This window comes from Caloenas nicobarica, chromosome 12, assembly GCF_036013445.1.
Source record: "Caloenas nicobarica isolate bCalNic1 chromosome 12, bCalNic1.hap1, whole genome shotgun sequence".
NCBI classification, from domain to species: domain Eukaryota; kingdom Metazoa; phylum Chordata; class Aves; order Columbiformes; family Columbidae; genus Caloenas; species Caloenas nicobarica.
This window is the reverse complement of record NC_088256.1, coordinates 928,000-992,547: the sequence shown is the minus strand read 5'-3', so window position 1 is coordinate 992,547 and position 64,548 is coordinate 928,000. Positions and strand designations below refer to the sequence as shown.

The 64,548-nt window shown below is 53.6% G+C and overlaps 2 protein-coding genes across 3 annotated transcripts; one reads left to right on the top strand and one right to left on the bottom strand.

The window, feature by feature from the left end:
* Positions 1-5,538: 5,538 nt before the first annotated feature.
* LOC135993667 (basic proline-rich protein-like) lies at positions 5,539-7,971 on the bottom strand. The gene has a single exon (XM_065643675.1). The coding sequence runs from the start codon at positions 7,969-7,971 to the stop codon at positions 5,539-5,541; it is 2,433 nt and encodes an 810-aa protein (XP_065499747.1).
* BCORL1 (BCL6 corepressor like 1) lies at positions 6,907-34,839 on the top strand. Of its 2 annotated transcripts, none has more exons than XM_065643214.1 (14): positions 6,907-6,985; positions 14,535-14,673; positions 17,599-17,689; positions 17,955-20,531; positions 20,845-21,010; positions 21,256-21,336; positions 21,483-21,896; positions 24,215-24,444; positions 24,557-24,763; positions 24,855-25,021; positions 25,202-25,347; positions 26,287-26,364; positions 31,030-31,183; positions 33,344-34,839. In XM_065643214.1, the coding sequence occupies exons 2-14, from the start codon at positions 14,588-14,590 to the stop codon at positions 33,618-33,620; spliced, it is 4,674 nt and encodes a 1,557-aa protein (XP_065499286.1). In that variant the 5' UTR covers positions 6,907-6,985; positions 14,535-14,587; the 3' UTR covers positions 33,621-34,839. The 2 variants fall into 2 exon arrangements, with proteins under 2 accessions (XP_065499286.1, XP_065499288.1); XM_065643216.1 differs by lacking the exon at positions 6,907-6,985 and adding an exon at positions 8,160-8,249.
* Positions 34,840-64,548: the final 29,709 nt, after the last annotated feature.

Genomic DNA, 64,548 nt, shown 5'->3' with positions numbered 1-64,548 from the left:
GGGCTGGGCAGCCCAGCCTGGCCAGCGTGCACGGGCGCTGTGCCGGGGGGAGAGGACAGCGGCGGGGGCAGCCGGGCACGGCCGCGCGGCGCTGCAGTGGGGCTGTGCCTCTGGCGCAGTGTGCCCAGCGTGGGTGCCATGCCAAGGAAGCGGCACAGCCACCACTGGTGCCTTCCCCTGAGCCACCCCAGGGCAGGAACCCAGGCAGGGGCAGCCGGTGCCTGAGCCCAAGGGCCACTCCAGCCACTGTGGAGCTGCTTGTGCAGCCGGGCTCCTGCACCTGCCATCATGGGAGACCAACGGGAGCTGAATGAAAGGGAAAGGCAGATTTAAAATCAACAAATAAAAGGATTTTTTTTTTTTAAATGTAAGTGCAGGCTATAAATAACCTGTAAAATATTTTGTCTGGGCTATTTCTGAGGGTGAAATCTTGACCCTCCAGATTCCCATGCCGTGGGATGTGAGCGTGAGCACTGGGGCCATCATGGGGCGCTCCCGGCCGTTAGGGCGACCTGCACCCTTGATCACTGGGATCGGTGGGCTTCCATGTCCCTGAGCCCCTGGACCCCACAGTATAGGAAATGGTCCTTTCCAGAATGGGCCTGACTTAGCCCTGGGGTGAGAAATGGGGTGAGTTCCCCCAAAACCTGGTGGAGGCAGGAGGCTCTGCTTGGCACAGTGAGGAGAGGACGGGGCAGAGGAGGTAGATTTTGAGTTAGTATTTTAGGCACAGGAGTCCTCGCTGCAATTTCCCTGTCCCTCCTGCCCCTGTGCCAGGGACAGGGGTGGCCTGAGCTCCATACCCTGCTCTCCTGGAGCCTCTTCAGTCTCAGAGGTGGGTCCAGCTCTCTTCCATCACCCCACAGCCAGGAGCACCCCAGGCACCCCCAACTCTCTCCTACCGTGGGCACCCCGTGCCCGGCCAGCACATCCCCAGCCTGCACAGCCGCCACAGCCGCGTTTCCGTGGAGATGGCATCTCCCGAGTCCGCACAGCCTGAGCAGGAGGGTTTCCATGGAGATGCTGTATCCAACACGCACAACCTGAGCAAGAGATTTCTGCCGAGGTGCTGTAGCCGGGACCTTTGCACCCACAGTAGGGCCATTCTCACAGAGATGGGTGGCCAGGGCCCACAGCTTCCAGGGCAACATGTGGTGGCACCCAACAGTTTCTCACCCTAAGTTCGGTGACATGTGCTGGGATGTGAGCTGGTTTAGAACAGTCGCTGGGGCTGGAGCAGCTGGCAGCCTCATCACCCATCTGGGGTGGGGACCTGGTCACTTAGGTCATGATGTAATGTCATTCTGGGTCTCCCGAATGTGGCACGTCCCTGTCTGTCCTCAACTGCCTGGGGAGGAGAGGGGGAAAGTCCCCATATGCTCCTGATGACTTTGTCCCAGCTGCTACCCTGCAACTCCCACAGCATTGTGCTGGGCACATCAGGGCCAGGGAGGGATGTCAGGCTCAGGGAGCAGGGTACTGCGCTGCACCCCCACACCTGGAGAAACCAGGTAGCCAAGCCCCAAACCAGCAGCATCCTGGAGCTGGGGGATCCCTGGCCAGGTCCCAGCAGAGCCACAGCACCAAAAACCTCTAGGGGGAAAATGAGGGTCCCCAAAGAGGCAGGTTTGAGAGGGGTGAGTGGAGGCTGTTCAGACACATGCCCTCATGGCAAGTGGCTGCGTGGTATGTGTACCCTGGCTGGTGCGACAAAAGCAGCCTTCATTTAAACGCAGCTACTGCAGAGGTCGCAGTCATTCGTTCCACACACAGCGAAATCCTGATTAAAAGTGAGCTCTGGCTGCAAAGACAATGATACGAAAGCACGGAAGCACTGCTGGGACATGCTCATGCCTGCTCTGTGCCTGTAGGAGACACAGGGCCAGCTCAGCCCGCACCCCTCTCCCCACCTCAGCTTCCTCTGTGCTCCCCACTTCAGCTCCCTGCCTGATCTTCCTCTGTCCGCCCACGTCCTGCCCTGAGCCTCTGCAGGGGCTTCCCTGCTCAGGAGTGGCAGCAGCCAGGTCCTCCCTGCGTCCCCGAGCAGAGCACGGCAGCCCTCACCCCTGTGGCTCAGCGGTGGGGAGCTGCAACAGGGTGCCAGGGGGGTGATGCCTGCGGCTGGGCATCGGTGGCCATCCCAGCCTTCAGCTCCTGGGGGCCATAGGCCCCCATGCAGCCTGGCCATCCTTGGGGCTGCTGGCAGTGCTTTCAGCATCTCCAGGCACAGGCTGTCAGATGGAGCATGTGTTACAAAGACCAGCTCTCTTTGTCTTTGGTTACTATTAGGAGCCCTCGGCAGCTCCCAAAGCCGGATCTGGGGGGCTCAGGGCTGAAGGACGGACAATAAAGGAGTCAGGAATCTGGTGTGATGGTCTTGGGGCAAGAGGGGAGCAGGGCAGGCCCAGCTCTGCCTGCAGAGAGCCGCTCTCCAGAGCCTCCTGCTGCACACGGTCCTTGGAAGGGGCTGGAGAAGAGCCAGGGCTCCCTGCGGGCACCCCTCCCACCCCACTGGGCTCCTTGACTCTTTTCTGGGGTTCCTCAGGCACCCCAAGCTCAGCTCACCCATTGCATCCTTCTCACTCTATCCTGCCTGCTCTTGCCCAAGCTGCCAGCTCTTCCCTCAGCTCCCAGGCACAGTACGGTTCCTCCCCGCCTTATCCCTGTGATCCCAAATTCTCACCCATCGGTGGTGTCACCCCAGCCCAGGGTTTCTCCTGGGGATGCTGTGGAGAAGGGCAGCAGAGGCAGCACAGACTCCCATCTGCAATGCTCACCAGAGGCAACGCCTCACTTCTCCAGCCAGCACAGAGGCCAGTCCCAAAAAAGCCCTTTGGAGAATGTGGGAAGGAAGACCCCAGCCCTGAGCTCCCCATGGCGCCCATAGGAGGTCCAAGGTGAAGCAATCCAAAGCCTCAAGCCATGAAGTCCCCTTCCCAACACAGAAGCAGCATTGTTTTAGCCCCAGTGGCTGGGTTCAAAATTTCGACCTCTGAGCTCATAACAAAGAGATTCAGTTTCTCATGCAGGAGGTGGGACTCCATCACACATCCCTCCTTAATCCCTGGTGCAAGCCCCTTTGGGGAGCTGGGGGAAGACAGGCCATACAGTACAACAGCATGCAGGAGCCTGGCCCCAGGAGGACTCATGGCCTTCCTGCCCGCTCTTCTCCATCCCGCAGGCATGAGCTGGCAGGCAGAGAAGGCAGCTGCTCCATCTTTAACTGCACCTTCAAAACATGCTGCAAAAAGTGTTTGCCATTGGCGTGGGGATGGCCTGTGGAAAGTGAGAATACAAGATCTGTAGTCAGAGCTGATGCATCTCATCGGTGTTACATCAGGTGATCTGTCTGTTCGCCATGGATGTGGCATCACAGCAAACATGAGGTATCACCCCCATCACTCTTCTGTTGGCGTCAGGAGCTACAAAGCCATCCTCACTGTCACCTCAGCTGCCACCACAGGAGGAAAAGGCTCTGAGATGCCCCACTGAACTTGAAAGATCCATTTGCACCTCCTGGCCCACCAGCCCAGCTGGAGATGTGGAGACCTGCTCAGGGATGGGTAGAGAGACCCAAATGGTCCAGAAAAGGGTTTGAGATCTCCCCACCCGCAGCCTGGCAGCGAGCGGAGTGTGCCGTGTACCAGTGGCATTGCCGCTTGGCTGGGTGCATTAGCCAACATGTTTCTGGCTTGTGGAAAGGGGAGTAATACAGATCTTGCCCAAAAAACACAGCGAATGAGCAAAATAAATAATAACAATTAAAAATTAAAAAAAAAAAAAAGAAACAAAATGAAGCAGTAGTAACAAAAGCAGCAGCAACACTGGCTGGAGGCCAGATCAGAGCTGAGTGCTAGAGCCCTGATGGCTCCAGTGACTGCGACCGGCAGAGGACACACAGCCCCTTAGGTCTAGAGACCTTGGAGAGCACTTGGGTGGCATCAGACCTGTGGAGTTCGGCAGGAGTCCTGCTGCCTGGGCGGGCAGTGCGGAGGAAGCGCCCAGGCAAGGCAGCAGCCCAGGGCTCCCACTCCTTCCCGCGCTGCCTGTGCCCAGGTAGGCTCCCGGGAGTTGTGTCCCTAAGATGGAAGCAGCCTGGCTTTTATCTGTTGAGAGATTTCTGGTGGGTGTTCCCAGTCATATTTTTGCAGGACATATTGATAGATATTCACGTTGGCCTTTCTGCAAGTTAGTCCATGAGTGGTGTCTGATTAATCATGCTCCCCAATGAGGGATGCTCCTTATTCCCCAGACTTTCATGTTTTCCTGGAACACTAACATGAGAGCCACAGAATTTTTCAGCACCATCCTTCGAAGCCCCTGGGTGCAAATTATCCCATCCTGAAGATGTTAAAGCATTAGTAGGTTCTAATTAAACCAGGAAGGGGCAGAGTGGTGTTAGAGGATATGATTGTGGGATGCAGTGTGTCCTGGCCAGGACCATACATCCCTGAGTGCAATTCCTGCAGGGATGGGTTGAGGCCATTACTCAAATCGTCTGTTTTTAATTGCACTAGGATGCAAATAAGGTAGTTCCTTATAAGCCTGGGGCTGGTCGTGCACTGGTTGCAGGCTATGCCAGCCCAGCTTCCTAACCATCTGCCCAGACTCCAAAACACTTTTTTGAGAATTTTCTCTGTCCACAGCCTGTCTGGAGGCAACAGGTAGGAAAAGGTATGGATATAATGGAGGAGAAACTGAGTAATTCCCCTCTGCAGGAAGTTTCCTCCCTCCCAGCCTTCCTCAGCTTAGCCTTTGCTCTCCACCTTCACCTCCTGCTGCCAGCCCATCGCATTTCACCTTTTGCAGCGCTGCCTGCGGTTACCAAATCTCGTCCCAACCCGCACACTCAGCACCATCCTGCCTGCAGACCCGCACCCTGAACCGCTCCCCGAGCGTGCCTGCATCCCCAAAGGGGCAATGTGCCGTCTCCCGCCTGAGGCCATTGTGGCCTTTCTGGCCAAAAAACCAGACCTTGATCCCTTTGTAAGATAATTTTTCCCGTCTCAGGTAGAGGAAAGGTTTGTTGCTGAGCCTGAGGAGGATGCTCCCAGCAGCAGCAGGTGACAGCAGGGTGCAGGTGCCAGCTAGGGGGACAGTACAGTCGTCTGTGCCCTGTGGGGTAAGCCCACCTCCTTGGAGGGCCCTGGACATCGAGCTGAGAAGAAACTTTGCTGTCTGACAAGCCAAATCCGGGAGAGAAAATGGCCACTGGAGCAGAGCAGCCGGTGCCAGACACACTCCCTCGAACAGCACAACACAGCAGGGGTTTAGAGCAGCACGGACCCCCACGGGCACGGGGAGGGGACCCAGCCGGCCCCTCCGACACTCACGATGGGCTCGGGGTACCGCGGTGCGGGAGCAGCACCGCCCCGGTCCAAACCCAGCCTGATACTCCAGCACCCGGCAGCGCTGGGACAAGTCCGGGCTGCGCGTTCCTCCCGCAGGGCCCCGCACCGCGGAGCCGGGAAGCAGGATCCAGCCCTTCTCCCCGCCCGTCCGCACCGTGCAGGAACGGGGAACCCGCGCTCCCCCCGCCTACCCCGGCGGGCGGCAGCGAAAGGTCGCGGAGGCGGTCGGGTCTGCCCGTGCGCAAGGGGCCGGAGAGAGAGGATGGGGCTGCCGGGCTGCGGGGTCGGGGGACGGAGCCGATGAAAGGCCGGGGCGAGGGGCCGGGGGAGAGACGGCGCAGGCAGCGCTGCCCGTTTCAGGCAGCGGGACGGAGAAGAGGGCAGCGGGGCGGTGCCTGCCCGGGCAGGGCCGGGCAGCCGGGGCACGGCCCAGGGCGGTGTAAGCAGGGCCGGTGACAGGGGCCGGGGACAGGCAAGGACCGGGGACCGGCAGAGGGGCCGTGCCAAGGCGCTGCGGGGGCCGCCGGTCCCCGAGGCCCGTGCGGGGGCCGGGGGCGGCGCAGCCCCGGGCTCGGCTGTCAGTCGCTGGGGCGGTGCGGGGCGGCTCCCCCGAGGCGGCCGGGCCGGAGCAGGCCGGTCGCGGGGCCGGGCACCGCGGGGGGGGTGCGGCGACCGCGGGGCCTGCGGGCCCCGGTGCCGCGGACGAGGGCCGGAGAGAAACTTCAAACCGCCGTGCCGCGCCGCTCGGTGCCACACATGGCGCGGGGGAGGCGCCTCGACCCCCGCCCGGGGCCGCCCCTGCCCGGAGCGGTGCGGGGCCCAGGGGGACACTCAGCGCCATCGCCGCCGGGCTCTGCCTCGGCCAGACAGGCAGCTCCGCGCCTGTTCCGCCGTCCCGGCCCGGCTCAGCGGCGCCGTGCCCGGGAACACCCGCTGCGGCCGCGCCCGGCGCCGGGCACCGGGGCTGGCGGGCTCCGCGCTCGCTGCCGGCGCTGCCCGTCCAGCGCTCTCGCTGCCGGGCGCCCAGCCTGTGCTCGGGCGTGGAGCGAGCGCCCGCCCCCGCCGCCTCCTCCTCCTCCTCCATCCTCCTCCCCCGGTGCGGAGCGAGCGCCGCTCCCCGGTGCGGGCGCCCGTGCCCTGGCGCGGGGTCGGGCGTGTGTGTGCGACTCCCCCCGCGCCGCACCGTGCCGCGCCGCCCAGAGGTACCGTCCGCGGAACGCGGAGCCGCGCGGCCCCTCCCTGGGCGGGAGCGGCCTCCCCCCGCGCCCCCTCCCGCGGGCTGTGCCGGGCGCGGAGCCCCCTCCCTCCCTCCCTCCCCGCCCGCCCGTTCCCTCTCCGGACTCGGCTGGCTCCGCACAGCCCCCCCGCGCGGGCAGGGCTGGCCGCGCGGCACGCCGGGACTCGCAGTCCTCGGGGCGGCGCGGCGGCGGCCGGCCGGCGGCTGCCGGACTACAGCTCCCGCCAGCCCCCGCGGCGGCGGCTCGCTCTCGCCCTCACACTCCGGCTGCCGCTGCCAGTGTCTCCGCCGCCGCCGCCGAACCGCCGCTCGCAGCGCCCAGTGTCCGACCCGCCGCCTCGGGCACGGGCCCGCCTCGGCCCGCTGCCCCCCGCCGCCCGCCCGGCTCGGGAAGCAGGTGCGTGCCCGCCCCCCTCCACCACGCCGCCCCGCGCCGGACGCTCGGCCCCCGCTGCCCGGGCACCCCGGGCCCGCGCGGCCCCGCACCCACCGCCGGAGGGGAGGCGGACGGGAGCGGGCGGGGCGACCCCCCAACCCGACCGGACGGGGGTCTCCATGGAAACGGTCCCGGGACATCCCCCGGGGGTGACGCGGCCGTGCGGGTGGGGGGCAGCGTCCTGCAGCGGGACAGCGCCGGGGACGCAGGCGGGGACGGGAGGGCACTGACAGCGCCGGGCCGGGGGCACCGGGCGGGCGGCGGTGGGCTCCGCTCCCTGCCCCGCGACGGCGCGGCGTGCCGCTGCCCTGCCTCGCGCGGCGGCACCGGCACCGGCGGCACCTGCCGCTCGCGGGGCGGCACGGGGGTCCCGGGGCGCCGCGGCGGGGCGGGGCGGCCGCTGGAGCGCAGCGCTCCCGGGGCGGCGGCTGCCAGCGGCGGGACGGTGGCGCCGGGCGCTCGCGGAGTTTGGCGGCGTGGCCCGAGCCCGTCCCGGCGGCCGCCGTCCCCGGGGCCGGCCGTGCCGGCAGCAGCTCCGGGTGCCGGTCGGCCGGGCGCCGGGCGATGGCGGAAGAGCCCTCCCCGGGGGCAGCGCGGCAGCCGCCGTCACCTCCGTGTTCGGGGCTGCCCGGTGCGGCAGCGCGGGAGCCCGGCCACGGCCACCGGGGCTGCGGGACGAGTGGCGGTAGCGGCGCCGCGCTCCGTTGGGGAGCGGCCCCGGGGGCAACTGTTGAGTCGGGGCGGGCCGCCTGGGCTGCGAGAGCCGGCGCGGGACAGCGCCGCGGGGCTCGGCCCCCGGCAGGGCTGCGGGGCGCCGGGGCGAAGCCGCTGGAGCGGCCGCGGGGGCCGGTGTGCTCCGGTGGGGCCGGGGCCCTTGCCCGCCCTCGGGGCTCCCGGCCGCGGCTTGGGGCCGGGGGCCGGGGCTCGGGGAGCGCAACGTACCGCATGGAGGGGGCTGGGGCAGGGGAGCTCCCCCGGCGGTCCCAGCCCTAGGGCGGCAGGCTGGCTTCGGGCCGGGGCGGTGCCGCTCTTGCGCCGCGGTCCCCCGAGCCCAGCGCGGGTGCACTGGGGACGGCCGGGCCCCCAGCCTGTGCCCGAAGTGATGGTCGGGCAGCGGCAGGAGCGGGCAGGAGGAGGAGGCACTTCCTGCCGCTCTCGCTGGAGAGGAAACCAAAACTCCTTGGCTGGAGCGTTGGTACTCTGGAGGTTCATTGCTGGCTCCTCGGTGAGTGGCATCAGTACCTTTATCCCAGCATGGGAGAAGCCAGCTCAGAAAAGCACTGGGAAAAGGTCTTCCAGGCTAAAAAAGAGGAAGCAAGTTTCTCCTTCTTCCACAGCATTCGCTCTCCGGCACCCTCATCCTTGCTGGCTGCTGCTGGAGTTAGAGGTTTTCAGTGTGAGGGAAGGGCCAGAGCATCCTGCGCCCTTTGCAGCTTGTCTGCACCTTTTTTTGCCATCTCTGCATCAGCCTTTCCTTTCCCCACCATGTCTTTTTCATCGCCGTCATCAGCCTTTGGGTTTAGCTAGTCCCGGTGCCAGCAAAGTGCTGGAGGCTGCGCGGTACCAGTCGAGGGCACTGGCTCTGTCACTTTGTTACCTGGATCTGGAGATGTTTCTGGGAGGGTTTTGGAGACCAGACTCCATCATGGTTTGGCCTTCAGAAGGCAACTGCCCCTGGCATCCCTGGGCTCTGGCGTGCCAGCTTGTCTCCTGAGGATGGGAGGCTGCGCTTGGGTTGCGGTATTTTGAATGACGTGCACCTTCTCAGATACAAAATTTCTTAGTGCTGTCCACCCTTAGTGGTTCTCTTTTTCAGTTCTTAACAATACGTGACAGTGGGGACAGCCTGGTTGTCTAGAGGGAGTGAGGGCTTAGTGACATCAGTCGTCCAGCAGCTGGGACTTATTAATTAAGGACTACCGAATGTGCAGCAAACTTTTTTTTTCTTTTTTTCAAACAGGGATGATTTTCTCTTTCCTTTTTTTTTTTTTTTTTTTAAATTTCCAGTTCATCGTGCTCAGTATCTAAAATTACCTGCAGTGTTACTGTGTCTTTAAATGAGCTTAAGCAAATGTGTGTAGGCAAAGCCTGGCTCAGCTCCGCAGCAGTCGGAGCTGCTGTGCAGCCAGTGTGAAACCCAAACAGCGCTTGGTGCTGCCGCACGGGCCACGGGCCGGACCCTGCGCCTGGCAACAGCTCCCGCGAGCGGGCAGCAGGGCTGGCCTGGCCTGTCCACGCTGGATTTTGTTACACACTAGTTGTTCTTAGCTCTTACCTCTGTATGAGCGGTAACATAACGTAAGATAAACTGTTTCCTTTTTTTTCAGTTTTCTTGTTTAAATTTTTCCCTTGCTGTGTCTCATGCCTGTTGTGAGTCCTGTGAGAGGACAGTCATGATTTTTTTTTTTTTCTTTTTGCAAACAGTGCGCTTATGAAGAGGTTTTCTGAAGCAATGCTCAGAGCTGAATCCCTGCTAAGGCACCTCAGGCAACTCTCAGGATTGGTACTTGCTCTGGACCTCTGTACCTCAAATGGATGCCCGACAATCACATATAAAACAAACATAATTTCTTGCTTGTGTTACTAATGGCAACAAAGATTGCCAAAGTGAACAAACTGTCGCAAGTGAAGGAGACCATTCGTGTCAATGCAGGACATTTCTTTTCTGGCCCATCTGCGCCCCACTGAAGAGCCACGGGGGCACGTGCCACCTTATTTCGGTGCTTTAACTCCCATCAAAGCAGCCGACTTGCAGGCGATGCGCTCTAAGCCACAAGTCCTGCTTGAGTTTCCAGCAGCCTATGTAGTTTTATATTTTGTAGCCATCCAGGGCAAAAAGGCCTGCCTTTGAGATTTCAGTGATCTCTGGGAATGAATGTTACAAAGGTGTCTCCTGCGGGTGTGTTTCCAGGGTCAAAGTGCGTCCCTGCCGGCCTTCTGCAGTGCCCCCTGCCCATGGGAGCTGTGCAGCACCTCGGAAAGGCAAGCTGCCGAGTCCTCCCCATCTCCTGCTGCAGATGGACGTCTTGGGCTTTCTGTTCCTTGATCTCCTAAGGCTGGGAAGTCTCCCTTTCCTTCCTCTGTGCCACTGGCCCACTTAACGCAGCAGCCAAGAGCTCCAGTGGGCAGCATTTTACCATGTCCATCAAGGCCCTGGAGCCCAGCTGAATACATTGCTCTGTCTGCTGAGCTGAACCAAGTTCCTACCAACATGACCCATGGCGGGATATCCGGAGCTGGCCCTTGGCCTTGCGAGGTTCGTGCTGTGGCTGCTGCTCTTGCAGCAGGGAAAGGCAAAGCTGCTGTTCACCCCTAGGGAGCTTGTGCCATCATCTGAGCCCTGGCAACGGTGCACGTTGCCGCTCGTCGGGCCTTTGCTCGATGCCGTTGTGAGGCGCTCTCTGATCTGTGCTGGGGGATGATACGCCAGCCTGGAGCCCAGGCAGAGGAAATCTTGTCCTGGGAGATTTTAGGAGACTGGCTGCTGTTGTTTCAGTACCTGCCATCTCTTGCCTGCCTAGGCAGGGTGCAGCTGAGAGTGATGACCTGTTGTGCAGCTCACATGCTGAGATAGGGGAGAGGAATGGGAAGCGTCTTGCAATCCAAGTCGTTTTAGTACTTGGAAATTCACAGAGCATGAAAACTTCTCAGGGGGTCAGGGCAGCAGAGTCCTAAAGTGGAATGTGTTTGCACTGGAAGTGTCTGGCACAGGTTGTCTCTGCGAGGAACAAGGGAAAGCTCCTTCTTGTACCTTTGAGTCTGGGTCCTCCCCAGCTGCTGTAGAGGTGGATGGCTGTAGGAGATCTTGGCTCTGGTTGACCTGATCAAAGCAGCATCAAAGTGGGTTAGACCAAGTGGCAACATAGACGTGACATCTCTTAGGGCAAACACCAACAATACCAAACCCTCCAGTGAAAAACAAACTCCTTGCTACCTGTGGCTGGAAGTTCAGTGGCAGCTCAAAGAAGTTGCCTTTTATGTTTGCCAACACAAGTGCTCGAGAAACTGAGCATTGAGTCAGTTCACAGAACTGATCCAGCAGAGGAATCACTGCTATTTTGAAGGGGATATAGCTTGCAAACCTACTTTGCAACTCCTGTACCCTTCTGCCGCCTTAACGCTGGGGTGGGAGGTGTGAGTGTGTGGGGCAGCATTGCAACGGAAAACTGAATTAGGGAGCCTCACCTCAGGCAACTCAAATTAGGATCCCTGAGAGCAAGCAGGATCTTAACAGTGGTCAGCATGGAGATTCCCTGGGCTTAATTCTCTTCAGGTTTGTGGGAGCTGGTAGGTGAGGGCAGCGGCAGCCTGTCCTGTCATCCTCAGCTTGGCCTGTGTTGAAACTGGTTGTCTTGGCACTGCTGGGATTTTAGTGCAAGGAGGATTTGTCTAGAGATAATTGTTAGAAAATATCCATTCCCAAAGAACTTAATCTCAGGAAACGTGTTTCCATAGGCTGTACAGCGGTGTTTCAGAAGAGAGAGTAATTTCTTGCCTTAATCCAAGGGATCTTCCAAGTGTGGCCAAGTCATTGCTAACCTGAGTAAAAGCATGCTTTTACTAAAAGGAAAACATCTGCTTTGTTTTTTTCTGGAGCCTGGAAGAGACTGGTTTTCAGAGTAGCATCCTATTCTTTTGCAAAATGATGAGAGGTTTTGTCCTAGTGACCAAAAAATCTCTTGCTTTTAATTCACCATGTTAGTTTCATTGAAAATCTCTCTGAGGCCTTGTTGTTGGAGGCGAACGCATTCAACACCTTTCTTGTTTTCAATTCTTAATGGACATTTTGTTTTGAGAGTTGAAGGAGCTTTAATATCACATGATGAGCTTCTCCATGCAAAATGCTGTATTGATGTTCTTATTTTGTTCTAAACTAGTTTTCTTTGGAGTTAATTAGAATTGTCTAGGCACCTATTTAGCTAATTCAAAATAAGACTGTGGTTTCGTATACACTTCCGTTGGCAGACGTAGAGAATTAAGCAAATTCTGTGCCAGGCTGTGCCTTCTCACCCTCTTGGTGAGACTGATCTAGAAGCTAGTATGGGTTAAAACAAATCCAGCCAGGACAAAAATAGATAAATAAAACCCAGGTTTTAAACAGAGATCAATTCCTCCCTGGTCAAGTTTACCGGGACACCACACATTTTCAGTGACATGATTGAGGGAGTGAGGGGAGAGAAGGGTCGCAGCTGTTTCTTCAACAGCATCTTCTACTCAAAGAGAGGCATGTGAAACCGTGTCCTAGTTGTGTTCTCCAAAGGGTTCCTACTAGTTTAATTACATCCATTTAAAGTTGCTTCAAGCTGCACCAATGTAGACAAGAGACTTGTTCAGTTTCCTTGTGTCAGCTAGACTAAAAGTGTGTTTTGACCCAGGGAGGCTGTAGTTGCTCTTTCTGGTTCAGCATTGCATCAAGGGGCTGCTCATCCCCGCATTTCTCAATAAACTTTCTGGTCTGCCTTCTTAAGGATGCTGTTCTTTCGCTGTTCACTCTGGTGTGTGCTTGAGACCACGTCTGTTGCTTTCCCCCTGTTTTATTCCTTCTCTTAATTGAAATTTTGGTTCTTTTTCTCTTCTGTTCTTCGTTCCCTGTGAAATGCCTGTCTTTGGCGCATGTCCCACATTGTCCATAGAGGACAGAGGCCAAGAATTCATCAAACAGTGTCTATCCCTGTTGCTATCTCCTCCCGGCTCTCTTCTCATGGTCGTCGTGCTTCCTCTGTTGACCAGCTCTTACTCGAGTACTCAAAACATGCTGTTTCTCCCAACTCCTCACGCCACCCTGTTATTGCTTTTCCCTTGCCAGACCTACTCTTGGGTCATGCCTGATCTGTGCTTGTTTCAGGCTTCAGCTCGACTCCCAACTCCTGTTCCACATCGTGCAGCCGTACGCCTTCTCATCCCCCGTTGCACAGAAGGTCCCTTTTGACTTCTCCCGAAACATCATCCTGCCACTGTGCTCAGGGGCAGAACCTTTCTCCTCCCCTTCTTTCAGTTTAGCCTAAGATGGTGAAATCCCCGCAGTTTGTTTGTTCCCCTATTTCCTTTATGTTGCATTTCTCTCCAAGCATCGAAAGACTCCTCCCCTTCCTGCTCCAAGCCACCTCTCATCTCTTCGGGTATGACCCTGTTCTCTGGTTCAGCATCTGCCCGGCTCCCCTGTCATTATATAGTATTTTGTACACCTTACAGTGTGTGTCTTTTAGCAGGTTTCCCCCTCTTCTCCTGACCTCCGATATCCGTAGTCTGTTTGCTCACTTGTGCCCTCGTACACGCAGATGGGTCTGTCGCTTCTTTTTTGCAAAGAAGCTACCTTGCCCCGATTTCTCCTACGTGCCTGGCGCTTCTCTTCTGTCTGGAGGATCCCCCCTGGCCTGTCTGGGCTGAGGTGAGGATACCCGGCAGCAGCTGCATTCAGAGGAGTGATTCGATTCCATGGCTTGATCTCTTGAGCTGCTGGCTGGTAGATCCCTGCACAGCTCATTTCAGCATAAACGCATGGTGCAAGCTGCTTCTTGTCCCATTCAGAGCTTGTGTCGCCAGGAGTTTTTCAGGGAAAAGAAACCAATGGAGATTTGGGATCACATGTTGCTTTCAGCTTTTTCCCACTCTGACCCGCTGTACCAAGAGCATTGCCGTGGCTCTGTGCCTGCTTTACCGTTGGGTATTTAGTATTTCTGTGAACCAAGAACCTCTTTGACTGCACCTCTCTGCCTTTTGCAGTCAGTCCTACTTGGTTTGACTGAGTCTACTTGTTAGCACGGTAGATCCTCTCTTCCTTCATTGCTTCTTCCCTGATACGACTCAAGCAGCAAAGCTGCCTTAATGCTTGAACACCCAGCGCTGCACGATTGGCTGCAACGTTCTCCCTCAAAAGCTCCACCCAGCCGACAGTGTGTCTTGTATGCTCACGAATCTCTGGATTTCCTCGTGTTTTCCACCCATAACCGCACTGAATACCAGCACCTTCCTGACAGTGGGATGGGATAATTACTTGACAGCACATCTGACAGCAGTGTTGGCAAAACTCTGCTGCCCTCCAGGCTCCCCCAACTACCTCCGTGTTAGAGGCTTTCCCCTTTTGACCTGCCATGTGGTGGTTTAGCAAAGTCCTAAGAAGCCTTGGGAATGTCTGCTTTTTAACAGGCCATCATCTTGGGCAAAGCTCAGTCTTGTGGCTCACTGCCCAGTGCTGATGGTCCCTCTGGAAGGAGAGGAAAAGGGGAGGAATCTTTTGGGGGGTGCACGTGTGTGTGAAGATGTCTGGGTGAAATTCTCAGGGTAGCGAGAGGCTTTTGGCAATAAAGTTATTTAATACGAGGATGAGTGGACTGTGATTTCCGTCCCAAGGTGCTGCTTTTTTCTTCCAGTCCTCTTCCAGACAGACATGTAGTATCTCGGGTGTTGTACCCCATCTGCCGGCAGTGAAGATGTGGATGGCTCTTTCTGAAGCATAGCTGAATGCGAGCATCTTGGGGAGAGTTACCAATCCTCTGTTTTTCTTTTGTAGGCAGAGTGGCCCCTCGAGCCCCAGTAGGTTCCAGTCGGTGAAGAGCAGCTGTCATGATCTCTACAGCACCTCTCTATAGTGGGGTGCACAACTGGACCAGCACAGAGCGGATTCGTATGTGTGGCCTCAACGAGGACAGGTGAGGTGTGTGGGCAGTGTGGTAGGGGAAGGAGGAAGAGAGCGGAGAAAGTGAGTTAGGGATCTGGAGAGGCTATGGGAAAGGAGCTGGTGCTGGCTCAGCATGTTCTTACTAGGGTGTAAAATGGACTGAAGTGCGAAAGAGCCATGGGGAGGGGATGGATGTGCGGTCAAATGGTGGCATTCTGTGATGGTCCCCACGTTCTCTGCTCCAGCAAGGAGGGCCCACAAGCAGAGCGTGCTGGAGGTCTCTGCAGAGGAACCATTGGCTGCGTAGCTGTATTGCCTCCACAGCGCTGGTGGATGATGAGGCCAAATCGTCTGCATGTTCTATTGATTTCACCACACCTGTGCTCTTAACTGCTGGGGGGAAGAAAAGAGCTTGATCCACTGTGAGCCAAGCTGCCAAGAAGAGCTTTTGGTGACCCAGGAGGGTTAGTGCAGACCAAATGATTACATGGGGGAGTTGTGACATGCCACCAAATAGGAGATTAGGGAGGATTATAGTGGCTGGGAGGCAGAATCGATCAAGATGAGTTCCCGGCCTGCCCTGTGGCTTTGCATGGCCTTTTCATTCCCACAGCTCTGGGGTCTTGTTCTCAAAACTGATCAGTTTGTGGCTTCCTTGAGGCTATTACATCTGTTTAGCACATTTACCGTAGCCAGAAGAGTTTTATGGACTCAAAGGCAGCACAATCCTATCGTTCTTTGCTGCGAGGGCTGAGGCTTTTGGGTGTGAGTGCTCTGAGGGCCACTCAGAAGAGCGGCGGGACAGGGACGAGTCCAGACTCTCACTTGGGGCAGGAACGCAGGCAGAGATCATCTTCAGCCCTCAGCAGCTGCTTGGCCCAACATGTGTCACTCTGATAAGAGCTGGGGATGGCATTGCCCTCTGCCTCTCTTAAACCACTTGGAGCTATAAACATTAAAGTTTGGGGCATCCGAGCAAGGCAGGCGAACCGGGCTGGCTGTGCCGAGTGCTCTGCCTTGGCCGCTGGCCCCATTTTAGGGCCAGGCAGGAGGTGGCTGGTGTGGGGTGGCCGTGCTGTCCCCATCCCCTGCGGCTGGGCGTCGTGGGCTCCTCCACGCTCCGTCCCCACGCCGCGGGCCGGGCTGTCCTGCCGAGGAGCCCCGGCCGGGGCCCGAGCCGGAGGCGAACAGGCCGCGCCGCCGCAGCCGGGGCTGCCCCCGGGGCCGTCCCGCCAGCCGAGAGGGCCTGGGCCCGGCGGCGCCGGGGCGAGTCCGGCCGCGCCGCCCCTGCAGGTAGCCGAGGGCGGGAGGAGGCGGCAGCGGGGCTGGGGAAGGGCCGGGCCGGGCCGGGGCAGGGGCAGGGCCGGCCCCGCTGTCCAGCTCCGGCCGCTCGCCGGCGGAGCCGCCGCTGCCGCTTGGGCGCCCCCTGGCGTCCTTCCGGCCGCGCGCTCCGCTCCGCTCCGCTCCGCCCGCCGCTCGGCTCCGCGGGGACCGCGCTGCGGCGCCAGCTGGGTCCGGGACCCCGCTCCGCACCTCGCTCACCGCCCCCGCTCCAAGATCCTCTCACCCCTGCGGGGCCGGACCCTGCCGCAGTCCGGGCCCGGGCAGCCACACACCGAGCCCCGTCGGCTGCACTGAGGCGGCCCGGCCGCGGCCCGCCGCACGGCAGCCTGTTCTCCCCTCGCTAATGACAGCCGTTCGGCCTCCTGCGGCCGGGCTGGCTCGGGAGGCCGGGCAGGAGAGGGCCCGGGCAAACCGCTGCGGCGGGGGTAAGAGGGCAGGAGCCGTGTGACAGGACCAGGCCGTTGCCGGGGTTCGGGGGTCAGCAGGGCTTGCCCCGTGGCGGTGCTGAGCAGCCCTGCTGCTGGGGCCGTGGCAGCCCGAGGAGACAGCTTGCTCCCGTAGCTTGTGGCTGGCGCTTTGTTGCAAAAGCCTGGCAGGTAGGGGAACAACTCCAGAAGAAATCGTGTAATCAGCAGAAACTAAACTTGAGCTCTTTTATCCTGGCGCCGGCAGCTTGACTAAATGATCCTTAAAGACCAGAGAATCACCATCGGGTAAATATTGCTGGGGCAGGAGTGTCCTGGGGCAGGGCACTGAGCACATGAGCTCTACCTCCTGTCCAGTCTTCTTGTAGATCATAAGGACACCGTCTCCTCAGTGTGCCCCATTTCCGTGGCGTCACAGTCCTTACCCCGAATTCAGGCTTTCCATTCAGGAGCTGTCTTCCAAAGAGAAAGGCTCAAATGTGCAGGGCAGCATGCCACCAGGGTGGCCGCAGGCACCCGCTGCTCCCGCCACAGACAGCTTGGGCCTGGAGAGCTTTGGTGCTGGATGGAGATCCCTCATAGGGCTGGAGAAGAGCAGCGGGGCTGGGCTGGGAAGTCCTGGGGCACAGAGTGACCATGGCTGGGAGACAGAGAAATGGCAATGAGGAGGTGCCTGTGGAAGAAGAGACAAGCAGGATGGGGCTTGGGAGAGGATAGGACTGGAAACAGGTGGTGGAGCAGAACGGGAAGTGGAGAGGACGGGAGCAGGTGTATGGAGCTGGGCTGTGACGCACTGCAGTCAGAGAGGGCTGGGCTGGCCTGTGGTGAGACTGCAAGGGTCAAAATGGCTGTGGGTAAGGAAGATACACAGAGCTGCTGGGCCATGGAGAGAGCCTTCTTAGGTCCGTAGGAGCTGGAGGGTAAGCATTTATGTGTGTGAAGGTGCTATCCAGTGGGCAGAGCTCTGGAGGGGAACACTGCAGTGGACAGCAGTGCTCCTCACCCCCTCAGTCTACAGCGACAGGTACTCACTGTGTAACATGTGGTAAGGAGGAGCTGGCTACCTGGAGCAGACATGATTCTTCAGTCTGCCAGCTGCTCTGCTGTTCCACATGGGGACAGGGAGAGGTAGGATGCTGGGAGGGTATCTTGAGGTTTTATAATGTTCTGTCTTGTTTCTTGACTAGGAGAGCCCCCCTTTCTGATGAGGAGTCTAAAACGAGCAGCTCCCAGCACTTGGCATCTCAAGAGTTTTGTGTCAGCAGCAGCCTTTCCAAGGTGAGTTCCTTGTGTGCATGTCTGGGTCCGAGAAGGCCTTTCCCTGATGGAACAGGCCAAGCAGGAGCATCTACCGTAATGGGTCCTGTGGGCTCCTTGTCGAGAGGGGTGCACCTATGTGCAGTAAAGGCAAAGTGATACTCTAGTTTGGCAAGAGCTGTTTGCCACTTCTGCCTCTGTGTCCTGCGGGAGGCTAGAGAGAAGCTGCCTGCTTCGCTAGGAGCCACTTGCACAGTGCTCAGTAACACCTTCTTCCTTGTTGCAGGTGGAGCTCACAGCAGTCAGTGGCGGTGGCAGCAGTGCCCAGGGGCTGGATGCTGATGGCAAGGTGGAGGAAAAACTTGGGCCCAAACTGGAAGAGCAGCCACTTGATCCCAACCCAAACACGGAGTGTGTAGGAAAGACTGTGAAAGATGATGTCCTGGGCCCTCTGACAGGTCAGGGGGATGGCAGAGGGCAGGAGCCTGCAATCCCCAGAGCTGCCAAGCAGGAGGGAAGTGCTGCTGATGCTGCCTGGACACCTGCAGATCCTCACAGTGACAAGCAGGCTGATGCTCCTCCAACCTCCTCCGTGGCTCCAGAGAGTGAGCCTGCTGGGAAGGAGAAAACTACCCCAAGCGCTGGAGCACAAGGACCAGGTGTGCTGGCAGAAGGGACATTATCTGTGGTTGTCTCCAGCTGCAACACCTCTGCCTCCACTCCTGCTGCTTTTACTTTGAACAGAGTGTGCTTTCCCACATCTCAGGCCCCTGCTATGCAAAAGATGCCCCTGTCTTTTCAGCCTGGGGCAGTTCTGAGCCCGAGCCAGTCGCTGGTGTACATCCCACCACCCAGCTGTGGGCAGGCGCTCAGTGTGGCTACACTTCCAGCCGCCTTGGGGGTCTCCTCCACACTCACCCTCCCCGTCCTGCCTTCCTACCTGCAGGAGCGTTGCCTACCAGGCATTATTGCTTCCCCAGAGTTGCGCTCCTACCCCTACACCTTCTCTGTCACCAGACCCTTGGCTTCAGACGCCAAAGTGGTGTCTGTGGAGGTGAGTCAGCTCAGCTCCCCTTCGCCCTCAAGTGGAAGCGCTGCCCAGGCTGCTGCGGAGGGCGCTCCCCCATCCACGGCCGGCCCTTCGCTCTCGCCCAGCCAGGCTCCGCTGGCAGCATCGTGTGGGAGCGCTGCTCCCTCTTCTGGCACCGGTGCGCCTGCCAGAGCCCCGGCAGCTCCCGAGCCGCACGCACTGGAGGCTGCCACTTCACTCTCTCCTCTCAAGTCCCCTCCACAGCTAGAGCGTGAGATGGTCTCCTCTCCAGAGTGCAGCGAGATGCCCCTCGATCTCTCCTCGAAGTCCAATCGTCAGAAACTGCCTCCACCCAGTCAACGCAAAACACCTCCCATGCCCATCCTCACACCTGTGCACACCAGCAGCAAAGCACTTCTCACCACAGTCCTGTCCAAGTCCCAGCGCACGGCCCAGACTGCAGGCAGCAGTGTCACCTCGTGTCTCGGCACCAACCCCCCCTTAGTCATCTTCCCCGAGTTCCTGCGCAATGGCGAGCAGGGCTCCTGGGTGAAGAACACCACGCTCATCAGCACCATTCCAGGCACCTATGTCGGTGTTGCCAACCCAGTGCCTGCCTCGCTGCTGCTCAGCAAGGACCATGGTGTGAGCCTCAGCAGAGACCCGCGCCACCTTCCCAAGCAGGAGCCTATTTCCATCATTGATCAGGGAGAGCCTCACAGCGCCGGGGCTCCCTGTGGGAAGAAAACCAACCAGGTCAGCACAGAAGGACAGCAGGATCCTGCCAGGAGACTTCTTCATGGCAGAATTGCTCCAGGAGCTTCTTTGTGTCAGTCCAAGGACATCTCCATCTGGAATCCCAGCCAGGGAAGTGCATACACACGATGCCCCGTGAATAGAAAACCTTCCAATCCTCAGCTTCTGCCTCTTGGCTGGTCTCCTTATCATCAAACCCCTCTGCTTTCAATTGGCATCTCCACGACAGGGCAGCTACCCCCAAACCAGAGCAGCTCCTGCAAGCCAGTTGGTGCAGGTGAGCTCCCAACATTCCCGAGTGTGCAGCCCACCAAGTCCAGCACAGCCACCCAGAGCCTGCCCGAGGGGCTGCCCAGGCTCCCGCCTCAGGAACAGGAACCTGCAGCCAAGAGCAAGAGCTGCCGAGCCTTGCCCAAGCTCTACGAGGAGCCAGCCAGTCCAGCCCCGTTGGATGCAGGTCCATCTCTTCAGACCAGTGCTTTGAATGTGAAAGGGGGAAAGGGAAAGCTAGACAACCCTCAGAAGAGTCAAGAGTGTGATCAACCAGAGGCTGACTCCAGTAAGGAGAGCAATGTACAGACTGAGGCTTCACAGGTGATCGGTAGCCTCCAACAGTTGGATGCAAAGCCTAAAACCCAAGTGTTAGCAGCATATTTGTCACATGATCTGCCCACGGCTGGGCAGCAGAGCTTGCGAATGATTTCAGAGGCGCCCAATGTGCCCACGGAGAGTCAACACAAGGAGCTGGGCTGTGAAGGCTCCCAGGAGCCGGCAGCTGCAGAGCCTCTCCAGTCTGTGCATCAGGTGGATCTGTGCAGGGTCAAGAAGGAGCGAGCAGAGTGCGAGATGTCATTTACTTCTGTGACTTGCCTGCAAGCTGGGACTGCCCCCCAGGCCTTTGCTGAGGTCAAGCTCAAAGGAGCAGGGCAAATCAAGCAAGAGGGCAGCGTGCGCTGCAAGTCCAAGCGGCAGCATGATGGGGACACAAGGCAGGCCCACAAGAGACTGAAGTGCCAAGCCCAGGACAGCGAGGAGTCCCCAGGCAAATCGGGGAGCCGGAGCATGCATGGCCGGAAGGTGGGTGGGACAGGCTGGAACTGTTGGGTGATGGCAAAGGTCAGCAGGTGAGGTCGGGGGTGAGGAGGGAGCTCTCACGGGGGAGGACAGCTGAGTGCACTGGGCTTTCAACCCATGCTCTTTGGCATTACCTGGCAGTGGATTAACATACCCGTGTCTGCAGGTTATCTAGAGCAAAAATGGATCTGGGGTGTTGAAAATGCTGGAGGGCACCAGCATGATGAGTAGAGGACAGCGTTTTGTCCCTTCTCCATTGCTACTCCAGCTCAGTCAGTCAGCAGCTCAAGCTTTGGTCTGTGTCCTGCATTCACAGTGGCGAAAACACCACGACAACCCACGTGAACTCAGCAAGCAAGAAGGCCAAGCCAGCCTGGGACCAGTGAAAGATCACAACAGCCTCAGGGTAAAGCGTAAGCGCAGGAGGCCAGCAAAGATGGAGTTCCCATCTCCAGCACACCGCGGGGACAGCCATGAGGAAGGTACTCTTGTGAATGGCAATATGTTCTTGCAGGGTCAGGCTGCAGCGGCTCCTGTCACCCTGATGCCCCTGGGCCCAAACCACTGCTCTCCTGAAGCTGAACAGCCTCTGGAGCTGGTGGCTTCCCGTAGCAGATTGGGATCCAAAACAGAGCTGCGTCGTGATGCTGGACTGCCTTTCTCAGGCCAGCAGACGTGAGTGCACAGATCTGTGGCATGTTTTCTCAAGGCTCAGTTTTCCCCACAGGTTACCCTGAGAAGAAGCCCAAGAACAACTTCCGGGATTTCATTCCGGTGGTGCTGAGCAGCCGGACACGAAGTCAGTCGGGTGAGTCAGTGCCAGGGGACCCAGGTGGGAGTCCTGCGTGGACAGTGAACATTTCCTTTTTTACGTGGCCTTGTCCCTCTCTGCTGTCCTGCATTGCAGGGTTTTTCTTGTAGATAGTCTTGGCTAGAAATCCCACTTTCTTGCAGGAAGTATTGCTGGCTCTTCTGCTGGTGTCACGGAAGAGTGCGATGTGACTGCTCAGGAGATTTTACCGGTGCTAGAGGAAGATCAGGAAGAAGAGGAGGAGGAAGAGACATCCTTGAAACGTGGCAAGCTGCGAAAATCCCACCGGATGTCACGCTATCACAGTCGTAGGGCCAGGGACAGGTCTCTGTCCGAGAGGAGCAGCTGTTACACAAGGAGGACCCGGGAGCTGCACTGGAGAGTGGAATCACCCAGGCAGCTGTGGGAGCCCAACGAGGAGGAGGAAGATGACAGCCACATCAAAAGGAAGAAAAGGAGACGACAGAAAAGTCAGAAATACCAGACAGGAGAATATTTGACTGAGCGGGAGGAGGAGCGAGTGGGCTACCCCCACAGGAGGCGAAAATCCAAAGCAGGTACAGTCTGGGAAGGGGTTTCTGGTACCAGACTGGGGACCAACATGGGGATTTTTTGTTTTGTTGCTTTTTTTTTTGGTTGTGTGTGGGATTTCGGGGGGAGTTCCATGTTTTGTTTTGGTTTTTTTTCTGTGTAATGTTGAAACTCCATCATTATTAATGGCTTCATGTCCACAGCCTGGGCTGTTTCAATTGATCAGCTCTTCTTTCAAAAATATTTACAGTGAATTTTGCAGTAGGAAACAGCAGCTTATGTAGCTAATCAGATACTGATCTTACCTTCAGATCAAGACAGAGGGTGTCAGAAAATGAGAATCAGATGAGGTAGCACAGTGGAATATTTCCGGACAAGCATGGGCCCCTGAGAGTAGTGATCAATGCTACAATGATGGGCTGCTTTAAAAGCTTTGCTCTAGAACACAGAACCCCTGCATATTGGCAGAAAGGATCGGATATCCAGGAAGGAGCATCTCAAGTCCTTGCATACTGCCCTGGCTTAGTTGTGAAAGTGTCACAATGCTGTAAAAAAGACAAGGACAGTGTTACAGACAGCCCAGCAGAAATCTCTGTCCAGTGATCACTTCCAAAACAGCAAGCAGGCTAGTGATTGCCATGTGCTGCCTTCTGGACAAGTATCATTGCTAAAACTTTGCTTAATTACAGCCTGAGAGTTGTGCATGAACTTGAAAACAAATGCTGTGTTCTGTGTGGTGGGAAGTCAGAACTGCTGCCTCAGACCATGTCTCCCAGGCGTACCCTGGTGCATTCTACTTTGTTCATTTCAGTGAGTGCCCATAAGTCTTGTGCTGCAGGTGTAGGTGAACAAGATTCCTTCACTCAACCAATATAACCATTTTATGATTTTTGCAAATTTTGGTCACATCCTTCTCCATCTTCTCTCCAGACTGAGGAGTCCCGGCCTCTCTCGTCGGGCAGCTTCTCCACCCCTCAGTTGTTTTGGTTGCCTTTTTCCACTTCCACTCCATTCTTCCTGAGATGTGGAGACCAGAAAAAACCACAACAGTACTTGAGATATGCTTGCTTCGATTTTATTTATGGTTCTATCTTGGTATCTTGGCCAAACCCATTTTTCTGTGTAAGACCCATGGCTCCTGCTTTTTAGCAATAGCAAGACATAAATGGAAGTTATGTGTGGTGCTTGACGTGGAGAACGTAGAGTCTCAGCGTGATGTGGAAGCTGAAGATGCTGCTCCTGGAGATCTACAAAACCTGCCTTGGTACTGGATGCAGCAGAGTCCCAAACAGACCTAAAGTTTTGTTCCTGGAGTTTATCCTTGTGATCCCTTGAACTAACCCACTGGGGCATCTCCTAACTCTTTACCTAAAGACGAAGCAAAGACTTTGTGCCCAAACAAGGTGCCCAAAGCTGTGGAGAGAGCCAGGCTTGAAAGACTCAGACTCTGCAAAGCTGTGTACAGATGCCTCCTCTGTCCTTTGGTCTGCACAGGGCTATTCCTTTGTAACCTGTTTTATTCCAGTACTGATCATCTGTGCAGAGGGAGGTGTGTGGCATCACAGAAGCGTGGGCGGTTATTTGTTCACAGGGCTTTACTTTCTCATTCCATACTTTGTTTTTCCATTGCCGTTGTGCCATTGCTACGGGGTGTTGCCGTTATATTTCAGGGAAGCACAGTGCCTCTCCTTGCACAATGCACAGGGCTCTGCAATGAGCAACCCTGTAGCTCTGTATAGTGCAAGGAAGACTGGATTTCCCTTGAGGCATCCTGGTACTTCCTACCTGCAGGAATATTAATTGAAAATTTAGTGTGCTACTGAAGGAGAAGAAGTGAGAGGGCAAAGCCGGGTCTGGTTTTGTAGGCAGCAAAACAATGACTGTGCACAGAGAGCTTAAAGGGCATTTTCTATCTCTCTAAGAGGTGTCCCATGTGAGTCCTGCTTGGCCACACAGGTAGGGAAGCACACCACATGGCAGCACGCAATTACCAAACTACTGGGAAGCTTGTGGAGCTGGACTGTTTTGTACTGGGTTCCTCGTCAGACCTAAGGAAAAGCCTTGGTCAGCTGTGTGCAAGCCCCAGCACTCAGTAGGCTTGGTCTTTTCAGACCAGGATGGCTGTCTGTAGTTGGGCCTCTTGTGTCCGTGCTGGGTTCATCCTGATGGGGAGAGTCTGTGTATTCACTCTGCTTCTACATACTGCAGTGCCTCTGCCGTGGTCTGGATTTCTGGATGTGCAGCCATCAAAGATGGGCAGTTTGTTTTGCTGGTGGCAGAGATCTGGGTTGCTGGCGTTTGGTGCTGTATCTACAGAAGCTCCTCATTCTCATTTCTCCTTTAGATTTTAGGTACCGGAAGCAGAAGGAGTCCGTGCAGTGTAAAGGCACAGAGCTACGGCTGAGGAGCAGGCTTTCCCCATCCTCCCGAAAGTCTCAAGGACGCCCAGACTTTCGGAATGGCTTCTTCCTGGAGCACTCAGACAGCTCTCCTGTCCAAGAAGAGCTGGAGAAACCATCAGGAAAACGCAAATGTAAAACCAAACACCTGGCAGGGATCTGTGACGAGGGGAAGGTATGGCTTGGGCTGATGAGCAGAACACTCATGGGGAGAAGAGAGAGAAGGGGCCTTCTGATAGTAAACCATGGCCACATGTGCCAAGGAGGTGTATTCCTTTCTTTTCCAGGGGAAAGGCTGCTGGAACCAGCCCAAAATGTGCCCTCTGAAGAAGCCCGAGGACTTATGGACACTTTGTAAGCCTCGTCAGGTCAGCTCAGCAAGTTCCCCCGAATTGCCTGTGACCCAGAACATTCCTCCTGGAGCTCGGCGACTGATTGTGAACAAAAATGCAGGGGAGACCCTTCTGCAGCGAGCAGCTCGTCTGGGCTACAAGGTGAGTTTTGGTGCATTTTGCTGCTTTGTCCCCTGCTCTGCCGTGTCTTGGTTTGTGTGTAACCAGGCCTGCAATGCTCTTGTTCCTGTAGGACGTAGTGCTGTATTGCCTGCAGAAAAAGAGCAGTGATGTGAACCATCGTGACAACGCTGGCTACACGGCTCTGCATGAGGCTTGTGCGCGAGGCTGGATCGACATTCTCCACATTCTGCTTGAGCATGGTGCCAACGTGAACTGCAGTGCGCAGGATGGCACAAGGCAAGCCAGCGAGAGGGGAACATCAGGGGAAGCACTGAGAAGTGTGGGGGCAGGGCGCAGGTTGTGTTTTTCGGGATGAGCTGTAGGTCATCACTAGATATATCTTAACCCAAAACAGAGCATTTGCTTTGTGACCTCTTCCAGTCTCTTATTTTTCTGCCGATGCTTCTGTCCTTGCAGGCCTGTCCATGATGCAGTAGCAAATGACAACCTGGAAACCATGTGGCTTCTACTCTCCTATGGTGCTGATCCCACTCTGGCCACGTACTCTGGGCAGACAGCCGTGAAGCTTGCCACCAGCGAAGTGATGAAGCGCTTCCTCTGTGGTAGGTGCCAAGCCCAGGAGTGGCAGTGCTTCCATCCTTCCTGGCTGGCAGCATACCGGACCAAATCTGGGCATCACTGGTTTTAGAAGTGCTTGATCAGCAGGTGATGGAGTAATGTTAGTTCTGTTCTGTCATGCATGTCTGTTTTTACCACCCGATCTTTAATTACAGAATTATATAACATTTTCCAAATAAGATGCAAGACACTTCTCAGTCTTTGAGGTACAAGAAAACAGCAATGCTGTGGTCACACAACTAAAGACAGTGCTGTGCACGAGGGCTGGAGACACTGTTCCAGAGTCCCTGGTTCTACTGCATACCTCAGTGAACATATTTTTACTGACAAGTAATGATGCCTTCTACTCGAAAACAGCTCTGCCCAAGTGCTGTCTGCCTGCCATTGTTAGAAAGGACCATTTTGGATCCCTTTGGCTGAGAGTGACCCATGCCTGCTTTCTGCGCTGTTTGTGTAGAAGCAACATGAGTGTTGTGGCTTCTCCACAACAGCAAGGAAGAAATGGCTAGAGTAGCGGTGGTTCCCAGATAGATACAAGGCAGAAGATGGCCAGTGTTGAAAAAAATCTTGTTTGCCAGCTGTCTGTCTGTGCCTCTCCAGGCTTAACTATACACGCAGGTGTTGGGGATGTAATTTTGAACTCAAGACAACCTTAAGACCCTTTCTTTCCAACCCACTTGGTGCTGCCAGTTGTTTTCCCCTTTCAGGTTCTATTTCATGTTCTCAGGCCTGGGATCATGTCCTCTTCTGAGTGAGGGTGTCTTTCTTGCAAGTTATGGTTCAGCTTTTGCTGTAATGCCTAACTGCAAAGTGGGAAAAAGCAGCAGGGGTGAAGTGGCTCACCCAGGATTGATGGATACGCATGCCAGGATCATGCTTTGACCAGCAGATAAGCATTAAGCCTCTCAATTTTTTGTCTTTAGATTACCTTTCGGATCTCCAGGGGCGCACTGATGGAGATCCTCGAACAGCGTGGGACTTCTACAGCAGCTCTGTACTAGGTGAGTTTGGTCTGTGCCATTTCATTTACAGCAGCAGAGCAGAGAGAAGTAACGCTGGGTAATGACACATCCTTCACTGAGGTCCGTCCGCGTCCCTCCCAACTCACATCTTGGAGATCTTGCTGTAATGTTACATGCTGGGAGTTGCTCCTGAAAAGGGACTTTTTCTTTGGGAAGCTGCATGTATGGATCCCTCCAAGCAAGCTGAACGCAGTGCGCAAGACGAGATTCCAAGTGCTGCTGGTGGTTCCTTTGTCTTTGGTCCTGGAGCATGTTATTCTTGTAGCAGTTCTTGCTGCTGTCTTGCTAACCAGTCATCAAGGTAAGACCAAGGAAGGCAGAGGACATACTTATTACTTCAAGGTGTAGAAGTCTTGAACTTCAAAGTTCCTGGAACTGTCCATCCCTGTCCTCTGCTTTGGAGGGGAGGCGTTCATCAGAGGGAGGTCTTCTGGGCAAGGCCAGACATTTCCCAGTGGAGTCACGACTTGTACCTTTTACTGTCACTTCCTAAAAGTTGTGGTTATCAGCTTAGAAGTTTTCTTGAAATGATACAGGCACAAGGTCCACAAATTGTTTACTGTGTTGCTTCAGTTCCCTCAGGGTCCGTGAATGAAGATGTGCTGGATCTAGCCATGGGCCTGTGGCAAACTGCAGAGTGCCTCCCAACTACTTCTGAGGCAGTAGATCAGCACTCTCAAGCCCTTCATAAAGACTTGGGTTATTTAAGCTGGCAAACTAAAAGGCTGTTGATTTTAGTTGCTTACCTCTGTCATTTCCAACATCCTTCTAGAAATGAAAAAAATCAGATACATATGGAAGGGTGGTCTTGGTAGAGGACTTACCCTTGGTAGAGGACTTATCCTTGGAGGATCCAGATGTCTCTTCATTTCAGAATAGAAGAAATTCTGTACTCCTAAAAACACTTTGTTTGTAGGCTTTTGCTCCTCAGGCATGCCAAGGAAACTCTTCAAACCACAGCCTCCTTCCTCTGGATTTCTGACTCTTGAAGCTATCACAATCCTTTAAGAAGCCTCTTTACCACAAGAAAAATAGCTATTCTTTGACTGTAATATTTTTAACCTAAAGATATTACCCATTTTATTTATTGCTGATTCCCACTTAGATTTCTCTGGTAAACAAGGAAGGAAAATTGTGTGTGGCTTTGTGGGTAGGAGACTTTGGCTCTCTTTGGTTGCTACAGCTGAGTTCTTGGTTACTGAGGGAGCTTATGTGCTTGAGTTCTAGCATCTGCTTTTGTCTTGTTCATCAGTGTCTCTTGAAGATCCTAGCACGGGATTGTAGACTGCCAATTCTCATACCCTCTAGGAGACCCACTGCCACATGGAAATAATTTAGTAATGTGCCATCTTGTTTCTCGTATACCCTAATGCTTGAAATGAAATGGGTATATCTTGGAAAAAGAAGCCAGCTGTGTTTGGTTCAAATTAACTGCTTGTTTCAGTTCTTCCATTTCCCTATCCCTCAGCTTATCTTGAAAAATCTTATCTTGCATCACATCTTCCCACATTTCTGTTCTCTGTCTCTGTAGGCAAAAAGAAAGGGATTGTTTTTTTTTCAGTAGGCAAACCATCACCAACTCTTTTGGTGTTTCTTAGGAGGATGATGTGTATTGGGATGCAGTCAGGGATGGGAGTTCACTGCTCACAGGGCCTTGCTTAGACACTTGGCTAACACATAGAAAGTCTCCACAGGGACTGCTGGGGACTGCACTTCTTTTCCTTCCCCTGGACCTTAGTTGAGCTTTTCAGAGTATTTGCTCATTTGAGGGTGGAAAAATACTACCTTCTCTGTTAAACACATCCTACCTCTTCAAGTGGGATTTCACACTAAATCCTGGCCACTGTGGATGTGTCTCTGCTGGGTCTCTGTCATTCACATGGTGCCATCTGCCAGGTCTTGTCTTCTTTCTCTCCTCTGCTACCTGAAGTCAGTCAACAAGCCTGACAAATCCAGCATTGATCTGCCTGTACCCTTCCCTAGAAACTTCATTTCGTCCTTGCTGCGGTGGAAAGATCCTTCCAGTGTTCATTAGGCTGATGCTTGCATCTCAGGTGCTTCAGACTTTAACAGGTACCCCTGCACAGCATTTGGGAGAAGGTAGGTTCCTCCTAGACATGAGTGATGATCCCTGGGGAAATGTCAGCTACACAAAACGTTCTGAAATGCTGTGGCTTTGGTGTTCCTTGTGGGATATTTCTGTCTCTGGCTTGGAGAGAGGACAGCAGAGATCCCAAGCTGAAGCACCACCACAGTGCTGTGAGAGGGTCAGACACACTGCTCCTCCTTCCGCCCCTCTGCATGGAGTGTTCCTGGTGCTGCCCTTGATGCTGCCTTTGGGAGGCTGCATGACAGGCCACAGCAAGGAACTAACCAGCTGGGAAGTAATCCTTTATCCTGCCAGGTCTGTTTTCAGCGGGCACAGAAAGGGACCTTTCTTTTCATCCACACCTAGATCAGCTTACAGCAGTTGTGAAAAGGCAGTTAGACCTGTGCTGTCACCTGTGCTTTTCCAGGCGCCACTGCAGGACCTTGTGAGTCAGCAAGGAAGAGCAAGATGCCCCAACCTGAGACATGGGGCTGGCTTCTTTGCAGTGATGTTTACTGAATGTTCTGAAATGGGCCCTTTTGGCTCAGTTACCTTCAGCAGTGACCTCTGGACCCCAAGAGCAGATACTCCCCAGGGCAGGGAAGTACCTGCTTCTGCACCAGGGTAACTGAGCTGTTCCCAGGTGTCACAGGCAGCAAACCACCTCAGGAGAAAACAGTTCTCCTCCTTCAGTGGCTCCGTCCTTCAAAGTTTCCCCTTCCATCAGATCCACCAGCTGAAGCACAAAACATGACATGTCCCTCAGGGAGGAGGAGAAATCCCAAGCCCCTGCTTGATCTGTTTCTATTCTTTGAGGCAGGAATGTTGTCTAATGTTTCCCTTTAGGTCTGCAAATCTCTGGGGGCCAGAAGATAATGAGAGAAGCCAGGGTGTGGGATCTCTGAGGTCTGAATATGGTAAAGTCATCAGCGTCTTGCACTTCATGCTGCTGTAGTTCCAGATAAAAAGTCCCACTCTGGGCTTTTGTTCTATACCTGGGACTAGCATTGTTGTGCCTGATTGTCTCCCGGTTACTCTCTGGTGGTACAGGATGTTCCTGTTCTTGTCGCAGCCTTCACTCAGGCTGATGGACAGGACTGAGTGAGAAGAGTTTTCAGGATAGACATTGGACCATATTGTTGCCACATTAAATGCATTGAATTGTTGCTCAAGAAATTTGAGTTTTTTCAGTGATGGCATCTGAGCTTGCCTAGCAGTGATATCGGACTGACATTCATGTCACTTATTTTTGTCCTACAAAAAGTTTTGAAGATTTAAGCACCTTCTTTTTCTGTTTATTAGTGATTTTTCTTTTTCCTTGGCAGGACTAAGAAATTATTTCATTTTTTTCCTGAGACCCTGTTTAAGCCTATGTCTCCTATCGTCTGCTATTGTTTCTCTATTAAAATAACTTTTCTTGCCGGGTGCTGCGTTTATTCATAGAGCAGTGTGGTGCCTGGAGCTTTCTCATGCCAGCACACCGTAAGATTTTTTTGCAGCCTTTTCTCTTGTGTGTGGTGTTGAACTTTTGCATGATTGGTTTATTTGCTCACCAGCACATTTGATCTGACTTGTCTCTGTAGAATCTAAACTCTGTTTTCTGGAAGTTTTTTGAGTTATGCTGCATTATCTCAGCAGGACAAAAACACTCTGAAAAACCAAAACTATTCATACCTCTTAATAATAAAATGCAGGCAGCAAACTCTTTTTCAACAGATGCTTTTCAGATTGGTGAATAGTAAATTTAGCTGTCTTTAAGTGGTTTATGGATTAAGTGGGCTATTCTCCATCTTCAATAGAAGCAAATCCTGCTGGATCTCAGATACCTCCTGGAACAGCAGCTTTATGCCAGAAATCTGTGGGGTCAGTTCTCTGAAGTCGCGCTTCTTGTGGTTTGGTTGTATTAGTCTCTAGATCTGCTGCACAGTTTGGCGGCACAGCCTTGCAGTCCTTATTTAGACACGGTTGCTGGCACACCCCTCTAGTAACCTGCTGACAGTCATCGGGAGCGGGATCTGAGTGGAGAGGCAGAGTGCAGCACCTTCCTTTATAGGATCCGTACAGGCAAAGCATCTCGGACATCCACCTCCTTCCTCCCTGGCACGGGTTCTTCCAGGCTGGGCACAGCTGTGCAGGCAAAGGAGAGGGGGCTGAGGCCGTTTCAGGGAGAGTCTGGCGTCAGCCTGTTGTTGACCCAAGAAAAGGCTGCCAGGCGCAGTGGCTCATTTTGCAAGTAAGCAGTGCCTCGCCTCACGTGCCGGATGAGTGTAAACCCGAAGGTTGGTGCTATGACATAAGATGTTCTTTCTACCTAACCCGGTCACTGAGGGGAGTCTCGCTGTGTGGAGAAGCCAGCGCTCACTTGGAGTTTCTCTGAGGCAAGAAGCTGGAAGGAGGGAGAGCAGGAGGAGCCCCTGGGACTTGTGTTTTACTGTTGCTGTGACACTGTGGGAAGGTGCATGTGAGGTTGCAGTGGTAGCTGTTCCCCAGGGAGTGATGAACATTGGCTGATGTGAAACTGTGAGCAATGCCAACACCTGTTTTGCTTATTGCAGAGGGGAAAGATAGCATTGGATATGATCTTCTGCTCAACCCTCCAGAAAGTTCGGACAAGGAGGAAGAGGAGCAAGAAGCAGACAACTTCATGTTTGAGTTCTCAGACAAGCCGCTGCTTCCCAGCTATAACCTCCAAGTGTCAGTCTCTCGGGGGTGAGTATATTTTCCTGGAGCAGGGAGCATTTGGGTGACATTAATGCTGGGCTGGAGGGGGAACTCACAGGACAGAGCCCTTGAGCTCCTGAGCATGGCAGCAGTGCAATAAAGCCTCAGGCTGCCCTCCAGGTGAGGGAGAACATGTGATGTTCATATTGGGAAAATTCATGCCTGCCTGAGAAACTTTGGGAGCCCCAGCTGACTGCATGCTAAGGAGGCAGACACAGAGAGTTGCATTTGTGTCCTGTAGATCTCAGAGCATTCCTCCAAGGGGGAAGATACCTCTATACCTGTTCTGTGGGTAGAGACACAGAGGAATGTGGCTGTTGCAGCTTCCCCAGGAGGAGCAGATTGCTGCTGCTGAAGCAGTAACATGCGCCTCATGGCACACTCCCCATCATACACCATCTCATAATGAGGCACTGCATAGACTCTTTTTTAGAAAAATATGAGGGTAGAAACCACACTATGTAAGCTCTGAGTCAGAGGAGCAGGTGAAAGATTCAGAGTAAGACGGAATTTGTTTGACCAACTCTCAGAGGTGACCTCTGAGGTCACCTTGGCCTCTTGTTGCAGTCAGCAAAGACTTGTCAGCAAGGGCAGGAATGAACGTCAAGCTGTGATGAATCGCTGGGCACAACTGATCAGCTCTCCAGTGACTGTGGAGGAACCTGGGGGACACTCACTGAGATGGGCACTCCCATGGCGTAGACATCCTTAGAAAAGTCCCAGCCTGGGATTCATGGGCTGATGGCTGGCACAGCACAAAGCCTGTGAAGTCCTTCAGTCCGCATTTCCTTGGTCTTCTTCTCTGGAGTTAATGAAAAGAGGAGACAGACTGAGGGACTATACATGAGGGAACCAAGCAAGGAAAGATCCCTTTGGTTTAAGAAAGGACTTTGTTTTAAAACAAAACCAAGAAGCAGCACAGGTAAAGTCAGAAAGATGGTTGGTTTTGTGTTGGCTGTCTGGTGCCAGTTGTTCTGTCCCACGGGTGAGCACAGCCCTGTCATCCCGCTCAGAGATGGCAGCACGTTGGTCATTTCAGCTCCTCAGGGTGTATCTTAGGTGGTTATTGTCCTTCAAATCAGGATTAAGAGATGCTGAGTTAAAGGCAGGGCCTTGCAGGAGCACGGTCAGTGTCTGGAGATGTGCAGCACTCAGGGCCCTGCTGCTCATGTTGCTGCAGAGCTTGGGCTGTGCGAGGGCCAGGGAAGCCCCGCTGGGTCCCTTGGGACAGACTGTCTGTCCCCAGTGGGCAGGAGGGGTTGTCAGAGGTCTCCCCGTGCCATCCCCTGCGTGGCCAGATGGTTCTGCTGTGTGAGGTGTCCCTGTGCCTGCCTGGCAGGAACCCCCCGCTCTGTCCCTGCTCTCTCCCTGCTTTCTTCGCCCTCCTGCCCCTCCTCCCTTTCTCCTCCCCCTCTCCTCCCTCTCTTCTCCTCCTCTCTCCCACCTTTCTCCTCTTTGAACCCGTTTTCTCCTCCCTCTGTCCCCTCTCTCTCCTCCCTCTGATGTTGCTCCTAGCCCCATTTTTCCCCAGCCATGGTCAGCAGCAGCTCGCACTGATGGCTCTGAGTAGACTCTTTCCCCTCCATCATAGGGAAGGCTAAATCAGGTCACAGCACTGGAGCCATCCTCCCTTCTCCACCTCCTGTCACACCGTGGCTATTGCGTTTGCTCGGGCAGCAGGAGAGAGAACGGCGACTTGGGAGAGGCAGCTACTTTTCTGTTTAGTGAACTTCCGTGCCTGCTGATTTCTGCCCATCCAGAGGGATGTGGACAGCACCCAGGAGAAATGACCGGTGGGAAATAGATCCCCTGCTGTGGCTTATCGCTGGGTGAGGATGCTGCCAGGATACCTCTGAAGGTGTAATTTTAACACTGATGTCCTCCTCTTGCTTTGAGTGGTTTAAAAAGATGCAACCTGCAAAGCAGTGATCAAACCCAGGGACATCTCTGAGCCTAGGTCCTGTATGTGTGGTCTGTCCAGACCCAGAGGAGGAGGACCACATGGAGAATAGTGCCTGGACCTCACCGGCAGCATTGTGTTGAGGGGAGGGCCAGCGTGCAGGCAGCTGGGAGCTGCTGAGTTGGGCAAGGTCTCTTGCCTGCAGACCCCTCTACCCGTAACGTGCCGTCCTCTTGCCGTCCTTGCAGGCCCTGCAACTGGTTCCTCTTCTCTGACGTGCTCAAGCGGCTGAAGCTGTCCTCCCGCATATTCCAGGCACGCTTCCCGCACCTGGAGATCGCCACGCTGCCCAAGGCAGAGTTCCAGCGCCAGGTCTCTCTCAGCCAGGTGCTGTTGCAGGAGGAGGTGCAGGAGAGCCCTGAGCCAGGGCAGGGCAGCGCAGAGACAGTGGAGCTGGTGTGCTATGAGCCCGAGCTGCTGCAGCTGCTGGGTTCAGCAGTGGAGTACCAGGCCTGGAGCAGCTGACGGGGCAGATTGCTCCCTGCATCACAAGGCAATAATAAGGACCAATGGGAAGCAGCCGTCTCAGCGCCAGCAGCAGGGACCTGAGGCTTTGGCCAGCCAGTCCTCCTCTCCTCAGGGCCTCCTTCAGCTGGGGAGAGAGGACCCTTGCCTCCAAGGACTTCCCAGGGTCCCTTCGCGACGAGCAGCAGCAGTTACAGTCGTCAGCCCCATCCAGCTACATTGGGCAATGAAGCCCTCTCCATGGGGCTTCGTGAGCCGGAGCTTGCGGGGCAGTGGTGGCTCCGGCTCTGCCAAAGCGAGGGGTGGTGGGTGCCGCTGCCCCTCCCCACCTGACCCGTGGAACTGCGCCTCTGTTTGCCCTCCCCCTCCCAGCGTCTTCCATAGTATTTATTTAATTAGTATTTAATTTGTAATGTTTCCTTTGTTTTGCTGAGTCTGTATCACTGTGATGGTGAGCTCTGGGCTAGGGGATGAGGACTTCCCCTGGTCACTCTCCACCAGTCCCCGTGGCCAGCACTCCCCTGGAACAGCCACCCCCCGAGCTGCAGCCCCTGGGGGACACAGCCCCCGAGGGCTGGGCTCTCGCACCTCCGTTGAGAGCCTGGGGGCTGTCCCTTCCCTGAGCTTTAGAGCTGGCTTCTGCCGAAGGTGCTCACCCGCCGGCCGAGAGCCAGCCCTGTTGCTTCAGCCTCTCACCAGCTTCTTCCTCCATCTCATTCCTGCTGTTGCTCCCACTCCCTGGCACCGTCGCACGGGTGGGTGCAGCCCGCGGCCCCCAGGTGTACCCCATGCTTCCTGGCAGCTCATCCCCCCATCCCAGGGTCTCTTGCCACTGTGGCAGCCCCCTCCTTGCCTCGTGCAGTGTCCACTCGGCCTGGCCCTGCTTCCTGTGCCCCTCCTGTGTCACCAGGAGCAGCTCTCTGGGAGAGAGTGGGCGCTGGGCAGTGCTGCTCCGCTCCCGGGAGATGGTCCAGTTTTCTTATCCAGGTGCTAACAGGACTGAGGACGGGACAATCTTGGGTTTTCTGGCTCTCCCCTGCTCCGCAGCAGGAGTGTTGGGTGGGATTTTTTGTTGGTTTGTTTTTATTTTGTGTTGTGTTTCTTCCCAGCCAGGGCAGGTGTTACCCCTTCCCCTTAGGCTCCCAGCCGCCTGCCCCCGCCTCCTGGGGGCCAGGCAGCACCTTGTTTAAGCCGAGGGTTTTTTGCCTTTGGGTGTGTATTCTGGTTGCTCTTTCTGATTTCTGTTTTATTATAAGCAGCAACAGGCTGTGGTGTCAAAAACACTGATGTACAGAAAAAACCTGCATCAGGCCCCCCGTCTCCTGCCTCTTCTTCCTTGTCCCGTGTCTGCTGCGGGCAGGTTTCCTTGCGTGATGGCCTGATCCTGGGGGTCAGCGAGGGGAGGGAGCAAGGCTGCCTGCCTGGAGCCGCGTGCGGCAGTGCTGGGGCTGGGCCCGGGGCTGGCGGGGGCTGTGGCGCTTCGGCAGGCAGGGATGTCTTTTTGTGCCGTGGAGCGGGGGACATTGTCGAGCCCAAAAAGCTGTTGGGGAGACTCTGCTGCTCCTCCCAGCGCATGGACCTGGGCTAATGCTGGTACTGGGAGCTCTGTGGCCAAGCCCAGCTGTGCCCGTTGCTGATGGCCCCTGGACTGTGCCCAGCTGCAGCGCCCGGCAGCCCTGGCCACGGCACAACCGTTCCCTGGCTGGCCTCACCCCCACGGGACCAGAGGGGTCTTGTGGGGCACTGCTGGGATGTTGGTTTTGGTTTTTTTTTCCTTTGAAATATGCCTTGGAAAGACACGTTTTAAACCTATTTCTCCCATTCCTCAGCCCAGGTGCCCTCCAAGGACGCAGGGATGGCTCAGCCTCTGTAGGTGCCCGGGATGTACCTGAGCCCCAGAACAGCTCCCAAAGTGCCAGGCCGGGTGCCCATGGGCAGCCGCGGGGTTGGGGTGTGCGGGTGGTGTGAAAAACACACACAGACACACACCCGCTTTGGAAAGCCGCTATAATTATACGGCGTCATCCTCCATCTGCTTCTCTCTTGATCCAGCCATCCCTGGTCCAGCTGCGGTTACCAATCCTGATGCCAGATCAGGGCAGGGTGTGGTAGGTGCCGGCGGGCAGGGGTGCTGGTGTTGTCTGGGTAGTTCAGGAGTGTCCTTGGTTCTTCGTGGGTTCCTTTAAGCTTCCTCCTTTACTGCAGGGAGGGTCCTGTCCTTCTCCTGGCGCTGAGCTGTGTCCGTCAGTCGTGCTGCCTGAGCCGCGACTGCAGAACGCGGCGGGCACGGGCTGTGCTGGGAGAAAGTGGGTGCGATTTTGTGCGGTAAATACGGTAAAGGCTCTTGGGTACCCGAGCGGGGGCAGATTTCCGGAAGCTCCGCAAACAGCGGGGTGCACAGGGGTGTGACATGGGGGGTGCACAGGGGGTGTGACATGGGGGGTGCACAGGGGGTGTGACATGGGGGGGTGCACAGGGGTGTCACATGGAGGGTGCACAGGGGTGTGACATGGGGGGGTGCACAGGGGTGTGACATGGGGGGTGCACAGGGGCGTGACATGGTGGGGTGCACAGGGGGTGTGACATGAGGGGTGCACAGGGGTGTCACATGGGGGGCGCACAGGGGTGTGACATGGGGGGTGCACAGGGGTGTGACATGGGGGGTGCACAGGGGTGTGACATGAGGGGGCGCACAGGGGTGTGACATGGGGGGTGCACAGGGGTGTCACATGGGGGGTGCACAGGGGTTGTGACATGAGGGGGCGTACAGGGGGTGTGACATGGGGGGTGCACAGGGGGTGTGACATGAGGGGGGCGCACAGGGGGTGTGACATGGGGGGTGCACGGGGGTGTGGTATGGAGGGGGTGCACAGAGGGTGTGACATGAGGGTCACACGGGGTGTGACATGAGGGGGCGCACAGGGGGTGTGACAATAGGGGGGAAAACAGGGGGTCTGACATGGGGGGTGCACAGGGAGTGTGATATGGGGGGGTGCACAGGGGGTCTTAACGTTGGGGGTGCATACGGGGTGTGAAATGGGGGGGTGCACACGGGGTGTGAAATGGGGGGGTGCACACGGGGTGTGACATGGGGGGCGCACAGGGCTTGTGACAAGGAGGGGCGCACAGGGGGTGTGACATGAGAGGTGCGCAGGGGGTGTGACATGAGGGGTGCACAGGGGCGTGACATGGGGGGGTGCACAGGGGGTGTGACATGAGGGGTGCACATGGGGTGTGACATGGGGGGGTGCACAGGGGGTGTGACCTGAGGGGTGCGCAGGGGATCTTAACGTTGGGGGTGCACACGGGGTGTGAAATGGGGGGGCGCACAGGGGGTGTGACATGGGAGGGTGCACAGGGGCGTGACTTGGGGGGTGCACAGGGGATCTTAACGTTGGGGGTGCACACGGGGTGTGAAATGGGGGGGCGCACAGGGGGTGTGACATGGGGGGTGCACAGGGGGTGTGGTATGGAGGGGGTGCACAGAGGGTGTGACATGAGGGTCACACGGGGTGTGACATGGGGGGTGCACAGGGCGTGTGACATGAGGGGGGGTGCACAGGGGTGTCACATGGGAGGTGCACAGGGGTGTGACATGGGGGGGTGCACAGGGGTGTGACATGAGGGGTGCACAGGGGGTCTTAACGTTGGGGGTGCACACGGGGTGTGAAATGGGGGGGTGCGCAGGGGGTGTGATATGGGGGGTGCACAGGGGGTGTGACATGAGTGGCACACGGGGTGTGACATGGGGGGTGCACAGGGGGTCTGACATGAGGGGCGCACAGGGGTGTGACATGGGGGGTGCACAGGGGGTGTGACATGAGGGGGCGCACAGGGGTGTGACATGGGGGGTGTACAGGGGGTGTGGTATGGAGAGGGTGCACAGAGGGTGTGACATGAGGGTCACATGGGTGTGACATGAGGGGGCGCACAGGGGGTGTGACAATAGGGGGAAAACAGGAGGTGTGACATGGGAGGTGCACAGAGGGTGTGACATGGGGGGGTGCACAGGGGGTGTGATATGAGGGGTGCACAGGTGTGTGACATGAGGGGGTGCACAGGGGGTGTGACATGGGGGGTGCACAGGGGGTGTGACGTGAGGGTCACACGGGGTGTGACATGGGGGAGTGCACAAGGGGTGTGACATGGGGGGTGCACAGGGGTGTGACAAGGGGGGTGCACAGGGGGTGTGACATGAGGGGTGCACACGGGGTGTGACATGGGGGGGTGCACAGGGGGTGTGACATGGGGGGTGCACAGGGGTGTGACAAGGGGGGTGCACAGGGGGTGTGACATGAGGGGTGCACAGGGGTGTGACATGGGGGGCGCACACGGGGTGTGACATGAGGGGTGCCCAGGGGGTGTGGTATGGAGGGGGTGCACAGGGGGTGTGACATGGGGGGCGCACAGGGGGTGTGGTACGAGGGGGTGGTAGCAGTGCTGGGGTGCAGGAGCACAGGTGGCTATGGCAGGTGGGGCTGTGTGTGCATACAGAGGTGGCAGCTGCGAAAGTGGGAGTCTGTGCGCACACACACGTGTGTGTGTGTCTGCATTCACACGTGTCTGTGTGCACACCTGTGCACAGCCGGCCACCGCAGCAACACGTGAGAGCGTGTGTCAGTGTGTGTTCTCAGGCTCTGCAGCCCCGGTTCACCCCAGCCCTTTAGGGGATCCCCACTGCACCCCCTCTTGCAGCACCCACACTGGTGCTGGCACTGCTTCCAGCCAGCCCGAGGCAGGATGCGTCCCCAGGATGGCAGCAGCCCCTCTCCAACTCATGTAAGGCCCCGAAAGGTGCTGTAGCCCTACGCTGGACCCAGCCTGGCTGCATCTGCCTTCCTAGGGCTTGCAGGGTGGGGGACCGGAGGGAGATGCAGCTGCAGCCGTGGTGCAGGTCAGACCTGCACCCAAGACAGCTCTGCTTGCCAGTTGTGCTTTCCCACCACACTTCTCTGTGCCAAACCAAAGACCCTGGGGAGAAGCGAAGGTGGAGTTGCTCTTTACGTGAGAGAGCAACTACAATGTATAGAGTACTGTCCAGGTGCGGTTGAGGAGCGAGTTGAGAGTCTGTGGGTGAGAATTAAGGGGCAGGCTGGCAGGGGTGACACTGTTGTGGGAGTCTATTACAGGCCACCAGATCAGGGTGAGGAAGTTGATGAGGCCTCTGCAGGCAGCTGAGCGTGGCCTCACAGTCACAGGCTCTGGTTGTTATGGGGGATTTTAACTACCCTGATGTTTGCTGGAAGGACGACTCAGCCAGCCAGCCTCAGTCTAGGAGGTTCCTCCAGTGCATTGACGAGAACTTTCTGATGCAAATGGTGGAGGAGCCGACTAGGAGAGGTGCGCTGCTGGATCTCGTCCTCGCTAACAAGGGGGGTCTGGTTGAAGCAGTAAAGGTGGAGGGCTGCCTTGGCTGCAGCGACCATGAGATGGTGGAGTTCAGGATCTCATGTGGCAGGAGACGAATAGCAAGCAGAATTGCAACCCTGGACTTCAGCAGGGCCGACTTTGGCCTTTTCAAACAATTGCTGGAGGAAATCCCGTGGGCAAGGCTGCTGGAAGGTAAAGGGGCCCAAGATAGTTGGTTAACTTTCAGGGACTGCTTCTACCAAGCTCAAGATCAGAGCATCCCGACACGTAGGAAGTCAAGGAGGGGAGCCAGGAGACCTGTGTGCTTAAACAGGGAACTGCTGGGCAAACTCAAGTGGAAGAGGAGAGTTTACAAATCATGGAAGGAGGGGCTGGCCACTTGGGAAGAATATAAGGCTGTTGTTAAAGGATGTAGGGAGGCAACTAGGAAAGCTAAGGCCTCCTTAGAGTTAAACCTGGCAAGAGGGGTCAAGGACAACAGGAAGAGCTTCTTCAAATACATGGCAGATAAAACTAACACCAGAGGCAATGTAGGCCCACTGATGAACGGGGTGGGTGCCCTGGTGACAGAAGATACAGAGAAGGCAGAGTTACTGAATGCTTCTTTGCCTCTGTCTCCACTGTCCTGAGGAGCCCCGTACCCCTGGGGCTCCAGAGGAAGGCAGGACAATGGAGGAGTTTGCCTTAGTTGATGAGGACTGGGTTAGGGAGCAATTAAGCAATCTGGACACCCATAAATCCATGGGTCCAGATGGGATGCACCCGCGGGTGCTGAGGGAGCTGGCTGAAGTCATTGCTGGACCGCTCTCCATCATCTTTGCCAAGTCTTGGGAAACGGGAGAGGTGCCTGAGGACTGGAGGAAAGCAAATGTCACTCCGGTCTTCAAAAAGGGCAAGAAGGAGGACCTGGGCAGCTCTAGACCAGTCAGCCTCACCTCCATCCCTGGGAAAGTGATGGAACAACTTATCCTTGGTGCCATCTTAAGACGTATCAAGGATAAGAGGGTCATCAGGGGCAGTCAACATGGCTTCACCAAGGGGAAGTCGTGTTTGACCAACCTCATAGCCTTTTATGAAGACTTAACAAGGTGGATTGATGGTGGCAGAGCGGTGGATGTGGTCTACCTTGACTTCAGTAAAGCATTTGACGCCATCTCCCACAGCATCCTCATGGCTAAACTGAAGAAGTGTGGACTAGACGATCGGGTAGTGAGATGGACTGCAAACTGGCTGAAGGAGAGAAGCCAGAGAGTCGTGGTCAATGGGGCGGAGTCTGGTTGGAGGCCTGTATCTAGTGGAGTGCCTCAAGGGTCAGTACTGGGACCAGTACTATTCAATATATTCATCAACGACTTGGATGAGGGAATTGAGTGTACTATCAGCAAGTTTGCTGTTGACACCAAGCTGGGAGGAGTGGCTGACACGCCAGAGGGCTGTGCTGCCATCCAGCGAGATCTGGACAGGCTGGAGAGTTGGGCAAGGAGTAATTTAATGAAATATAACAAGGGAAAATGTAGAGTCTTGCATCTGGGCAGGAACAACCCCAGGTTCCAGTATAGGTTGGGGAATGACCTATTAGAGAGCAGTGTAGGGGAAAGGGATCTGGGGGTGCTGGTGGACATCAGGATGACCATGAGCCAGCACTGTGCCCTTGTGGCCAAGAAGGCCAATGGCATCCTGGGGTGTATTAGAAGGGGGGTGGTCAGTAGGTCGGAGAGGTTCTCCTTCCCCCCTACCCTGCCCTGGTGAGACCACAACTGGAATATTGTGTCCAGTTCTGGGCCCCTCAGCTCCAGAAGGACAGGGAACTGCTGGAGAGAGTCCAGCACAGCCACGAAGATGCCGAAGGGAGTGGAGCATCTCCCGTGTGAGGAAAGGGCTGAGGAGCTGGGGCTCTGGAGCTGGAGAAGAGGAGACTGAGGGGTGACCTCATTCATGGGGATCAATATGGAAAGGGGGAGTGTCAGGAGGATGGAGCCAGGCTCTTCTGGGTGACAACCAGCAGTAAGACAAGGGGTAATGGTTTCAAGCTGTAACACAAGAGGTTCCACTTAAATATGAGAAGAAACTTCTTCTCAGTGAGGGTGACGGAACACTGGAACAGGCTGCCCAGGGAGGTTGTGGATTCTCCTTCTCTGGAGACATTCAAAACCCGCCTGGACGCCTTCCTGTGTAACCTCATCTGGGTGTTCCTGCCCTGGCAGGGGCATTGGACTAGGTGATCTTTTGAGGTCCCTTCCAATCTCTAACATTCTGTGATTCTGTGAATATATTCCATGAACAAGCCCAGCCTGGAGAACCGCAGCACTTCTCACTCTGCTTTTGGACCAGCTGACCCAAAAGAAGGCACCATGGATGCGTGCTGCCACTCATCCTTGGGCTCTCCTGGGTGCAAGCTCTTGTGCTGGAGCAGGCAGCAATCCCCTGCCCAAGGCCCTGCCACAGCTGTGCCTGGCTCAGCACTGGTGCCTGCAGGAAATACTGGTGGGAGATGTCACACCCCAGCCAGCTGCCATGGCCCAGCCCTGCCTTGCTCCTCCGCTTCTCCTGGTTGCAGCTCCCAGGTGATGCTGGTGATGCCTGGGGCCAGCCCTGCCGTGGGACCCTTGCAGACGCTGGGGTCTCTGTAAGACTGGGTCTGTGCATGCACAGGAAACAAGCTCGGTCTGCAGCAAAATATGCACTGCTTTGGGTAAAGGGGATTTTCCTGCAAGTGCTGGTGAAAGACCACAGTATTTGCATGCCTGACCTGGGAGGTAAAGTGGAAAGGAGTACACCCTGGTTGTGGCAGTAGCCACACGGCAAGTAAGTAGCAGTTCCTTATCCAGCCCTTTTATCTGCAAGCATTGCATTTTAACAGTACAATTAAATTGCTGCAGTTTCAAAAAGCCATTTTGAGGCAGATGGCCACCAAACATTTCAGAGCCAAGATCAAAGGTGGAAGCAGCTGCCATCAGGAGTGGTGAAGCAGGGATCATCGGAGGCTTCGCAGGGACAATGAGGAGGACGTTGCCACGGTGGCATGCGGAGGAGCCTGCAGGACCCAGGAGCTGTCAGCCTGGGAGTGTGGGCTGGTGCAGAGGGGCCTGCAGGATCTGGAGAGGTCACCAAAGGACAGGGCTGCCCCCGCGACAAAGCTGTTCCTAAGTGTTTGCAGGGCATCACACGTCTGCACAAACAGGTCGCTTAAGGAGAGCCAAGGTTAAGCCATAGACACTTCTCCGTGGTGACTCCCCTGCCTGTTCTGCAACCCAAGGGAAGGGACACAACGGCCAGCTGCTCCCTCATCCCCACCAACTGCTAGCTGACTTCTCTGGCAGGGAGATGGCAGCAAACTTGGGCACAGCAGCGTCAGGGTTACCCCAAGGCTGCTGAATTTTAGGAAGCAAAGATTTGATCTTTAAAGTGAATCCCTGCAGAAAGCCATCAAGACCCAGATGTTCTAGTCCTTAGAAATGATGCAAAGAGGCTTTAAGGAGAAGGGAGCAGAGAATGGGAAGGGCAGGGGGGAGGGCAAGAAACAAGCCAAGGGTTTACAACAATGTCCACAAGGGTATTGATACCAATCAGAGCCACTTCAGAAAACTCAAGTCCAAAGATTGCAATGGAAGGCTAAAGGAGGAGAAAAGACAGTGGCAAAACGGAGTAGAAAATGGCCCAAGGTTTGGCTGTTGAGAGCAGAAAGCCTGAAAAACAAAGACCAGGTACCTAAGTCAGCAGCAGACATTCAGCAAGGAGAAAGACTGTGGCTGAGCAACTTGGCATTACCTGCCCCTGCCTTGGCTGTAGCAGCGTGAAGAATGCCAGCTCAGCTTTTTGCAGTGCTGGAGGCAAGGAGGTGCTGGAGCACGGCAAAAGCAAGGAAGAGGTTACCCCCATGGTAAACACCATCAACCCCATCACAATGGCCTCTGGGCATGAGGCAGAAAGCCCTGGCAGTCACCGTGGAGACACCGATGCTGATGACCAGCTATGACTGGCCGTGCCCAGCATGGAGCAGCAACTGCTCTCCCCTCGCAGATGCCTGGGCGGGCCGCAGCTCCAGGATCACTGGGGCTGCAGAAGGCACGCCAAGGAGAGCACAGCACTGCACCAGCGTTGCTTCCTGCACACCTTTCTCAGCTGGGCCACTCGCTCAGGTGAGGACCTGCGCCCTGTTGTTCGCATCAGTTAGGGGCGGGAGTAGGGTTAGGGAAACAGTTCCAAGAGCCACAAAGCCTACAGCTCCAGGGACACTGGGGCTGCAAATGGCATGCTAAGGAGAGCACAGCACTGCACCAACATTGCTCATTACACACTTTTGTTATATGGGCCACCCACACGTGGAGACCTGATGCCAAGGTCCAGCTACATTTAGGGTATATGGACAGAGTGAGGGTTACGGTTCTGAGAGCCACAAATCCTACAGGTCCAACGACACTGGTACTGCAATAGGTATGCCAAGGGGAGCACAGCACTGCACCAGCTGTGCTCCCTCCACATCACTATCATCTGGGCCACCCATTAACATGGGGTCCTGAGCCAAAGGACCAGGTTGCCATTAGGTTAACAGTTAGACTTAGTGTTAGGCTTCCCAGAGCTACAAAGCTGACATCTTCAGGGACACTGGGGCTGCAAAAGGCATGACAAGGGGAGCACATCATTGCAGCAACTACGCTCGCTGCACAGCTTTCTCATCTGGGCCATGCACGCATGTGGGGACCTGAGCCCAAGTCACTAGTGCAATTAGGGTTAGGCTTAGGCAAAGGGTTAGGGGTAAGGTTAGGGCAATGGCTAGGGTTCTGAGAGCCACAAAACCTACAGCTCAGGGGACACGGGGGCTGCAAAAGGCATACCAAGGAAAACATGGCATTGCACCAACATTTCTCCCTGCACACTTTCCCAAGTGGGGTATGCATACATGTGGTGACCTGAGCCTCAGTCACTGGCTGCAACAATGGGTAAGGGGTAGTGTTAGCATTCCAAGATTCACAAATCAAACAGCTCAAGGGACACAGGGGCTGCAAAAGGTATGCCAAGGATAGCACAGCACTACACCACCATTGCTCTGTGCCCACCTTCCCCACCTAGGCCAGCCATGCATGGGGCGACTTGAGCTGCAGTCACTGAGTGCAATTAGGGGTATAGATAGCATTTGGGGTAGCGGTGGGGTTACAACTCCGGGAGCCACAAATCCTACTGCTCCAGGGACAGTGGGGCTGCAAAATGCATGCCAAGGAGAGCACGGCACTGCACTAACCTTCATATCTACACAACTTTATTGTGCGGGCTACCCACCCAGTAGCTGGGAAAAGTTAGGGGTAGGGTTTGGGCTAGGGTTTCCAGAGCCACAAAGCCTACAGCTCTAGTGACTCTGGGTCTGAAAAAGGCCTGTCAAGGAGACTATGGCACTGCACCAACATTGCTCCCAGCACCTCTTTCTCATCTGGGCCACCCCCAAGTGTGGGGACCTGAGCTTCAGTTGCTAGGTGCGATTAGGTTTAGAGTTAGTTATAGGGTTAAGGTTAGGGTTAGGGTTAGTTATAGGGTTACGGTTAGGGTTAGTCTTCTCAGAACCACAAAGACTGTGACGCCAGGGACACTGAGGCTGCAAAAGGCATGCCGAGGAAAGCACAGCACTGCACTAACATTGCTCCCTGCACTCATTTCTCATGTGGGCCACTCACACATGTGGGGACCAGAGCCCCAGTTCCTGGGTGCAATTAGGGGTAGGGTTATCGCTAGGGTTAGGAGTATGGTTAGTTTTAGGGATATGGTTCTGAGAGTCACACATCCTACAGCTTCAGGGACATTGGGGCTGCAAAAGGCATGCCAAGGAGAGCGCGGCACTGCACCAACATTGCCCCCTGAAGATGTTTTTCATCTGGGCCAACCGCACATTTTGGGACCTGAGCCCAAGTTGCTGGGTGCAATTAGGGGTGGGGTTAGGGTGAAGGCTAAATTTAGAGTTAGGATTTGGGCTAGGTGTTCTGAGAGCCACGAAGGCTACTGCTCCAGGGACACTGGGGCTGCAAGACGCATGCCAGGGAGAGCATAGCACTGCACCAATAGCACACCTTTCTCTGCTGGGCGGCTCAGGCGTGCGGGGACCTGAGCCTCAGCCACTGGGTGCGATTAGGTTTAGGGTAAATTATAGGGTTAAGGTTAGGGACAGGGTTCTGAGAGCCGCAGAGACTGCAGCTCCGGGGACACTGTGCCGCCACCTTGTGAATGAAATCAGGTACGGCGGCTCCAGGCCGCGCATGCGCGGTGCCCGTCTCGGTTTGTGCTCGCTGCTGCCGCCCGGTGACGAAAGGCCGGTACTGCAGCTCCAGCCCTGCGCTGCCGCGGTGGCCCCCGCGCTCTGCGCTCTCGTCCGCCCGCACCGGCGCTGCGGGGCTGCCGTGTGGGGCGATGGCACCGCGCTCCCTGCTGCCTCTCGTTAAGAAAAAGCCGCCACCACCTCGCACCTATACGTTTGTTATTGTGCATACGTATCTAGCTTGGAGGAGACTGAGGGGTGGCCTCATTAATGGTTATAAATATGTGAAGGGTGAGCATCGCGAAGATGGAGCCAGGCTCTTCTGGGTGACAACCAGTGACAGGACAAGGGGCAATGGGCGCAAACTGGAACACAGGAGGTTCCACTTAAATATGAGAAGAAACTTCTTCCCGGTGAGGGTGCCAGAGCCTGGACCAGGCTGCCCAGGGAGGTCGTGGATTCTCCTTCTCTGCAGACATTCCGACCCGCCTGGACACCTTCCTGTGTAACCTCATCTGGGTGTTCCTGCTCCGGCGGGGGGGTTGGGCTGGATGAGCTTCCGAGGTCCCTTCTGACCCCTGACATTCTCTGATTCTGTGATTCTGTGTATGTGGCTTCACACACATAAAAGTGAGCGTTGTCCTCGCGGACTAATCCATGTTTTTGCAAGCACATGCCTTCATGTCTGCTTTTGCAGACATATGGGCATTTAGTTGGGCACATAAGTGTGTGTGTTTTCACACTTGTTTCTGTTTATGGAAAGGCTTGTACCCATGTGTAGGTGCACAATCATATGTGTGCATGTGGAAAGCTACAACAGAAATACGCTATGTAAGCCTCCAACAAAAGAAGGCAGAACTGAAAGTTTTTCCTTGCAACATGGACACAACTTTGAAGACTCTTCAAAAACCTCATGAAGAAAAATACTTAGCTGTGGGTCTATAAGAAAAATGCTACCAAAGAACTTTGATAGTTAAAAAAGGAGAGTCCGGGGCTTCATGAGTTTGACAGTGATGCAAATATGTTTGTAAATTTTTTATACCTGATGCACACAGCTGTATGTGACTGCATGACTGAAAGCATATGGAGTTGTCTGCTTATATATTTAGTATATCTGCCACACAAACACAGAGACAGACAAAGGCATTGGTGGGTCCTGGAGGAGGTGAGAAAGTTGCCTGGGGAGGAGGAGAGCAAGGGGAGATGGGGGACAGAGGTGGAGAGACAGCAAAAAGCTGGGTGTTGGCAGGGAGGACGGGCTGGCTGCAGGTGCTGGTGAGGTCAGTGGTGGCTGAGCAGGTGTTCAGGCCAGGAGCAGCCCCTGGCTTGTGCAGATGCTGGTTGGGTTACAGGCCCCGGAGTAGGTGACAGACACGAACAGGCCACTGGCTTGTGCTGGTCCCCGATGGAGCAGGGATCTCTCTGCAGCCCCTGGAGCTCCACACAGGAGCAGTGTCACGGTGTAACCCCAGCCGGCACCTAAGCTCCACAGTGCCGCTTGCTCACTCCCCCTCCAGCAGGATGGAGCAGAGAATCAGAAGAGTAAAAGTGAGAAAACTCACTGGCTGACAGTTTAATTGGGAAAGTAAAAGCCATGCACACAAGCAAACTGGCAGCACCACCAATGGCACTGCAACTGGCACCTCTCTCCCTGTGGCACCTCCTCCTGCCACACTCCCGGATCTGCCCGCTGGCCCCAGGGCTCCTCCTGCATCTCCTGCACCGGGGCAGTGACCAGGGACCCGCCAGCACATGGCAGTGGTGATGTGGGGCCGGTGCTGCAGTGGGACGGCCGCCCTCCTCCTGTGTCTGGGGCCAGTCGGTAGCCATGGAGCCTGAGCAGTACTGCGGGTGTCAAGGACGCACCTCAAAAGTCAGTTTTAGGTGGACAACAAGTTCCAAAGCAAACTTGATTCTAGACAGAAAAGCGTAGCCAATAAACTAGAAACAGGATTTATACAATTATTTAGCATTTCAACAGCATAAAATTCAGGTTCAGATATCAGTTGAGGAGGTTATTTGGGTACGACAACATAAGAATAATGAGGATCAACATCATGCATGCATTCACTCACAAGAAACAAAACCAGAGGCCTCTCACTCATGGGTACTCAGGAAAAATAATTACTTGTCTGGATCAGGCGAGGGCTCTCGCTTGCCTGGGGTAGGCAAGGAATCACTTGCCTGGGTTAGGAAAGGACTCATTCCAGGATATATCCAGTAGAGAAAAATAACCACTCACCACAGAAGGAGACGAGGCGCTGTCAATCCCAGGAAGTCTCCTTAGACAGCGTCCCAGTCTAAGGGGAGAGCTCCAGTTCACAGGCCCTCTGCTCCGAAAACACCACTTCAAGGGGGTCTTTGGCGGGGGCCCTGTTACATAGCCTGTTCAGATCTGGCTGTGGACATGGTCCAGAAGCTTCTCAGCTTCTTTGCGCACCTTTTTTGTTGAGGACCCTGTCAAGTGACTGAGGGTCCCACCCCTCCTGCCCCCCCAGCTAATGGAGGTGAAGTCACCCTGCCATGGGGCAGGGGAGGATGTGACTGTCAACACCCTTGGTATCACCTTAGGTGTGTACGTGGGGACAGGCACAGCAGGGCACAGAAGGTGCTAAAGAGCCATCAGGCTACTTTGGAGTGGTGGCGCAGTCACCTCTTGCCTCCAAAGTCAAAAGGGGGCATTCTGTTGGTGAGTTTTAATGCCCACTGTGGGGAGTGAGTGAGGGGCACTGTGGGTCATCAGGAGCCACAGCCACAGTCGGAGCCGCCACTGTGGCCGACGCCACTACCGGAGTTTCTCTTGCTGCCGCTATGAGCGGAGCTGATGCCGGCAGTACAGAAGGAGTGGCTGGTGGCGGAGGACACACCACCGCTGCTGAACTGACCCCAGCACTGGGAGTCTGCGGAACTGGTGTCCTCCAGAGCCCTGGTCACCACCACCACCATACCAGTGCACCACAACAGCCCTGGCTCCACCAACAAAACTGGCATGATGACACGAGGGAGTGCATGTGTCTCTGGTGTCCCTGTGGCCCAGCTGTGTGTTCCATGGGTGGGTGTCTATGCTGGGGGCATGTATCCCACGGGTGGCATGTCCAGGACAAGCACACAACTTCATGGATGGAGATGCCCCTTCCTCCCTGCTCCTGTGCTGGGACCGACTTGCCTCAGCCCTTCACCATGTTCCACCTCAACTCCATGACCCAGCCTATCTCTGTGTCCCAGACGACCTCCATGTCACAGTCCATTTCCATGTCCCAGCCAATCTCTGTGTCCCCACTCCATCTCTATGTACTAGATCATCTCCATGCCTCCTGGGCACTGGTGCCCTCCGTGAGGAAAAAGTGGGTGGCTCTGTGGCATCCCCAGGGATTTTGGGCCATGAAGGCACCCAAGAGTGGCCCTGAGCAGGCGGGCAGGTGCCACCTGCCAGCGATGCCTTGACCACTCAGGACAAGGAGCCTGACGCTTCCTGTCGTCCCAGGGGAGCCATCCACCGCAGTGCCCCAGGAGGGAGGGGCTGCAGCTTTTGTTGTCTTGTGTTCACTTTTAAGAGAGGCCTTTGGAGGAGTCAGGTGGGAATCAGGAGCTCCCTGCTGCAGGTTCCCTGTACACTGGGTTTTAGGTATTTTCATTTGCAGGCAAACTATTAAACTACAATGCTTCATCAGATAAAGTGGAAAGATCAAATGCAGAACTTCAGAATACCACTTTGTGCAGCAACAGTATTGTAAGGAATGTTTAACGAAAAACTGTTGTTTTTACGTAACTGAGGACCTGATGCCTGACCCCAGCAGCGGGGAAGGACCAAGAGACATCGGACTATGAATCCTCAATGTAAAACACAGTCTCTTCCCAGAACATATACTGATACCTGTATTTACAAGTTAATTTAGGGGGAAGGGCATTGTATGTAAACTGAGGCAGGCATTGGGGTAGTCTGTAAACCCTGAAGTACCCAACCGATGGGGAACGGGGGAGGGAAATTGTGGCTGGGATTTTGGGGGGATATAAGCACGGGCTTTTTGCCCTACTAGGTGTGCCTACCTTTATGTAGAACACCCAGTGTTGCAATATCTTTATTTAAAAAATTGCTTTGCTGAGAGATCCTGCCTGAGCCTATTATATTTGCAGAATAATTGTTTCCTATAGTATCTAAATTCATGGCAATCTATTCAAGACAAACACATACTCAGAGGTGCCCCAACAATATCACTTCTGTTACACAGTTTTAGGAACAAATACCCAAGTATTTCAGGACAAGAAAAGGAATCATTTAGCTGCACAGAACTGCTCTCCAAATGTATGGGATATATTGGTTTGGGTGTTTCTTTGATCCCCGAAGTCCAAACAGCACCAAGTTTAACAATAACATTTTCAAAAACTATCAGGCAAAAAAAAAAGGGTTGAAAAACAAAAGCTAAGTGATACAATGTGAAAATGGCAAAAACCACACTCCAAAAAATTCTTATTGCAAGAAACAGAAAGCACACAACAGGCTATACAAACATACATATTACTAGCTATAGACAGACAGATGTAGACCATGGCACCATGTTCAAACGTGCAAACCTTGAACCTACATGATCTAAAAATGATCAGACATTATCTGTACAACACCAAGTCATACAGGAAATATTCTAGCACATTCAATATGAAATACAATGTGTTGCTGGGCACAAACACCAATATTCACATCAGAACTGTGCAAACGATGGCATTACTCACTTTCTTTCTTGCTGAGTCAAATACATTGGATTTACAACACAGACTATGTTTTACTGGAAAATACATTATGTTAATATTTGGAAAACTAATACAAGGCTACATTCTTTGGAACTCAGTGCAGTGTGCAGGAAAAGAAGTGAGAATGTGTTTTTATGTGCTGCTTTTGATGTTCTGCTCACCAGCTCCTTTTGACTTCTAGAAAAAAAAATAAAGGTGATCAGAACTTAAAGCAAAGCACTTGGACCCAACATAAAGCAGTGAAAACAGATTATAAAACCTGTGACGCGCAGAAAGTGACCTTACAACCTGTAAGATTGTAAAGCAGGTATGTTTATTTCAGCACTGGACACATGGGGAAATAATTTTCACCAAAGACATGTGCAAATTTCCAGTAGCTGTGAGCTTAGTTAAATACTGTAAAGTGTTACATATTCATGAAAGTTCTAGGAACGCCTATACATATTCATAACCTGTCCCCGAGAAGGCGGTTCTTATTACAGTGAGTTCCGGGAAATCATTTCCATAGTCTGCACCTCTGGCCCCTCCTGGTTGCACCTGTGCAGTGATCGTGGACCGGGGTCATCTTCTCTGTACACGTTCACCTCTGGCCTGGTGTGATGAGTTGGCTGGGACTCAGACTGCTGAGTTGGTTAGAACTGGCGTATCTCCTGCCCTGTGCCCAAGTTTTGGTTATCTAATCCACCCAAGGATGCACCAAGGATGCATCCAAGGATGCACCAAGATTTTGTCTCCCTGCAAGGCATGTAAAGTCATCAATAAACTTTTGTTTCTCTTACACAAGGCTAAGCAAAGCTAGGCTATTGTAATGTGGATTAAGGGTTCTAAGCGTTGTGGGTTAAGGGTTTGCTCTCTAAGTGTTAGCTCCTTAAGTGTTAGTTCTTTAAGTATTGATTAGTCAAGTGTTAATTAGTTAATTCCTTGTATCACCTGAACATCAAAACTTTATGTTCTGATAGGCTAGTGAATGTGGAAATTTATTCATATAAACTGTTCTCTCTTGGTACATTCAGTGCAACTAAAAAAAACCCGAGCCAAAATCACATTTCTACTTTGTTACAAATTACTCTAAGAATTACAGATCTAGAACACAACAGTGTGACAGGAAGTCCTCAGATATTTTGTCTCTGCTGCATAAGTATCAGAAATATGAAGTCTGTCCTCCAGTTCTGTGTTCTTAAATAATCAACCATCAAAATAGAAAGGTAACTTTAGCTGATCTGTATATCCCGAGTATTACAAATAGGTACCAGCCACAGTACCTGAGTTTTTAAGAAACAACAGTGACAGTCCAGACACTTCAAAGTGCAAATTAGTCATCTGACAAAGAAATAACAAAAAAACCTTTGGAACAGTATTTCGTTGTGGAAGCTCAAGTGCTGTGTTCAGATATCTACCATGTTTAGCTGTGAAAGTGCCGAGATACAAAACATGTTACATATACTGTATTGACTAAAAATAGGAGTAGAAATGTCACTTGAAAGGAGTTCCTAGGATTGTGTGTGATTTAGGAGCCCCATGCCAAAAAAAAAAAAAAAAAAAGTCCTAATTTCCAGAATCTTCTTTGAGGTACTCTTGAAATTGCCACAATGTTTTAGGAAATATTTATTACATTTGAAAACCATTGATAGAGTTAACAAACAATTCACACATCATCCAAAGCATCCCATGAGCAGAGGCAATTCGAAGTTTGCTGGGGAATTTATGTACAAAGAGGAAGGCTCAGGTTTCCTGTCACTTCCAGAACACCCCCGGGCTGCAATTACAGCCATGGACCTCCTGAGGATGAGAAAGTACAAAGAAATACTCTAGATTATCACCCAACCAGAAATGGAGGATGCATGACAAGACAGCACTAAGCATACATAAATTAACCCCCAAAACAAGGATGCTGTGGCATCCGGAATCACTAGGGCGTGCCTGAAAGCACTGCAGCAACTACTGCACTAATATGCCCAGAGTTTCCATGCAGAACAACATAAGACAGGGGTTTTTGCTTGCACATTCTTCATGGGTACCAGGACCCTGCTGTACTGTTTGTTTGAGACACCCTGTAACTCATCAGTCTACTTTATTTATTGAGAACAAACACTAGAAAGACACAGCAAAACCACAAGCTAGCAATATCTACTAATTATGCTAGCAATATCTATCATATCTTTAAGAAGGCTGGAACCCACAACCATTCAAACAATGCTAACGTAGCTGACATGGAACTGGACTGTATGAATACAGAAACAAAAGCAATAATCCCGTAGTCACGATTGCATTTGAATATCTGTAATTTCAAACAATACACCCAATTCTCTGTCCTCCGTAAACCTTAGGAATACAGAATCAAAATCGGGAGCACAGATATCAGCGCAGGGTAAGGACAGACTTAGAAAGATAACTAGTAACATTGGGTAACGTGCCGAACTGCTTACTGATGTGCAGTTTTGGAAAGGATTAATTATTATGTCATCATACTTGCACAAAAGGCAATACACTTTAGGATAGTGTTCTTTTTCTCTTGCCTGAAAAAGACATTGTCTTTAGGAAACTAAGAAGAACCACTTGTGAAGGAAACTTCTGGTTTGCATGGTTCATCAACTTGCAACGCTTGGTCTTTCCCCTACAGCTAGTATGCAAAAAGCACAGATTTGGGGCCTAAGAATACCTGCTATATCCACTTCTCTCACCCAAATGGAAAAAATAGCCAAACACTGAGAATGAGATTCTTCCAAGATGGGAACAAATCCAAAGTTTATACTACAATGCATATTTGTCTTTACTATAAAAGGATCTTTACTATAAAAGGAAACACGTATAACATGGAATCTCTCCATGTAGAGAGAACCGCAGGTACAATTTGGGTCTCCGAACAACCAACCCCAAGAACAAAACCAGCAGAATCATCTGAAAAGTTAACGCTACAGGAGTTCGAACCCCGTGTTCAGTAGGCCTAAAACTGTAAGTCTACTTTGGGACAGATACATTAAATTCTACCCTATTACAACAAAAACCAACAGCAGCTTTAGCAAGCAAGATACAATCTGAATGCCTCTATAAACCAATATCCATAAAAAAGGTTAACCCCTGAAACCTCTTGCAAAGAATACAATGCTCTGTGGATACTTAGAGAACATATGTTCTGCTGGGAGCTTTAACTGCTCCAGTAGGGACTCTTCTAACTATTATTGATGAGTTCTTCAGAATGAGGGCATTATCATCCACGTATTCTGAAAACAACATAAATACAGAAAAAAAATTAGTCAGCTCGTAAGAACATATATTAATGTGAAATTGCATAGCACTTCAGAGAATACCTTTACAGATACAAAAGCAAAATTTTATATGTAACATCACACTTTTATCATCTCAACACATCAACAGTACATTTCGAGAAATCTTTAGGTTTGATAATCAAACACAAGCAGCAAAATTGTCTTTTTTTTTTTTTTAAATAGTTTGAATGCCAACAGCAAAATGGCCCCAAAGGTCACTAGAGTCTGCTGATGTGTGAGGTTCATTCCTGGTCTAAAGTTGCTCTTGCTTCTGTTAAGCTACAAAACCAACAGATCTTTGGAGAAAAACCACAGCAAAGTCTCACCTGCACAAACCAGATTCTAAAGGCTGAGCAGCTTCCCCTGCCACAAACCAGGCAGGTAGCTAAGCCATGAAAACTCTGCCCCATTGCTGTCATAGCTGCTAACTAAAAATGATTCACTTGTGCTGCTGATGCTCAAGGGGGACAGAACACAGAAGAGCGTCCGTCAGCTCTGACTGCTTCTTGGAGCTTATTCCAGCAACCACCACACTCTCAGCTGCGCAGTGCTTTACATGTAAATGCAAAAGAAACCAGCAGGGCTAGAATTTGGATCACAGATATTTTGGGGGTTTTTTGAGCTTGTTTTCACAAGCAGGGCAGAATTGGCTCCAACTGAAGTGCTATCTCCCCTCTTCATTAACCATCTAGTTTGAATTAACCAAAGGCACAGGAATTTCTTCGATTCACTTTCTGCAGAGCAGAAAGACTCAAATGAAATTACTTAAGACAGCCTTGAAAAGCCTTCTGAAAACAGTGTGTGCCTGAAGCTCCCTGTGCTCTGCCTTGGCTTACACCACATTAGCCTTTTGATGAGGAGGAAAGCCTTCTGATCTTTTGCATAAGGCACAAACAAAATAAACTACCTGAGACGTGGACTGAGTAAGCCTAAAATGCACAGACCTCTCTATGAGAATGGATTTTATATTGTACTTACACAAGCTGAATATGATTATTCTAAAGCTCTATCAGCAGCCGTTCCCTGTAATCTGCCTACAGTTTTAAATATTGAAAGCCCTTACCTTTGCAGATCGAATCAGAACAACAGTCTGGAAATCAAAGATGCTGCATATCTAGTCAAGCTCTGTCAGGGTGGTTTGGCTCAGTGATCACACACAAAACAGGAATATTTCACAATTTATGCTCCATTTTTCAGTGTATTATTCCTACAGGCAGGAACCTCTTGTAGACCAAAACATGCCTACTTGAAGACATTATTTCAATAAAGAAATGAACATTTTGCTTTTATTTCCAAATAACAGAATGCTTCTTCAGAAAACTGAGAAATCATTGCGCTGAAACTAATTCCTGATTTTCCTCCCTAGGGAACCGAACATCAAGCTTTCTCTGGACTCCAGAGTAGTTTCAAACTGCAGAAGAAAGGACTACTAATGACAAAACCAGAAGTTTTTACAGAAGTCATATCCTGAACCCAACTCCTTGAGCTCTTCTCCAAAGAAAAATCCAACCATTACACTGCTACCTGCCAAGAAGGGCCTGTGCTGGGACTGTTGGATGGAGAAGGAGCTCAACCAGCACACAGGTCCAGGCAAACAACTGGGAGATCCTGCCAGCTGCAGGTCCAGCAGCCCAAAGCATCTTTTCTACAAAGAGAGTGTTCTCTCTGCTCTAGATCACAAATCACTGGACTGAGATTTCAGGCATAAGAGGATGATCAGCAGCAGCTACACAAAAAGGCAGAGTTGGCTACACAAAAAGGCAGTGTCGGCTACGACTGTGCCGAACTGAGGATTGTGGCAGTTCTGCAGAAGATCACAAGTGGCAGCACCTCTCCTAGAATGAGAACATACAGATGAGGACACAACCAATGCGTTTCTTCACAAATTATGCAAGCCTGCAGAGATGAATTACAACATGCACAACAAATGTATGATGCAAAAAGAGGAATAAGTCCTCTTTTAGTATTTTGTGACAATTCATTGACCTTCAGAAGAGAAGCAGTGACATCTGCCCTCTGAATTGACCATCTTTGCATGTATATGTACATACAGACAGATATATGCTTGTTTCCTATTGATTCCTGTTCCCTTATAGCACAAAACTTGATTTACTGCCACTGATGGCCAGTAAGTGGCTACTGGGCTTTTGTCAATCTGACCTGTGCTTAAAAGTAAGGATTCAATTCACTCAGAAAATCTTTTTATTTCTCAAAAGTCACATCCCAAAGTCCTTAAACACGTGCAAACCTATCAAGATAGAAGATTCCCAAACTGAAGTATCATACTAAGTAATACAAAACCATTATCATCAAGGACCATTTCTAAGATTTAAAAGTATTCGTGACTTTTCTAAGAACATTTCTTATGTATATTCACCACAAATGTTCTGCCTTAAAACTTCAGTAGTGCCCTGATATGGTTAACATGTAGCACCAGGGCAAAAAAAACCAACAACACACAAACCCAAACAAAACCAACCAACCAACCAAACACACAAAAAATAAAACCGCAACCAACAACAACAACCACCCAACAAAAAACAAAAAAAATGAGCAAACTCCAACACAACCCAAACAAAAAAAAAATACAGTTAGAAATGAATGATAAAATGCAGCTCAAGAGCATCAGAATGACAATGTCTTTGGTGTAGGAAAGAAGTCACATTAACAAAAATTCCAAAGTGTAATTTAGATACAGGGAACAGTCCTGTGCAAGATGGCTTTAAAGGCTCTGCATAGATTATAACTCACAGACACACTCTGGATCCAAAATGTCACCTGTGAGCAGTTTCTGCAACAGCCACAAAACCAGTTTTCCAATGCAGTGGAGTAAAACAAGTGGAAGACCAAATTTTCACTAAAACTATTTTTTTTTTGCTTCAAATTAGCCATCTGTTCTATTTCCATGACTTTCAGCTTTCTTGTCCAGGTTTCAAAGAAATCTGGCACATTTGTTTCTATAAGATCTCCTCCCACATTTATACCTAGAAGAACTCCAGGAAACCAAAACTTTTCTATGTCGCACATCAACCATACATTCTTCTATGCCCAGCTCCGCATCTAAAACACAGATCTGAAGGGAGTTGTCAGAACAGCAGCTACAAGAGAGCAGCTCTGTGAGGCCCCAGCACAAGTCACAGCCACTGATCGTGGCCGAATTGTGTTATCGCTCCCCAGCCCCTTCGTCGCCTGTGCTGCTTGCCTTCCCGGTGCCCCCGCACGTTGGTGGGATGGTCTCCAGGCTGACTCATGCTACGTGGGGACAAGCCACAAAGAGCAGAGCCTGGTTCCTCCAGCTGTGGCCACCACAGGTGATCTGTGACAGCGCCAGCTGGGCTGTCCCTGACACCCCCATGCACCTTTTCCGGCTTGGGTGCTGGTGATATGCAGGTCACAGTTGGCCCCTTCAGTTTCTCACGGCTCATGATTTGTTGTTTCAGGTTGCCCAGGGCAATGTTGAGGCCGTGGAAAGTCACTGTATCATAGGTGAGTTTGGAGGAGAACTTGTAGTGGATACAGGACATGGTTGGGGCCCCGCTCTGCACTGGTGTCGCTGTGGCAGATGGCGGTGTGGCCTTCGCGCCCAGACAGGTCCCGCAGTGGTGTGGGGACGGGTCACCCAGGGCTGGGGCAGCAGCACAGGCTGACCTGCTGCAACTGTCATGTTCAGTGGCACCACTGACCCCACACACCACGTTACCTGGTGCTTTATGACAAAAGGCTTCCATCACACAGGCATGGGAGCCGAGCACCCTCTAGGGAAGGGGGAGCCCTTCAGCCCTGGGCTTGTCACTGCCCCGGCTGCAGGTGTCCCTGTTGTCCCCTGGCAGTCACCATCCGGTGTCCTGTCATCCCCCAGCCCTCTCGCTGCCTGGTGTCGCTCCTGTCGCCCCCCAGGTCTGTCACTACCTGGTGTCTTGTCACCCCCCCCGGCCTGTGTTGTCTCTCCTGTCGCTCTCTGGGCCTTCATCACCCAGCATCGCCTTCCATCAGCCCTTCAGCCTGCTGTGGCTCTCCCAACAGCCCTGGGCCCATCACCACCTGGTGTGCTGCCACCCCCCAGGCCTGTCACTGCCTGGTGTCCTGCCACCCCACAGGGCTGTCACTGCCTGGTGTCCTGCCACCCCCCAGGCCTGTCACTGCCTGGTGGCCTGCCACCCCTCAGGCCTGTCACTGCCTGGTGGCCTGCCACCCCACAGGGCTGTCACTGCCTGGTGTCCTGCCACCCCCCAGGCCTGTCACTGCCTGGTGTGCCACCACCCCACAGGCCTTCACCATCCAGCATCTCCTCCCACCAGCCCCTGGGCCTGTGGAGTACCTCCTGACAGCCCTGGGCCCATCACTGCCCCATGTCCTGGCAGCCCCAGGGCTGTTATTGCCTGGTGTCTCTCCTGTCACTCCCCAGGCTGTCACCAGTCGCTGTCCTCTCCTGTTTGCACTAGCCAGGGCAAGGCAGCCTGGGGGAGATATGGCAGGAATACAAAAGGCTTGTTGTAGTCTGGCAGGGCTAATGAGGGAGCTGCCAGGGCTGCTTGGCTCAGATCTTTAAATGCCTTTTGGGTTTCCAGAGTCAGGAAACTCTTTTGATTTCAGTGCAGTTCTCTGTGTTCACGAGGAAGGAGAAACAACTTCCATATCTCCAAATCCCCTTTCATGACAGGCTGCCAACAGAGATGGGGCTGTGCATGAGCACGAGACCCACGTGAAGGCCAGAAGACACCAGAGGCACCTAGTCTGACCCCACCAGAGCACACCTGCTCCAGAACGTGGCCGCTCCTGTCAGAGAGGAGGCCTCTCCACCTTCCACTGTCCTGCTGCTGTCAACCACCCGTCTCCAGATGTCAGGGCTCAGGCTGGCGACACTTGAGGTAGCAGCAGGAATGCTTTGGTGTGTGTGCTAAGTGTCCCCAGAGCTTCCTGCTGGCATTTGCACAGCTCACAGCCCAGGACAGAAGTGTCTGTGACTGCCACATGCTTTTCAGTTTGCCTTCCCAGACCAAGCCAAGCTGTGATACAAGAGCTATGGTCCTCCCTGTCTCCCATGGAAAGCCAGAAATGGTGTTATTGCCCCTGAGCTCTTGTGGGATATAAAGAAAACTTATCAGGCAGCAATTGTATCCTGCTTCATAGGCTTTGAACTGCCCTGGTGAAAAGGCTGAGCAGCAGATTGTGGTACATAAGAAAAAGCTCCGACATAAAGATGGCTTTGAAGACAGGCGAGAGAACTTGACAGACTATGACCTCACCGATACTAATGGGTGTATTGTTAGAAGAAACCAGACAGAAAACAGGTGAAAGCAGCAAAGTTGCAACAAAATAGTCCAAATTCAGCTAAGAAATATGCATTGTGTGCTTGCACAGGAGATTCATGTGAACAAATACTCAAAAGTGAACGGCAACAGGAGACCTCATGGCCAATCCAATAGGTTGTTGTGCTGGTTTGACTGAAAATGAGTTAATTTTCTTCGTGCGGTGTGCTGGTTTGACTGAATATGGGTTAATTTTCTTCGTGCAGTGTGCTGGCTTGACTGAAAATGGGTTAATTTTCTTCATGCAGTTAGAAACTTTTCTTTTTCATAGCTAGCATGCTTATTATTTGGACTTAGTTTGACAACAAGCAGATAACACCCCAGCACAGAGCTAATGTTTTGAATTGCTGTGGTCTGAGAGCCAAGGACGTTCTGAGGGCTCTGCCCTCCGCATCAAGGAAAGGGGGCAGAGATGGGGCACAGCTTGACTGACATCCAGACTGATCAATGAGAGTATTCCATTCCATTAGTGTCATGCTTCGTATTTAAGAAGGTCAGGGCCTTCCGGTTGGCCCTTCTTCCGCTATCACTTGCTAACGAGCCAGGGGAGTGCGATTGGGACGTTTAGCTCAGCCTTTTGCTATCCTGCAGAGGCCTCCGGGCTTTTCTGCCTTTTTCCTCTCTTCTCTCTCTTTGGGATCAGCTGCTGGGACTGGGCTGTTTCCTAGGACTGGCTGCTCAGCATGTTCATGAGGAATTGCCTTGAGAATCTTTTATTTCTATTATATATATACTAGTAGTGTATTAGTATTTTGTTATTTTATTAAACAGTGTTTATCTCAATCCAAGTTTCTCCCTTCCCTTTTGATCCTCTCCCCTATTGCAGGGGGAGGGAGAGGTGATGAGTGAACGGCTATGCGTGGTTGTATTGCTAGCCTGGTTTAAACCATAGCAGTTGTTTACACTGTAAAAAAGAACATGCAAGTAGCCTTAAGATTGCATATAAGGAATCAGAAATTGCAACCAAGCCAAGAGGCACCTTCATGGCCAGCAATAAAAAGGGATTTTAGCTAGTGTGTATGTCTGCTGTTTTCTTTCCTGTACCCACACACGAACTAGAAGTGCAAGCAAATCCATATTAGTAAAAGTTCAGGTCAACTTTTGCACAGTCAAAACTCTGGCCAGGTGTCTGGTGTCTCAGTGCTGCTCTGCCATCAGCTGTCACCTCTCTGCTGGACACACTTCAGCATACAGTGCGTCTACACTTGGTCACCCTGGGGACAAGGATCGAAAGGGAACAACTGGGTCTGCCTTGCCACCATTCCCAGGGTGCCACAAGAGAAACCTGCCACCCCCAAATCAGCTGTGGGATCTGGACATGATGCACATGCTGCAGTCGTGGGTCAGAACAGTAGTGGGGAGGGTACGAACCATTCTGCAGTCCCCCACAGCTGGCAGAGCAGAGCTGGAGACAACGGGGGGAAGCCCAGGGCAGCCAGTGGTGGGGCCCAGCAGGGTGAAGCACCTGCTGAAATTCCCAGTCCTTGAGCCTCAAGGTTTTGCAGGCAGTCTGGGTTTTTTTGAGCTGACTGGTGCTGCCATTCCTGGGGAGCACTCAAGAAATAGGGCGGCTGCCTGTACCTGCAGCGCTGGAATGTGCACTGCGGGAGCGAGCGGTGGTTTGTGCAGCTGTTGAACAGGTTCGGGCTTTAAAGGTGTCCAGCCTGGTGCACCTGGGTCCTTTTTCCTTGCCAGTTGTATTTGGAGGGTAAATATATATTTTTTAAAAGCAAAACCAACAAGCAAACAACAAAAAGAAGAGCTGGGTGAGTTTTTTCTCCCAGAGGGACTTGCTTTCCCCAGTTGTGGCCACTCTGCAAGGCGACGCTTGTCACCAATATTAGGGCGTGAGATTGGGCCCAGGGCAGGGCTTCTGCAGGCAGCACATTTCTGAGGCTCCCGGTGATGCAGTTCCTGGGGAATGCTCATGAAATGGATGCTGTTGCCCATAATTCCTATTTTTGGTCTTTCCCCATTGCTCTCTGGCTGGCTCCCTGCCCCGGTTTTGTAATTTGCCTCTCTCTGCCTTTAGCCCATCACTATTTTCTTCTTCCTCTGACTCCCTATCTGTATTTTGCAATTCCACCCCATCTGTCCTACAGCCTGTTGCTATTTTTTTCTTTCTCCATATCTCCCGCTCCCTGTCCTTCTCTTTTTTCTACCACTGTGTCTTGCTTCCTGGTCTTATTTCTCTCCCCTGCAGCCCGTCCCCTCTCTCCTGCCCCTCTCTCCTGCTCAGGCAGCCCCTCCCCTCTGAGCCTCCATCCTGCTCCCCATCCCCTCCTGCTCGTCCTCGACTCCATCCCGGATTCCATCATGGTTTCTGTCCTTCCTCGTCTCTGTGTCCTGACCCACATCCTCTGCTTCTCAGACTCGCTGGGTTGTTTCCTGTCCTTCTCTGTGTCCTGCTGTCTGTCCCTGCCTCTCCCTTTCTCTCTCCCTTCTCTGTCACCCTTTCCCCTCTGTCCCTGTCCTGCTCCCTGTCCCATTTCTCTGTCACTCCGCTCTCCTGGTGCCTTTTCTGTCTCTCTGACCCTCTCCTGCTCTCTCACCTTGCCTGTGTCTGTCCGTCCCTCTGTCCTCCGTCCTGCCCTTCTTCTTCTCCCCGTCCCTCTGTCCTGCTGCTTGTCACTGTTGTTCCTCCTGCCCTCACTGTCCCCGTCCCTTCCAGCTCTTCCCCGCTTCGTCCTCTGCCGGTTCCTCACGAGGATTTTCCTTCCTGCACCCCCTGCCCAGCTCTCCCTGTTCTCCTCACCCCTCTGTCCCTCTCCCACCACCCCTCACCCTGCCCCACCGCCCTCTGCCGCTCTGTCCTGTTCCCTCCACCTCCTCCCAGCTCCACCGGGGCCATGGGGGCCGCAGCGGGCACGGCCGGGGGCCGGTGTCCCCACAGTGTCAGACAGCAGGAGGGGGCGCCCCGGCCCATGCTGGGAGCTGCAGTCCTGGGCATGGGGCTGCCGGGCGCCATTTGCTCTTGGAACACAGTTTCTGCTCCAGTTGCGGCCTGGGTGAGGTGAGTGGCAGTGCGGGTGAGGTGAGGGCACTGGCACCAGCACCCCGACTCCCAGAGCTCCTGGAGCCGCCCCAGCCCACTCCCCCTGCAGCTGTCCTGGCCCAGCACCTCACTGACCTGTCCCACAGCCACAGCCCACAGCCTGTCCTGGCAGCAGCAGCTGGGCCTGGGGCTGCTCCACCTTCCATTACCGCAGGTGCCACCGGCATTAGTGTGGGGCAGAGTGGGGTCTGCAGGAGCTCCTGCAGCAGGAGGGCTCCAGCCAGGGCAGCTGTGGGAACTGTGGCTGCTGGTTTGTTCTCTGCCAGAGGCCACACTGGGGCTCTGGGGATGTTGTTACTGCATCTGGCTCAGGTGTGCGTGTGCTGCTCTGGCCTTGTTCTTCTGGGGCAAGGGGAAAGGGGCAAGTGGGCACTTGCTGGCTTTGGAGAGGAGCTGCTGCAGCTGGAGCTGAAGAGACCAGGAAAAAGTAAAGCAGCTGGAGGATGAAGTGAAGGGGATCCCAACAGCTGCTGCTCCAGCTGCACAAGAGACAGCTGCCCCTCTGGGTGAGGAAGGGTCCCTGTGAGCAGCCTCAGCAGAGCAGATCACAAACGTGCACCGCAGGGTCTGTGTAAGTCAGGAAAGTTACAGTACGGCTCTATAGTGTGTGTGTGTGCGCGCCTGGGAAGCCTCATGTTGTAAGAGCTGTCAGACACGAATGTGTTCTCTTAGGCAGAGGACGGGCAAGAGACTGGAGCTACAGAGGAGGGAGGAAGGAAAGGACACACAGACAGAGACAGAAGGGCTTGAGCTCCACAACGTGCCTGGCTGTGCAGTGAGCAGAGCTCTGGTGAGTCCTGGCCCCTTGGAGTCATGTCACCCGCTTTTGTGTCCCAGTCCTTTCCTGCCCCCTCCTCTTTCTGTCTGTGTCATTTTTCTCACTTCTACGCACCCCTCTTACTCTCTATTATTATGCTCTGTTCCCTGTTCCCCCTTTCTCTTTTCTCCAAGACTCTCCTTTTCTATGCCATCCCGACCCTCCCTTTACTTTCCTTATCACCCTTCTTTCCTGCTCCCTATGCCTCTTTTTTCTGCCTCTACTCTGCAGACCATAGTGGCTTTTTCCATCTCTTTGTTCTGATCTGCATCCTGCTCTTTTTCCCCCATAATCTCTCTGACCTTTTCCCTGTCTTTTGGGTCTTTCTGCCTGTATGTCCTGCTCACTGCCCTTGTTTTCCCCTCTCCCTCATTCCTTCCGTTTCTCTTTCTTTCTCACTCTCTGTTGCTTTTTTCTGTTCACTGTCACTGTGTTTTTCATTCTGTATCCCACTGACCCTGTCCTTCTTCCTGTTCATCTCTTCTCTCTCTGTCTCTTTCTGCTGCTCCCTCACCATTTCTCCAACCCTTCTCCCTCACCCTTCTCCAACTCTCTGCAGGGTTCTGACACCTCTGTCCGTGTCTCCATCCCTCTGTGCTGCTCACCGTCCCTGGTTTTATCTTTCTCTTTGTCTGCCCCTTTCCTCTCTCTTGCTCTGTCTTTCGTTTCCCCACCTCTTCATCCCACTGGCCACCACAGCTGTTTTTTTCCTTCGATGCTGTCCTGCCCCCTGTTCCTTTGCTGTCTCTCTGTCACTCTGTCCTGCTCCCTGAGTCTTTTTTTTAATTCCTTCATCTCAGTCCTGTAGCCCATCACTATTTTTCTCTTCTTCCACCCCTTTGTCCTGCTCCTCGCCCCTGTCTTTGTCTCTCCTTCCATTTGCTCTGCTGACCATCTCTCTTTCCCTTCTTGCTCCCACTCTCTGTCCTGCTCCCTGCCCCTCTCATTCTCTCTGTTTCTCTGTCCTTCTCCCTGTCTGTCCCCCACTCTCTTTTTCTGTCCTGCTCCCTCTTCAGTTTTTCCACTCTCTCTGTCACTCTATCCTGACTCTTTTTTCTCTTTTGTCACTCTGTCCTTCTCCCTGTCTTTGTGTTTCTCTGACATTCTTTGTCCTGCTCCCTTTCCTTCTCTTTCTCTCTCCCATGTTCTTCTTCCCTGCCCTCACCCTTCCCTTCCCTTCCCTGCCCTGCCCTGCCCTGCCCTGCCCTGCCCTGCCCTCCCCTCCCCTCTATCCCTTTGTTCCTGTGGCTTCTTTCTGCACCTCTGTCCTCTTCCCTGCCCCTTTCTTCCTCTCACTGTCCCTCTGTCCTGCTTCCTGTCACCATCTTTTCTGTCTTTCTTCCTCTGTTCTGCTGTCTGTCCCATTGTTTCTGGCAACAGACTCCTGTCCAGCTGGCTCTGCCTTTTATTGGTCTTTTTTTCTCTCCATCTGTACATAGAATCATAGAATTGTTTACATTGAAAAAGACCTTTAAGGTCATCGAGTCCAACCGTTAACTGCCAAGTCCACCACTAAATCCCATCTCTAAGCACCATCTATACACATCATGCAGTACACAACTGCCTGAACGCAACTGAAACACCAGTGTCAGACCCAAGGGATCCGTTTATGTCAGAGGCTTTATACCTTCCCCATCCTTGAGCTCCTCATTTCTTTAATAGCAATATTATTCCAGGTGCAGTTTGTTCTCCCTCTGCAGCAGGAATAATTTTGCTGGGCCTGTGTGCACTCACACGAACCACCCACAGCTCCACCATTTTAGTCATTCTTGAAATGAGCAACAACAGAGCGCTAAGAACTGTCTCCTGCTCAAGACATTGCATGTGAGAAAGTGCTTTAAAAGCAAGTGTTGTCTAGCATGCTTTCATTAGGCCATTAGTTAATATGTTTTACTGACATAAATCACTGAACCAAGAAAATGAGCAGTGCCATCAACAGTTACAGCTTAAGAACAACACTTCATCTGGTTTAAGATCAGAGAATTGACATCCATCCACCCAGACAAGATCTTCCCTTCAGATCTTATCTGGTCACATCCACTTGCTCTCAGGGGCTCTTGCACAAGAGCCCAGGGAGTGTAAGTACTGCAGATTTCTAGGGATGTAAATTGCTGGTATTAGATA

Excerpts from the sequence above, each read along its gene's own strand:
- BCORL1 (XM_065643214.1), top strand. The coding sequence starts at position 14,588 with ATGATCTCTACAGCACCTCTCTATAGTGGGGTGCACAACTGGACCAGC. Across the intron at positions 17,690-17,954 it reads TCAGCAGCAGCCTTTCCAAG|GTGGAGCTCACAGCAGTCAG; the intron begins GTGAGTTCCTTG and ends TCCTTGTTGCAG. Across the intron at positions 25,022-25,201 it reads AGTGCGCAGGATGGCACAAG|GCCTGTCCATGATGCAGTAG; the intron begins GCAAGCCAGCGA and ends CTGTCCTTGCAG.
- LOC135993667 (XM_065643675.1), bottom strand. The coding sequence starts at position 7,971 with ATGCGGTACGTTGCGCTCCCCGAGCCCCGGCCCCCGGCCCCAAGCCGC.